This window comes from Bubalus bubalis, chromosome X, assembly GCF_019923935.1.
Source record: "Bubalus bubalis isolate 160015118507 breed Murrah chromosome X, NDDB_SH_1, whole genome shotgun sequence".
NCBI lineage: Eukaryota > Metazoa > Chordata > Mammalia > Artiodactyla > Bovidae > Bubalus > Bubalus bubalis.
In genome coordinates this window covers 5453208-5525296 of record NC_059181.1, presented here as the reverse complement: position 1 = coordinate 5525296, position 72089 = coordinate 5453208, and the positions used below count along the sequence as shown (strand labels likewise).

The following is a 72089-nucleotide window of genomic DNA, read 5'->3' as shown; positions in this document are numbered from 1 at the left end:
GTCACAGCAAGAGATCTAGTGTGTATATACATATATATGTATATGGAGATTATATACACACATATATTTATATATATGGAGCTTCAATGCTAGCTCAGCTGGTAAAGAATTCGCCTGCCAAACAGGAGCCCTCAGTTCGATTTGTGGGTCAGGAAGCTCCCCTGGAGAAGGGAGACGCTACCCACTCCAGTATTCTCAGGCTTCTCTGGTGGCTCAGATGGTGAAGAATCCACCTGGAGTGCAGAAGACCTGGGTTTGATCCCTCAGGTCAGTTCAGTTCAGTTGCTCAGTCGTGTCTGACTGTGCAACCTCATGGACTGCAGCATGCCCTTGGTTGGGAAGATCTCCTGGAGGAGGGCATGGCAACCCACTCCAGTATTCTTGCCTGGAGAATCCCCATGGACAGAGGAGCCTGGCGGGCTACAGTTCATCAGGATGGCAAGAGTTGGACACAACTGAAGCGACTTAGCATGCAAATACCCAGGATACAGTGCTACTGTTAAGTCTGTCCGTCAATACCTATTTGCTGATGGATTAATGGATTTCCCACTGTGTCTGACTCCCAGTGGTCCCCTCACTGCAAACACCCGCTCCATTAGGGTCCTGGGCTGCCTTGGGACATGCCACAAATGAAAGCAACATTCAGTAGCAACCTGCATGCCAGGACATGCCTCCTTGTCAGTCTTCCGCTGTGCATTTTTATTTCAACGGCTCTGTACCTTCTTAGAACTACCAAAAATACTTCCAGTACTGCTTGTCATAATCAAACACAGAAAATACAGCAACGCTGTTTTTGGATCATGTGCAAATGCTGCTTTCTCCACACCCTGAACTGGATCCTGGACCCTCTGGAGGCAGTGGCTTTGTGCGGTTTTACTCCAAACAAGATCACTCATGCTAAATGATTACATAACTGACTTTATTATTCAGAAGACCACACACGTTAAATGCTGAATCTATCTGGAGTGACAGTTCCATTTTTTTTTTTTTTAACCTTGTGCTTTTCCGGGCTTCATCTACCATGCATTATTATTAAGAAGAGCATCGATGAAGTAGTTCTGGGAAATACAGACATGTCTCCAATGAGATCACAGCCGCTGCCTGAATTCACACCGTCAGCTTTGGGGGCACAATTCTGTCCCGCCCAGACCGTGAGACGATGCTACATCTCAGGAGATGCCCCTAAGCCTCCTGCCAGATGCATGGGACCTGTCATTGCTCTCTCGTGATTTGAGCTGACCCAGTGTGACAGCACAGATGTATGAACGCCTCATCACAACCGATACATCAGCAGGAAACGGCCCAGGGCAGAGGACTCTGATTTTAATTACTGTTGAAATGTGTGCGTTTCTTATGTTCTACCGTCCGTGAGCTATAAAGTGAAGGAACGACATACAAAAAAATGCACATCATTCAAAAGCGGCTGATCTTTATTAGTTATTTGAGGATGTCAGGGAGGGATCTGAAGATTAAAAATAGATCTGAATCTTTTAGATGGGCAGAGATAAGGGGTAACTTTGAGAGTTAACGTACAATTAATTTTTTCATGTTTACGATGTTAACGTTTCATTGAAACATCTTAAATACGATGAAACCGAAATAGGACAAAAGACAGAAGAAATAACTGTATAAAACCTGGATACGAATCATAAGATGGCAACGTATTAAGGAATGAATAGACATTCAGATATATAAAACGTTCCTGAGGTCACTGAAGCGGCCAAAATGAAGACTGAACTTTCAGAAGTAGATTCATTTCAGAGATACGTATGTTAGTATCAGTACATGACTAATTGTCCAAACCACCGATGGATCTTTCAAACAATGTTGCATACTTAAATTGGAAGTAGAATCCAGAGACTGTCCTGGTGGTCCAACGGTTAAGAATCTGCCCTGCAACTCTGGGGACACAGGGTCGATCCCTGATCGGGGAACCAGGATCCTACGTGCAACAGAGTAGTTGAGGGCCTTGTCCCCCGACTGCAGAGCCCCTGTGGCCCAAGTAAAAAGCCTGCGTGATACAACAAAGGTCCCACAAGCCGCAACTGACACCCGACTCGGCCAAACCAATAAAATAAAATCAACAAAATATTTTTTTAAAGAAGCAATTAAAAATAAAAGCAGAACGCAACCCTTGAGAAACACACAGAGCCTATATCTGTTCAGAAAGGAGTCACTCATGTCCTTTGTCCCCTCTGAAAACCTTTTCCCCCAACTCTCAGATGCACATTTCGCACGCTTTCAATCAAGAATCAGGCAGACAGGCAGGCTTGGGGAGGGTTGGCTGGGAAGCTGGGCAGTGTCCCCTCCACGCTTTCTGACAACACGCGTCAGAGACCCAACAGGAACCTGCATAACAGATGAATGTTTCGACCATCTAACGCCACAATTCAGCGGTTTTAACCACGAAGACCTCTCAACCTGCTACTCCTCCCATACGGGGCAGGTTCTCAGCATTTTTGAACCGCAGTGTTTCTCTGCCACACTGAAAGCGAATGAACCGATGGCCAGTCACCATGGTTCAAAGGGACGAGGCTGTGTTTGTTTACTGCGTACGCTCTACCCACAAAGGAAACCAGAGACGGAGCCGAGTTCGGGACAGGGAGAGATGCCCCTTTCGTTCCCTAATGACTTGCTGTGTCCGTGAATTCCACTCTTTATTAGACGTCTCTGGGTTTACGTTTCTTACGGTGGACCCAGGAAGGGGAGGAGGGATAATTGGACTGGTGCTGTGTGGGAAGCCGGACTCCCAGGCAGCCTGGACAAACAGCCCTGCTGGACACCAGTGCTCAGCGGAGGACTAATGAGGGACCTTGGCAGTCCCACAGCCCAAAGCGAGTCTGAATTCTGCTGACGTAGCAATTCAGACTCTGGTCTGCGGCTTCCTGATGATGCTAGCAAGACTTTCGGCTTCCTTCATGGGGTTGGCATGGCTTTTCCTTCTTTTTGTTTTTGCTTCCCTACTCATCACTGTAATGTAAGAGCTGTTTTTCTTCTGCAACATCTTGAGTTAACCTACCTTTACTGTCCAAATACTGACACAGACATGGACAGTATGCTCAGCAAATCTGTGGGTCAAAGTATGCCTTCTAGTGAAAGTGTCAGTCCCTTGGTCACGTCCGACTCAGAATCCATGGACTGTAACCCCTCCAGGTCCCTCTGTCCATGGGATTCTCCAGGCCAGAATACTGGAGTGGGTAGCCTTTCCCTTCTCCAGGGGATCTTCCCCACCCAGGGATTGAACCCAGGTCTCCCACATTGCAGGCGGATTCTTTACCAGCTGAGCCACCAGGGAAGCCCAAGAACACTGGAGTGGGTAGTCTGTTCCCGTCTCCAGGGGATCTTCCGGACCCAGGGATCGAACCGAGATCTCCTGCATTGCAGATGGATTCTTTACTGTCTGAGCCACCAGGGAAGCCCAAACCTTAGAGCAGGGTTCATTAATGTGGGAATATGCAAAGGTCCTGGAATGTACCCTGCGTAAAAATCAAGGCTCTCATTTTACTAACACATATCTGCATGGCTCTGTTTACAAAGTATTGCCACTTAAGCTGACCTCCCCAACCATCAGGAACAACAGGCCTTCTGCTCTGTTTACAAAACTTTATTTCTCGTTGGCTAGGACACATGAAAACTTCCAGATTAACCATTAATTAATTGTGTGCGTGCGTATGTTTTTGGGCACACATGCCAACCAGCAGTGCCTCCAAGAATGGCATTTAATTTTAAGGCAGCAAACCTGCGTTTCTGAAATACAATTGGGGCATCACGATGATGGGATCCTGTTAAAAACCTTGGAGCAGCTAGCAGAGTCCACAAGTCCACTGAGGACGACAGCAATTAGGGGAAAGTTGGAGCAACGCTGAAACGATTTCGGGTTAATCAAAACAGGGTTTGACCTAATTGCCCTACAGACCTCTGCTGGCTGGTATGACCTGGGTCAGAAATTCCCCTTGGTGCACCAGCTTGTCAATAAATAAGCCATTGTGCTGGTATTTATATATATATATTTTTAGAAAACAGACACAAAAGCCTGAGACAGGCCTTCTGGGCTTTAAAATCAAATTCACATTAATGAGTCCTCAATCAAACAAGAGCCTACGCTCGTATCCTCCGAGCCAAATTGCACCACAGAGGACCAAGCAAATAAGCATCGAACAATGCTTCAGTTTCCACAGTGCTGCCTCCCAGGCTGGGTCATTTTACTTCCGAAGCTATTTTTTGTTTTTCAAAAAGAGAGGAACAAAAGAAAAATCTATACAATCTGTTAATAAATGAAATTAAAAGATGTGTGTCCCCTGAAGAAGGATTCAGTATATATTTTCTGGGGGGGAATCTTTTGAACTCTCGTGCATGCTGATCACTGCAAAGGCATTTTCGTTATTAACATGCATTAGTTACATTGTAATAGAAACATTAAATGGTGTAATACAGTGCTTCCAGTTTAACATGGGACAGTCTATGCTTTTTGGATGTGCAACATGCAAACCCCACACACAAAATGAGGTGAGAAAAATGGAATCCGGTTTAAAAAAAAAAACAAAAAAAAAACAAAGAAAGAACTGGTTATTAGTATTTTTAAAACGGAATCTATTTATCCCATGGGGCGTCCCAGGTGGCACTAGTGGTAAAGAGCCCGCCTGCCAACGCAGCAGCTGCAAGGAACATGGGTTCGATCCCTGGGTGGGGAAGATCCCTTGGGGGCGGGAACCCACTCCGTTAGTCTGGCTGGGGAAATCCCATGGACAAAGGAGCCTGGCGGGCTACAGTCCATGGGGCCGCAAAGAGTCAGACACGACTGAGCACACACACGCCTATCGCATCAGTTCAGTTCAGTCGCTCAGTCGTGTCCGAGTGTTGGCAACCCCATGGACTGCAGCACGCCAGGCCCCCCTGTCCATCACCATGAAAAAGGACGCATATGTGGGCGAGGGGAGATTGTAGTAGTTGCCTGAGACGCGAGGAGCAAGGGGAGGGCTACAGGACAACACGGGGTTTGCTCTGACGGGGAACCCAAGAGGATGGCTGCTCGTGTGAGAAGCCAGTGCAGCTTATATTTCCAGTGGCTTGTGGACAGGGAACAACTTGTCATGGGGAGATGCACAGGAGACATGAGTGTAGGCAGGAGTGAACATTCTCAGTAACACCAGGGATTCATTATGTTATCACTCTCAACAAAAGGGACAGCTGATCCTTGGGGTGGGTAGGTGGGGAATCCCCCAGGATATCTCCCAAGCATTCCCCACCTGGTTTTACCTCTGAGCTTCCACTTCCCTTGTCCTTTTTTATAATTTTAACATTTAATTGGAGGACAATTGCTTTACGATGTCATGTTGGTTTCTGCCACACAGAACACAAATCGGTGGTAAGTACGCATATATCTCCTCCCTCTTGACCTCCCTGCCATCCTCCCAGCACCCATCCCAGCCCCCTAGGTCATCACAGAGCACTGAGCTGAGCTCCTTGTGTTATACAGCAGCTCCCACTAGCTGTCTAATTCACACCCAGGAGCGCATATATGTCAACACTACTCTCTCAACTCATCCCACTCTCTCCTTCCCCAACTGTGTCCACAACTCTGTTTTCTCTGTCTGCATCTCCCTTGCTGCCATGCAGATAGATTCATGAGTACCATCTTTCTAAACTCCATGTGTGCGTGCAAAGTTGCTTTACTTTTGTCTGACTCTATGCAACCCCATGGACTGTAGCCTACCAGGCTCCTCTGTCCATGGGATTCTCCAGGCAAGAATACTGGAGTGGGGTGCCATTTCCTTCTCGTCTAAACTCCATATATATGTGTTAATATATGATATTTGTTTTTCTCTTTGTGACTTACGTCACTCAGTATAATAGATTCTACGTTCATCTACCTCATTAAAAATGACACAAAAATCGCTCTTTTTATGGCTGAGTTGGAGAAGACTCTTGAGAGTCCCTTGGACTGCAAGGAGATCCAACCAGTCCATTCTAAAGGAGATCAGTCCTGGGTGTTCTTTGGAAGGACTGATGCTAAAGCTGAAACTCCAGTACTTTGGCCACATCATGCAAAGAGTTGACTCATTGGAAAAGGCTCTGATGCTGGGAGGGATTGGGGGCAGGAGGAGAAGGGGACGACAGAGGATGAGATGGCTGGATGGCATCACTGACTCGATGGACATGAGTCTGAGTGAACTCCAGGAGTTGGTGAAGGACAGGGAGGCCTGGCATGCTGCGATTCATGGGGTTGCAAAGAGTCGGACATGACTGAGCGACTGAACTGAACTGAAATGAACTGAATATTCCACTGTGTGTATATACAATAGCTGCTTTATCCATTCCTCTGTCAATGGATAACTTTTGAATCTTTACCCCATCTGGATATTATTGTATATTGTATTGTATATTGTGTATATATTGTATATTATGAGGTAACGCATAACTTTGTTTTCAAAATAGCCAGTGACCTCAAATCCATTTACTGGTCAACATCACCTGTTTCCACTGATGAAGATTCCACCTTTATCATATCGTACTTTCTTATCCATCTTTGGAAATACTTCTGGAACTTAAACGTACATTTACCAGCTTCTGTAATCTCTTGGGAATACTTTCAATAATTGCTAATACTTTCAATTGTTGCTTTTGAAAAATATTTCAACTTTGTTTCACAGTTACTCCGTTTTTTCTAATGTTGTTTAATCATTTCTGTGTTCTAGGGCCCACACCTCCTTCCAAACGTTTTGATTAGAGTTGCAGGAATTATGTAAGTACAACACATATCACACAGGATCACAGGAAGAAAGGAGAAATCACATGAGACTCTTCCCCATTTTCATGCCCTTCCTTGACAGCTACTAAAATTCAATAGCAGAGTACAGTTAATGTAAAATGTCTTCTCGTGTAAACTAGACTGAGCAACCACATTGTCACACTGAGTGAAATTGAGTCAGAGAGAGAAAGACAAATAACATATGATATCCCTTAGATGCAAAATCTAAAAAGAAGTGATACAAATGAACTTCCAAAACAGGAGCCTGTTACACAGAGAACGTCAGAAAGAAAAATATTGTATATTAATGCATATAATTAATGTGTCCGTCCGACTCTGTGCAACCCCATAGACGGCAGCCCACCAGGATGCCCCGTCCCTGGGATTCTCCAGGCAAGAACACTGGAGTGGGTTGCCATTAGGGAAGTGAGACGCAGGTGCAGAAAAGGGACTTGTGGACACAGTGATGGAGGGAAAGAGTGGGACAAATGAAGAAAATACCACCACTATGTGTGAACTATCAGGTGTAGCATGGAGCGCTGGTGAGAAGCTGGTATGAGGCACAGGAAGCTTGCTCTGCTACTCTGTGATGACCTGCAGGGATGGGATTGGGGGCTGGAGGGAGGCAGGATGTTTGCGTAATTATGGCTGAACTGAGGGCTTCATGGCAGAAACCGACACAGCAGTTTACAAATTAAAATTTCTCATTTTTATATAAACTTAAGAGATAATTTTATACAAATTTATTTTATATAATTTTAAATATGTATCTTTAAAATTTCAAAAATAGAAAAAAAAATAGACTCACAGACTTAAGAGAATGAACTTACGGTTGTCAGGTGGGAAGGATGGGGGGAAGGGATGGTTAGGGAGTGTGGGATGGACATGGACACACTGCTGTGTTTAACATGGGGAACCAACAAGGACCTGCTATCCAGCACAGAGAACTCTGCTCAATCCTCTGTAATAACCTTATGGTCACCAGGGGGAAGGATGGGGGAAGGGATAGTCAGGGAGTCTGGGATGGACATGGACACACTGCTGTATTTAACATGGAGAACCAACAAGGACCTGCTGGACAGCACAGGGAACTCTGCTCAATCCTCTGTAATAACCTTATGGTCACCAGGGGGGAGGATGGGGGAAGGGAGAGTGGGGGAGTTTGGGATGGACATGGACACACTGCTGAATTTCACATGGAGAACCAACAAGGACCTGCTGGACAGCACAGGGAACTCTGCTCAATCCTCTGTAATAACCTTATGGTCACCAGGGGGGAGGATGGGGGAAGGGAGAGTGGGGGAGTTTGGGATGGACATGGACACACTGCTGTATTTAACATGGAGAACCCGCAAGGACCTGCTGGACAGCACAGGGAACTCTGCTCAGTGTCACGTGGCAGCCTGGATGGGAGGGGAGTTTGGGGGAGGATGGATACATGTACATGTATGGCTGAGTCCCTTCACTGTGCACCTAAAACCATCTTAACATTGTTAATTGGCTGAACTTAAACATAAAATAAAAATTGTTTAAAAATACACAATGTAACTTTTGGGAGTGTCCTATATTCACAAGTAGCCATGTAATTCAATTGATTAATTAAATCTTGGAAAATATAATAATAATTATATCAGTGATTATTTTTATCAGTAAAATTATCATCAGTAATTATTATTATTAGTAAAATTATTATCAGTAATTATTATCAGTAATATTTTACTGTAATATTTAGTATTATCAGTAATAATTTATTAATAATTAAAAGTAGCTTTTAAGACCCTTAACTCCTAACATTTTTATGTAAGCAGATTTTTACATAGAGTATTACTTAAGAAACAAAATTATTAAATGAGATAACATCATTTTTGAAAAGCAGTTGCTGATTTCTGTGATCATAGCAATGCCTTCAAAATATCAAAGAAATGAGGGCAACACTGTACCAGAGTCTGGACTAATAGCTTCAACTTGACACAGGCGGGCCCATCAAGCCCACATGCCTTATTCATTAGCCTCGTTTCCCAGAAGTGCATAATTTTTAGGCATCGCAGAACCATAGCTCTGACATTACTGAATTTTGTCATGAATAATGAGTTCTGCTCATTACAGAATTTTGTCATGAATAATTAGTTCCTCTCATAATGCTTATAAGGCTTGAGATCTCAAGCGTACTCTAAATGCTCCTTTAAGCAAAAACCCCAGCAGAAGGCCAGTAAAATGTAAAGAAGAGTATTGATTAAATCCTGTAAGAGGAAAAAAGTCGTGAAATAGGATTGTTTGCTCAAGATATAGGACTTTACCAAAAGCTTCCTTCCTTCCTTAAGAATAAAACTGAAGTGAAGTGAAGTGGCTCAATTCTGTCCAACTCTTTGGGACTCCATGGACTGTAGCCCACGGGACTCCTCCGTCCACGGGATTTTCCAGGCAAGAATACTGAAGTGAGTTGCCATTTCCTTCTCCAGGGGAACTTCCCGACCCAGGGATCGACCCTGGGTCTCCCGCATTGTAGGCAGACGCTTTACTGTCTGAGCCCCAAGGGAAGCCCTTTAAGAATAAAGGTAATGATATATACATGTGTCTGAGTTTCCCTGATGGTTCACGTGCTAAAGAATCTGCCTGCCAGAGCAGGAGATGTGGGTTGGATCCCTGGGTTGGAAAGATGCCCTGGAGAAGGGAAGGGCAACCCACTCCAGTACTCTTGCCTGAAGAATCCCATGGACAGAGGAGCCTGGGAGGGCTACAGTCCATGGGGTCACAGATAGTCAGACACAACTTAGCGACTAAACAGCAACAACAACATACAAGGGTAAAGATTTTGAGTCTGGAGGGCAGGGTAATCCAAGTAGCCAATCTGTCTCACTGACAGCTTGTCAGGAGTCCCCAGTCTCTGGGATCTAACCCTGGATGATCTGTGGAGGAACTGATGTAATACTAAATGAAATGAAGAAAGAAAAAGTCACTTATTCGTATCTGACTCTTTGTGACCCCGTGAACCGTAGCCCACCAGGCTCCTCTGTCCATGGCATTGTCCAGGCAGGAATACTGGACTGGGTTGCCATTTCCTTCTCCAGGGAACAGAAATAAACTGCACAATAAATATAACATGTTTGAATCATCTGAAAACCACCCCCCTCAGCCCCGGTCCGTGGAAAAACTATCTTCCACAAAACCAGTCCCTGTTGCCAAAAGAGGTTGGTGACAGCTGGTTTAAGTGTCTGACCTCATAAATGAACGGTTGAAAAGGCTGGTTATTCTCAAACAGTTACACAATGGCCTAACACCACCATACGATTTTTAACATAGGCCTGATCATTTTTTTTTTAGCATTAAAAAGACCCTTAGGGAGGAGGGAGGAGGGTTCAGGATGGGGAACACATGTATACCTGTGGCAGATTCATTTTGATATATGGCAAAACCAATACAATATTGTAAAGTTAAATAAAATAAAATTAAAAAAAATAAAATAAAAAGACCCTTAAAAATTGTCCACTTAGGATACAGACAATACGTCCTTCTCCAAATGGATGTATTTAACAGCCATGAAATTAAAAGACGCTTACTCCTTGGAAGGAAAGTTATGACCAACCTAGACAGCATATTGAAAAGCAGAGACATTACTTTGTCAACAAAGGTCCGTCTAGTCAAGGCTATGGTTTTTCCAGTGGTCGTGTATGGATGTGAGAGTTGGACGATAAAGAAAGCTGAGCGCCGAAGAATTGATGCTTTTGAACTGTCGTGTTGGAGAAGACTTGAGGGTCCCTTGTACTGCAAGGAGATCCAACCAGTCCATCCTAAAGGAAATCAGACTTGAATCTTCATTGGAAGGACTGATGTTGAAGCTGAAACTCCACTACTTTGGCCACCTGATGTGAAGAGCTGACTCATTTGAAAAGACCCTGATGCTGGTAAAGATTGAGGGTGGGAGGAGAAGGGGATGACAGAGGATGAGATGGCTGGATGGCATCACTGACTCAATGGACATGGGTTTCGGTGGACTCCGGGAGTTGGTGATGGACAGGGAGGCCAGGTGTGCTGCGGTCCATGGGGTAGCAAAGAGTCAGACACGACTGAGCGACTGAACTGAACTGAACTGAGCAGCTGAGTGGCTGTAAAGAGACTTTAGGGTTGTGTCCACCATGTTTCAGTGATCTCAGAAGATGGGCCACTCTATGTGATCAGAAGGTTTTGTTTCTTGATATCTGAAAATAAGCGGATTGCTGCTGCTGTTCAGTTGCTCAGTCGTGTCTGACTCTTTGTGACCCCATGGACTGAAGCCCACCAGGCTCCTCTGTTCATGGGATTTTCAGGCAAGAATACTGGAGTGGGTTGCCATGCCCTTCTCCAGGGGGTCTTCTCAGACCAGTGACTGGCAGGTGGATTCTTTTCCACTGGGGAAGCAGGAGTTCATGGTAGCAGATTTCTGAAGGACTCGGGCACACAAATGTGCCCTAATTGGGCAGGTCAGTTGGGGTGGACACAATGACCCCCCACCCCCACCCCCAGAGGCCTTGTCTGCAGAATTTGGCTCCAACCACATGAGTTCTGTTCGTGTCAATGAAGTGCGAGAAAAAATGCATCCTGTTTGGGCTCGGCAGATGGTCTAAACAGGCACACCATTTCAGGGGTGGGCTTGGCTCTCTCGCTGAGGACTGCACGGGGCTCAGGGATCATGCCTCTGAACAAGGGCCCACATGTCTGGGAACCCTCGCAGCCTTTCCTAGGGAAGGCCAGGAAGAAAAAAGAAAAAAAAGGAATGTGTTCTCTGTAGAATTTATGGCCTGCAAAGATTCGCCGCACTGGCATCTGTTTGCTGTTACTGAGAACACAAGAAAACGCATGCTACGAAAGGAGAAGTCACCTCTCCGGGGTCTAAAGCGAACCACGGCAGGAACCCCAAGGAGGTCTGGGAGACATCAGAGATGCAGAGCTCCAGGATCTGGCTGCAGCAACGTGAGCATGGGGACTGGCAGAGGAGAGGCCCTTCATTGAGTGCCTCTTGAGCTCCGACCAGGAACTGCCACGAGAACAGAGAAGGTCAAATTCCAGCAGGAGTTTGGCACCACATACGGATGGAACGGGCAACTGCGTGTGCTCAGTCACTCAGTCGCGTCTGACTCTTTTGCAACTGGGACTGCAGCCCGCCAGGCTCCTCTGTCCCTGGGGTTCTCTAGGCAAGAATACTGGAGTGGGTTGCCATGCCATGCCCTTCTCCAGGGGGATCTTCCCAACCCAGGGCTCGAACCCCCGTCTCCTGCATTGCAGGCGGGTTCTTTACCATCTGAGTCACCAGGGAACAGCCAGGTGGGCTCCTAACAAGCACTATTACCGCCAGAGTTCAGCTTTGTGAGCCAGACAGACGTGCATCCAGGATTTCATTCCTAATCACTCACTCTATTTAAAATGCAGTTAAATGGCTCTATTTCTTGATATTAAAACCTTGTTTTTGTTGATACTGTTTCCTACTCTTTCCCGTTAAGGTAATAGTCTCCATACAGCTTATGATAACTTTCAGAATCTCTAAGCCACCTCCATAAGATTCATTTAAAACAAGTTTGTAAAGGAATATGTCTTAATCCTTAAAGAAAAAAATTAAAGACATGATTCCGAAGGGATCTTAGATCATGTATCATTGAAATGTCTGTTGGGTTGGCCAAAAAGAATGGACTTGCTGTAATTAGAGAAAACCCACACACAGCAACAAAGACTCAATGGAGCCAAAAAAAAAAAACAAAACTCCAGTGTATCCTTCAATATTCCAAGAGCTACATCTTATGTGAAGTAGTCTTAACACACACAAACACCAAGGTTACCAAGCTGTATGCATTAAATAATCACAGTTTTTTTACATGTCAGTTATACCTCAATAGAGTGACTTTTAAAATGTATCAAAAGAACCACACACTGTTATAAATAAACACCAGGTTTTCAATCGGGTAAACAGGCAATCCCTTTTAGAAGTTAAGACTGTCTCTTGTTTGAGTGTGTGCAGTGGATCTAAATGCTACTTTGGTAAGGTTTCTGGCATTACATGTCAGGTACGTAAAATATGAGAATGCCCTTTATTTCAGAGAAGGCAATGGCACCCCATTCCAGTACTCTTGCCTGGAAAATCCCATGGATGGAGGAGCCTGGTAGGCTGCAGTCCATGGGGTCGCTAAGAGTCGGACACGACTGAGCGACTTCACTTTCACTTTTCACTTTCATGCATTGGAGAAGGAAATGGCAACCCACTCCAGTGTTCTTGCCTGGAGAATCCCAGGGACGGCGGGGCCTGGTGGGCTGCCGTTTATGGGGTCGCACAGAGTTGGACATGACTGAAGCGACTTAGCAGCAGCAGCAGCAGCAGCAGCCCTTTATTTGACAACTTCACATTTGGAAATCTATCCTGAAGATATTAAACCTAAAAGATATAATCGTAACAAATATTAACAATTATCAACAAGCATCAAAAAAAGTTGCCAAAGTCTTAGTCAAAATAGGAATTGTTAGCAAAAAAGAGAAAAATGTCCAGCAATACAAAAAGTAAGTAAGTAAAACATAAGATGGCTTGTTATGCAAATATTAAAATGTTTCACAGGGGTATGATTGTGTCAAATGAAAAAATAAATTTATTCTGTTGTTGTTTATTCACTAAGTTGTTGCTGAATTCTTTTTTGACTTCATGGACTGCAGCCCGCCAGGCTCCTCTGTCCATGGGATTCTCCAGGCAAGAATACTAGAGTAGGTTGCCATGCCCTCCTCCAGGGGATCTTCCTGACCCAGAGATAAAAGTCGGGTCTCCTGCACTGGCAGGCAGATTCTTTACCACCGAGCCACCCAGAAAGCCCCAAATAAATTGATGGATTTTTATAAATACAGAACAAATCCAAAGCAACAAATCTGTAAACAAGACAAGCCATACAGCAGATAGCGATTGTCAATAGCTAGTCATCTATTTTTTTTTTTCAAAATTGCTTAGAAGTAATATAACAACATTAAGTTCATTTTATTTCAAGACAGCATCACCAAGCCACGTGTATCTTTCCAACCTTCGTTTAGGTTTTAAGCCTGGCCAGGATGTTGAAGTCTACTCTCAGATTTCAAAATATACCCTAGTGGCTACATTAGCACCTAGGCCAACGTCCAGCTTTCTACTAAATTTATTCCTGCCATTTACTTTTTAAAGGAGATACATGGATGCTGCTTGCCTGGTGGACCAGATGAGAAAGAATCCACATGCAATGCGGGAGATACGGGTTTGATCCCTGGGTGGGGAAGATTCCCCTGGAGGAGGAAATGGCAACCCACTCTAGTCTTCTTGCCGGGAAAACTCTACGTACAGAGGAGCCTGGCGGGCTACTGTCCATGGGGCCACAAAGAGTCGGACACAACTGAGCGTGCATTTTAGCAAATCAACCAGATGCCGGGTGGAGCCAGTTCATTTCACACAGTGGGTTGGTCCATCACATAAGCTTAGAAAAGGTCTGGCTGTGAAAGAGGGCGAACACAGGCAATGTCACTGAAGTGCTCCCTTTGGTCGTGGAAACGCAATTGTGGCTGTGAGCCTGGTGATGCCACTTGAGACTCAAAGATGCTCATCTGTCTGCGTGAGTCATTCCAGGCACAGGAGGCGCTCACAGCCGACAGGCTCAGACCACAGAGAGGGAAGCGTGGCCGTCCACTCTCTACTGCGGCAAAGGAAGGGATAAAAACAAGAAAACTCTGCCACTGAGGACAGAGACTTGCCTACACACTCAGTCTTACGTAAAAGAGATATGCTCGTGAGCACTGCGGTTCTAGTTTACAAAATCGTGGGCATACAATGTTTCTTTAAAATATTTTCAGAGGCAACAATCTCCTGTTTCATGTGATGAAGTGAAAGCTTGAGTGACTTAAGTGAACGTCACTTATAATCATAATTATATTGTAACTTATAATCCTACACAGTGACACTCGGGTTACATGGTACAAACTGAAAAACCACGGCCAGATTACACTCTGCAGTTTCCCCAGGGATGCAGAGACCGTGACTGAGCTTCTATCATACTTTTGCAGATGAGACAAGGTGAGCTGGAGAGTTCCATAAGACGTTTCTACAATTTTGACTTCCTGATGAAAACACTGAAAATACGCTGCGTGTGATTTTGTAAATGAATCCACAAGTTCAATTAATTTTATGGGAAGAAGACTGACACAGACATTTCTCCAAAGAAGATATATTGACAGCCAAGGTAGGTGAAAAGGTGATCAATACTGCTAATTATTAGAGAAATGCGAATCAAAAATGTGAGTATTATCACCTCACACTGCTCAGGCTGGCCATTATTTAAAAGTCTACAAATGCTGGAGAGGATGTGGAGAAAAGGGAATCCTCCTATTCTGTTGATGGGAAAGTAAATCGGTACAACCATGATGGAGAACGGAGTGGAGGTTCCCTAAAAAGCTAAAAACAGAGTTACCATATGATCCAGCAATCTCACTCCTGGGCGTATATCCAAAGAAAACTCCAACTCAAAAGCATGCACGCACCCCTATGTTCATAGAAGCACTATTCACAATAGCTAAGGCATGGATGCAACCTATGTATCCATCGACAGATGAATGGATAAAGAAGATGTAGTGTGCGAACACACACACACACACAGTGAAATACTACTCAGCCATGAAAAAGAACAAATAAATGCCATTTGCAGCAACATGGATAGACCTAGAGAATATCATACTTAACAAAGTAAGTCGGACCAAGAAAGACAAATATTATGTATCACTTACATGTGGAATTTAAAAAAATACTACAGATGAACTTACTTACGAAGCAGAAATAGACTCAAATACACAGAAAACAAACTCTTGGTCACCAAAGGGGAAAGGGTAGATGAAGGGATAAGTCAGAAGTTTGGCATTAAATGATATAGTTTACTGCAGATAAAATAGATATGGAACAAGGAATTACTGTATAGCACACCAAATCATACTCAATACCTTATAATAAACTATAATGGAAAAGAGTCTGAACATGTGTATGCACACACACATATACATAACTGAATCACTTTGACGTATATCTGAAACTAACATGATTATTATAAATCAATGATACTTCAGTAAAATAAAATATTGAACAGTTTAAATTAATTAAAAACATTTTTAAGATTTATGTAAAGAAAACCTTGGTCTTTGAATCTTTAACCACCCCCTCCCACACACACACACAATTTATCTGTCCCTTCAAAGAAACATAACATACCTAAGTGAAGTGAAAGTCACTCAGTCGTGTCCAACCCTTTGAGACCCCGTGGACTGTACAGGGGTCTGCTGCTATGACTTCTCCAGGCCAGAATACTGGAGTGGGTAGCTGTTTCCTTCTCCAGGGGATCTTCCTAACCCAGGGATAGAACCCAGGTATCTTGCAACCCAGGTGTCTCGCATTGCAGAGCAATTCTTTACCAGCTGAGCCACCAGCGAAGCCCCCTACCATGCCTAAGGTACACTTTATGCTTTTATACCCAGGTTGTATGCATGACATCAGTAAATGCACACATTTTCTAGTTCTTTAAAGTCTTTACTGAGCTTGTTACATTATTGCTTCTGTTTCATGTTTTGGTTTTTTTGGCCAAAAGGATATGGGATCTCACCTCCCTGACCAGGGATCAAACCTGCTCCCCTTCAGCTGGGAAGGCAAAGTCTTAACCACTGGTCCACCAGGGAAGTCCTGATTTTCTAGCTGTTTAATTTGCTGTTCCATGCTCAATTCAGTGTCCTACTTTATTGTAAAATTTAAAAACATAATAAATAACTTTCTGTAAACAATGGAGATACAGCACCTTCCTGGCAATTCTCGGCAGCTCTTTGTGTTGATATATGATTTCTTTAACAAGTACTATAATGCTGGTCTCTTGGGTAGTTTACTATTGTGCTTTTACAAAACAGCACTGAAAAGAATTTCTCGTCTATTTACCTGGTGTGACTGTGATACAATTTCTGAAAAAAAAAAAAAAAAGTTAACTGAACTGTTTATCCCAAGGATGCAAAATTCAAGAATGGTCTTCTCCCTACCGCTGCTCCGCAAATGCCTTGTTGCTTTGCGTTACTGCTAATGATGCCTACAAATATTAGCACCAGTTCCTCTCTCTTTCTAATACCACATGCTATGTATCTCTTTGCTGACTTTTTTTTTTCAAACTGATGGATTAAAATGCTACTGCTTTTTGTTCACCCCTTTTTAATTCTACTGTCTCTTTTTAATTTAAACATTTCTTTAATTAGCATTCTATATGCAATTCATAATTCTGAAAATGGTCTGTAATATCCCTTGGTTCCCCCCACACTGGGCTTGCCTTTTCCCTATGGTTCTTAAAACCTTCCGTATAATTATGTGGGTCAGAATAAAATTCCAAATGTCACAGTGACAATTACCTTCTACCTTCCATGTCTCCTTATGGTCATGTCATTGTAAAGGGCAGGGAAAGTGCTGAAAGTTAAAACATTTATACTCTGCCTGAAACACAGTAAATTAAATTTACAGAATTACTGGTGAAAAATCCAAAGACTCTTATCAAAGTCTGGTTCTTGAAATCTAAGATGGAGGAGACACAGTCATCGTGAAAAGTAAAATCTGCCTGGTGTCCTATTTAACCAATGGATACTCATCCATTCATAATTAACACAGATTTATCAACTAACGAAAAAGAAGTAGCCAAACTGTTTTAAGACGGTCCACCACCTTTTCCCACTCTCTAAACTAACACTGCAGCCTTATAATAGGTATTGCTGAGGCTACATTTTAAGATATGTGAACAAGGAAATGAATACTCAAGTCTCAAATGCATGCTTACGTTAGTGATAGCTGACCTCTGCATGAGGTAGCTTTGCAAAATGCTTTAACACTTCTTCAGCTTGCAGGAATATATATATAAATATATATATATATTTATATATATATATACACACACACATATATATATATGTATATATAAAATAACTAACTTGTCATCACCCACAATATTAAGAGAAAATATTTTCAATGTTAAGAAAGGGGGGCTTCCCTGATAGCTCTCTTGGAAAAGAATCTGCCTGCAATGCAGGAGACCCCAGTTTGATTCCTGGGTCAGGAAGATCTGCTGGAAAAGGGGATAGGCTACCCACTCCAGTATTCTTGGGCTTCCCTGGTGGCTCAGCTGGTAAAGAATGTGCCCACAATGTGGGAGACCTGGGTTTGATCCCTGGGTTGGGAAGATTCCCCTGGAGAAGGGAAAGGCTACCCACTTCAGGATAAAAAATTTTTCATGTCATATAGCCTTGGCTTAATAAGCAATTGGTAGGCAATTAAGTGCATATATTTTTCATGAAAGAGCAAAAATAGGTATTTTGCTGAGATGACAGAAGGTACTGCTAGTAACTCTGTCAGCTACTTTTCATGCACACATAGGTTCAAAGTCCCAGACATCCATCTGAAGGCCATATAAAGACATGCAGGTCCCATGAGGTACACGAGACATGCAGGTTGTCTGAGGCCTGCAGCAGCCATCCAACACAGTTTCAAGCTGTGGTTTTATCACTCCAAATTGACTTCAGTGAAACAGGAAAAAAAAAAATCCAAAAGCCTCTTTCCCTATTCCCAATCTATTTAAACGGAATAAAACAAAAGTCCAAGCCAACCAATTGAGAGCAGGGATTCAATGCATCAGAATGGCTTCAGGCATTGACATACAGCTTCATCCAGGAAAATAATCAAATGAGTCGACCTGGAGTTATTAGCATCACCTTTTAATCTTTTGGCTTGCTGTGAGTGTGTGTGCGTGTGTGTGTGTGAGTGTGTGTGTGTGTTAGTTGCTCAGTCATGTCTGACTCTCTGCGACTCCATGGACTGTAGCCCACCAGGCTCCTCTGTCCATGGGATTCTCCAGGCCAGAATATTGGAGTGGGTGGCCATGCCCTCCTCGAGGGGATCTTCCCAACCCAGGGATCAAACCCTGGTCTAGTGCATTGCAGGCGGATGTTTTATCATCTGAGCTACTAGGGAAGCCCCTTGCTGTGAGTATCCTGTAGAATTTCACTGAATAAACATTTTAAGTGGAATCAGTCATTTCTTCAAAAAAATATTCTCCACCATTACCAGTCACAAACTAGATGAAACATGCTATTTGGTTACAAACCACAAAACCTACATCCTATAGGCTACCTGCCACATGCCATCCGTTTCCCAGCTCAGTCTGGCGCCTCACTAGTAATGGTCTGCTGTGTCCCATGGTACTTGGCACACTCGGAAAGAGCTGGAAGTGACCCAGCCAAATGGACAGTTTGACTGTGGCCCAGGTCAGGGGGCTTCCCTGGCAGCTCAGATGGTAAAGAATCCGCCTGCCATGCGGGAGGACCTGGGTTCAATCCCTGGGTCGGGAAGATACCCTGGAGGAGGGCATGGCCACCCGCTCCAGGATTCTTGCCTGGAGAATCCCCATGGACAGAGGAGCCTGGTGAGGCTACAGTCCACAGGGTTGCAAAGCCTTGGACACGACTGAGGGACTAACACTTCCACATTTCAGGTCATCTACCGCTGTCTGCTTTCCATGTTGTCCCAGAAAGCAGCTGTTTTCGGCCTTGCTGCAAACGTGTGAATATGCATGGGGGAGACTCGGTTCGATGGTAAGGAATGGAAAATGCATCAGTGTAGCTCACACACACACATGCGCACACTCACACCGAGGGATTTAAAGGTACTCAGAAATGTCATGGGAATCCAGGAAAACCTGACTCCCCACACGCAGGAAACTTTGGCACCTAATGAAATGTGCATCGGCCACGTCTGAACCAGTCACACCTCAGCTTCTGCAGAGACCCACGCTGTTTCTCGAATATTGCCAACCTTCACACAGCGGACCCCAGGTACGTCCTTCTCGGTCTCCCTATGGTCAGATCTCTGAGTCACACACCACGTCTTATAGACGGATTTTTCAGTATGAGAAAAAAATTAGGACATTTCGCAAAGATTTGTCCTGGATTATGCCAGTATGTTTTGATGGCAAGAATAAGAAAGCAAAAACAGCATTTGTTTGGAGGGGATGGGAAGACGTGTCCATCTGTCTTTCCCATAAGGCATTTACCTGAGAATTAATGGGTGTAAATCGCTCCTCTTTGAGGACTTGTTTGAAGGGCAGGGCGTGGGGAGGACTTGCTTGAAGAGCAGGGCGTAGGGAGGACTGACCATTTTAATCTCCAGGGACCCAGCACATTCACCCTGAGGCAGCAGGAGGAGGCGAGTGAACTGAGGCTGACTCTCTCTCCGTGAGGCATCTCTTCTATCTCAATTTGAGACCCTGTTCCTTCCTTGTCTGTACTCAAGTAAAAATCTTAGCCGCCCGCATTGCTCACAGAAATCTTGCCTCTCCAATGACACTTGAAGAATATATTATTTTTTAATGACTCAGCTCCTTGGGCTCGAACTGTGCCGATTACGACTTGCTTTCCTTGTTCTCAAAGTAAACAGATTTGAACAAAATGTTGTTAGATTTTTAAATGAAACGCCCACCCCTCTCAAGAGTCTCTCATAATTCTACCCCCAGAGAGAGAGAGAGGAACAGAACATACTAACGGTTTATCTCTGCACACACTGGATCTTATTACATGTTTACTTAACAACATATTATTCACATATTTTCACAGCATCTTTCATGTCCCGAGTGTTACCCTAAAGTGCTGGACATTACTCCAATGGATGAATGTAAGGCATGCTATTGAATAATTTTCTGTTGTGAACCATCATGGGTTCACCTTTTGCTTTATAAAAATAAACGGCTGATTTGGGACTCTACACGTTTAAATCTATTGATATTTTCCACATCTTTGTGGACTTTTCCAAATATTTTCATAAAAGCAGGTCTCTTAAAGTAAATCACACTATCAAGAAGTATGAGTTCAGTTCAGTCACTCAGTCGTGTCCGACTCTTTGCGACCCCATGGACCGCAGCACGCCAGGCCCCCCTGTCCATCACCAACTCCCGGAGTTTACTCAAACTCATGTCCATCGAGTGGGTGATGCCATCCAACCATCTCATCATCTGTCATCCCCTTCTCCTCCTGCCCTCAATCTTTCCGAGCATCAGGGTCTTTTCCAATGAGTCAGCTCTTTGTATCAAGTGGCCAAAGTATTGGAGTTTCAGCTTCAACATCAGTCCTTCCAATGAACACCCAGGACTGGTCTCCTTTAGGATGGACTGGTTGGATAAAGAAGTATATTTACCTTAAAAGTGAGCATATAGTGAGTAAATATAATGTAAATTTGAGTATATTCATAAATTTATAATACCAAATGGTATGTAGGTTTTCATTTTCAGCCCTTTAAAAAAATATGATATCACTACTTTGTTAAATCTTTCCCAAAGTAACAGAAAAAAAAAGACATAATCTTAAAAAGTAATTTTTTGGCAGGAATGATAAGTAGTGAGGTTTGATTTTTTAAAATATATTTATTGATTATTTTTCTCTTATTCTGGAAACTGCCTGGTCATGTCTTTAATTCATTTTTGTTATGGCAGTTGTGAAGGCTATTTTGAGGGGTTCAGTAAGAGATACCATTCTTTTTTTTTCTTTTTTTGCCTATTGATGTATGACCATTTCTTTCCACGTCTAACTGTCATTTGGATTTTTTATGTAGTGCATTTGCATGCAAAATAAATACAATATCAATGTTTTCCTTCACATTTCCCTTTCTAATTGCCATAGCTCAGAACACGTTCCTCAACAGAGCATTACAGAAGTCACGCATAGGTTTTTTCTCTTTGTGTGTGTGTATTCATGGGGTCGCAAAGAGTCGGACACGACTGAACGACTGATCTGATCTGCTGTTAACAGCGGTGTTTACTACATCTCAGTTTTAAAAGTCTACGTATAATGCTGTGTGGAGTGACACAGGCATCTAGCTTTCATCAGAAGAACCCATCTCTTCGTGAGAGATCTGGGATGTTAGCTTTACAAGCTCCAGCTTCCGTGTTATCATACTCCTGGTTTTTTCTTTTTTTAACTTCTCTACTCTAGCACGTTTCCCACTGTTTTCATTGTGTAGTCCTATATGTCCTATTATCTCACCATTTCTCTCTGCAGTGTCTTTCTGGCTACTCTTTCACTGCAGGATACATTTGAAAAGTCAACCAATGGATTTGGCTTGAACTTTTGTAAAGTGACCTGGAGAGTGTCAACATTTCTATAGTATTGAGCCGCCTCTGTGACAATGTACGCATCCAGTTTTGCACAGCACTTTATAATTTTCTTTTTAGCTTGATGGCTCTCTTCATATTTTTCATTCACAGTCCTTGTACGTCACTCTACTCCTGGGAATGTAATTATTTTGTGTGCTACTGTGAACGCACTATATCTAATCCATTTTTTTTCTGAGTGCTATCTGGATGCAGAAAACCTTTTTATATAAGTATCTTTCCCAAGTGATTTTTTCCGAAGCCCTTTTTTTAGACTTTTCTATAAGGTTTCAGCGACGACCACTTTTGTGACACAGTTTAAACATTTTGGTGGTAACTGAACACTTCTCTTTATTCTGACTGTGCTTCAAAGGAGCTTCTGTTGTTTCACCGCCTCACCTGACAATAAGCTGAGCTTCATCGATTCTCAGATTAAGAAATGCGTAAGCTGTCCTCTGCAGATGTCTGTTTTTCTGCAGTAGGGGGACAATCTCATTGCTTTAACTTCGTCATCATGACCGTTCTCATCTATGTGTTTACTAACTTATCATGGCTGATCCTTAGATTTCTGGCACATAACGCTATCATGATATGCTCTGTATTTTCAGCACAGGGAGGGTCATTCCTGTATTTATTCATTCATTCATTCTTCTGGCATGTAACACTGTCAGGATAGACTCTTTATTTTAAGCACAGGGAGGTTCATTCCTGTATTCATTCATTCATTCGGCCTGTAACACTGTCATGATGTGCTGGTAAAATCCAGAGAGGCTCATCCCTGTATTCATTCATTCAACCTGCACTCGATTAGTTCAAACTAGTATCTGTACCATAAGGTAATGGACATAACATAACGAATGGAAGGTAACAGAAGGCAATCTGGGAGCAAGCCAGTATTAAAGTAATATAATGGGGTGGTGCTCCAATGCTGTAGATACTTTACCCTGGCTCCATCTCTTTGAAAAGAGTAACAATTTCAGTGGATGAGGCAGGAGAAGGATCCAACACTGAGCTAATAGGAGCACTCTGAGTGGGGAGAGGGTTTGGCCTCCTTGATGTACAAAAGGAAGGCCAGTTTGGCATTGCTGGATTAATGCCTGGTATTGAATTTGCTGTGCTGGTGGTGTTCACTCGCTCAGTCGTGCCCCACTCTTTGCGACCCCAGGGACTGCAGCACGCCAGGCTTCCCTGTCCTTCACCATCTCCTGGAGCTTGCTCAAACTCCTGTCCATCGAGTCAGTGAGGCCATCCAACCATCTCATCCTCTGCCATCCCCTTCTCCTCTTGCTCTCAACTCTTCCCACCATCATAGTCTACGAATTTGCTGTAAAACTAAGGAATCTTTGGAAGCTCCCTCGTACCCCAAGACCCTGCACCTAAATTCAGATCTTGCAGTTTAATATTCTTTTTAAACGTGACTCAAGCTTCACGTCTCACAACACCCGTACCTGTGTGTGCCAATCACAGCAGGACAGAGATCAAAGATGTGGTCTGGTCGACCTTTGGCCAGGTTATGCCACGGAGTACACGCCTTCCTATAGGAATAACAGAACACTTATAAACAAGAAAGTAGCCTGACCTCACACATGCATGTATGTATGTAATATATCTTAGACTTTCCTTTTGGGTAGCTTTGGATTCACAGCATAACTGAGCAGGAGGTACAGACAATTCCTATGCACTCCCTGCCACCACACATGCACATACTACCCCCATCCAATCCCCAACCCCCGTCAACAAAATCAACACCCTCCACCACGAAAGTACATCTGCTGAAACTCATGAACCTATACTGAGCCATTATCGCCCGAGTCCATAGCTTACGTTAGGGTTTGCCCCTAGTGCCATACAGACTGCGGGTTTGGACAAACGTATCATGACGTGTATGCAACATTTTTCTTGTTCAGTTGCTCAGTCGTGTCTGACTCTTTGCAACCCCATGGACTGCGGCACGCCAGGCTTCGCTGTCCTTCACCATCTCCCGGAGCTTGCTCAAACTCACGTCCATCGAGTTGATGATGCCATCCAACCATCTCATTCTCTGTCGTCCCCTTCTTCTCCCGCCACATCACAGGATCACAAGGAATCAACTCACTGCCCCAAAACACCTCTGTGTTCCACTGATTCTTCCCTCGCTCCCTCCCTCCCAATGTATATTTTCAAAACACCCTTCTGGTTCTTGGTCAGGTAATTTATTAGACAAAGGGAACCGTTGGAACAAAGGAAGAAAGTTTCTGGGAGCCAAGGTTTTGTTTGGCTCTCTGCATTCATAGTTTAAAAATGAGACCAATCTGACGTTGGTCAGATTTGGCACTTAGGATATCTTTCAGAAGGCCTCCCCTCCAAAACAAGTCTATGACTCTGTAAAACCTTTGGCATGATAGGATCCAGGGGAATATTACCAATCTCCTTTTTACTGTTTAGCTGTCAGCAGACCAAAGTGTATGGATGTGAGAGCTGGACTATAAAGAAAGCTGAGTGCTGAAGAGCTGATGCTTTTGAACCGTGGTATTGGAGAAGACTCTTGAGAGTGCCTTGGACTGCAAGGAGACCCAACCAGTCCATCCTAAAGGAAATTAGTCCTGAATATTCATTGGAAGGACCAAAGCTGAAACTGAAACTCCAATCCTTTGGCCACCTGATGGGAAGAACTGACTCATTGGAAAAGACCCTGATGCTGGGCAAGATTGAGGGCAGGAGGAGAAGGGGATGACAGAGGATGAGATGGTTGGATGGCATCACTGACTCAACAGACATGAGTTTGAGTAAACTCTGGGAGTATGTGATGGACAGGGAGGCCTGGCATGCTGCAGTTCATGGGGTCGCAGAAAGTTGGACACGACTGAGTGACTGAACTGAACCGAGACCAAAGCTATGCAGACAATGGTTACTCTTCAAGAAACTTCCCAGAAGGTGGAAGAATCAGACTACAGGGAGGCTGTGGCCACCAAACAAAGCAGACCAGATTCTCCCTCTGTGTTCTAATGGTCCTGGAGGACATGTAACACCAGGGCCTCACAGACCCCTTCCTTTTCTAGGTATGGTTGTTTTGTGTCTTCCCCTGACACCTATGCATGCCGCCTGCAGCATAATAACACGCTTGTACCTACACACACACATACAGAGTCAATCCTCATTATCTGTGGTCGCATTGTCCTGAACATCACCACACGTATCGAGTTAGCAAATACAGAACCACTGGCTCCTAGAGGAAACACAGGGTTAGGTGACTATGGGCTTCCGGGCACAACATTTTAATCCACTGATTGGCACATAACTGCTTCCCCAATGGCTCATTAGTAAAAAAGAAAAAAAAAATCTGCCTGCAGTGCAGGAGATGTGGGTTCAGTCCTTGGGTGGGGAAGATTCTGTGGTGGAGGACATAGTTATTACCCACTTAAGTATTCTTGTCTGGGAAACTCCACGGTCAGAAGAGCCTGGCAGGCTACTGTCCATGGGGTTGCAAAGAGCTGGACTCGACTGAGCAACTCAGCACTGTTTACAGACACCTTATTGAATACATACTGCTTATACACTAACATTGAACACACATCCATCACGCAATGCCCCTGAATAAAGCTTATCCAGCACCTATTTGCTCCATAAGAGACGTGGCAATCTTAACTACCTCCCTAGTTCAGTACCACACCCCAGTTATTTTAAGTGGTGCAATCATGAAACAAAAGCACAAAAATGCAAGCAGCTTTTCAGACCAGGTGAAGGACACCTGTTTAGAGGAAGAGAGATAAGACAGGAAGGCAGAGGCCTGCTCTCAACTAGGAGCACGGTCACCAAGTGAACTCCAAGATCAGTGAAGATACATTATTTAAATGAACTGCACACAAATCTGCTGCTATGGGTCCACTAACAGTGGACTGAAAATTTCCACCACTGTGCATGTCCATGGATGACTATCAACACATGGCAAGGACTAATTTGGGGGCTTCAAACCTACAAATACCAAACCAACAAATAAACGAGAGTTCACAGCAGTGTGTCTTTTCTGCAATAGACTATGTGAGCTCTTTGACGGCACGACACAGGCACAGCCCATCCTTGCCTTGGAAAACAACATCACACCCAATCCTGGCTAATCCACAGATTATTATTTTCAAACTTTAAACAATTGTAGCATTATTTTTTTTTTTTTAAACCTGAAGTCTGATAAACTTGGGCTTTTCTCTGCTTGACTTGTGTCCTTCTCCTTGCCCTTTTGGGAAGGTTTAACACGAACTGAACAAGACGTTATTACAAAGAGACGTCAACACTTTCTAGGAGTCACACTTTTCAGATTCTAGACTCTCAGCTCAGTCTGTTTTTCTTGACTCAAAGCTGAATCACTCCCCAGGTGCAATACCAGTGGAAGGACGTAATAATTCCTCTCCTAGAAAACCAGAGATCAAACACCACGTTCGATTCCCATCCACGTGTCATTCCTGAGCTGTCTGCAGTGTGAAAATGTCTAATGCACAACAGCTGGTACCGCTGGAATAAACACTTCACCACAAATCTCAAGCTGTTCGGTGGGGGTTTCAAATGCCCCCCTTTCGCATCGGGAATTATTTGGGAAAAGCACCTCCTGGAAGCAACTAATCTGTGCTCTACGTGGAGTTGTATGAGGGCGAAGTGAACCCCGAGATTGGTGAAGACACATGACTTATACGAACCTGTACGCAGACTCGCCTTTGATATGACCATCCATGTAGGAGGTCTTTCGGAGCAGTTTCAATGCATTTTTGTCGTATAACTTGCCCCTGTGGGAAGCTTTTCAGAGGGCTGTGCTTCAACACTCGGAGTCTGATACTGTTCAGGGCAGCAAACTCAGAGCTGAATCTATGCTAGCACCAAGTCTATCGAGTTTTCAGGAGACGCCGCCCCTGGCTGTGCTGAGGATGGGGGTGACGTAGCCCACAGCTGACACACGTCTGTCAGCTCTGTGTTCTCCGCCTCCTCTGAGGGCTGAATTAGAAAGTGTTCCCACGGATCGGCGGGGGCGGGGGAGAGGGGCTCCAGAATCTCCAAACGGGCATGTGGCCCCATTCACAAGCCCAGTGTTCTGGAAGAGATGCTGATGTAAATGTGTGACCCCCCGGGACAGACAAGCTCCAAACTCTTCCCTTCTCTCGTCTCCCAGAAACCCACAGGAGGAAGCATCTGGGGTTTCCTGGCTTGAAATTCTAGGACTCAGTGGGAGTTAGTGACACGTCCCCAATGAGGCTGCTCCAACCAGGGAGAAGGAGGGAAGATGGGAGGCTTATGAGACCCAGGCCGAGGGGTGACCCAGAGCTGGGCTCTAAACTGGACCTACTGGTTTCCATTAGAGCCCTCTTTCTGAGCAAGGAGTCTGGCAGGCAGCTGAGTCCTGGGACTAGAGCCCGTTTATTGGGAGGCCACTGACCCACACCACACATGTAGCAAGACCACTTCCCAGTCCCAACCAGGACAGCCTGGCTTTTGAAGATGCCTGCAGGCACCATCGGGATCCAGGCCTCAATGTCAGGCCAACCTTGCCCCTGAGCTACAGAGTGTGGTATGCTTTAGTTCCCTTCATGCCCCACCCAGTGGAAATAAACTGGCTTTCTGGAAGAGCATCCAGACAGTTCCTAGGCAGGCGCAAAAGAAACGCACTTTTGATGCAGAGGGATTCAAACACTCATGCCATCACTGAAGACTGCTATGATCTGGGCATTACTGCAGGACACTTGGATGGAAATACGGTCCTGCTAAGAATGAACACTGATGAGATACTTGGCGACTCTGTCAGTTCAGTTCAGTTCAGTCGCTCAGTCGTGTCCGACTCTTTGTGACCCCATCGACTGCAGCACGCCAGGCCTCCCTGTCCATCACCAACTCCCAGAGTCCACCCAAACCCATGTCCATTGAGTCTGTGATGCCATCCAACCATCTCATCCTCTGCCGTCTGCTTCTCCTCCTGATCTCAATCTTTCCCAGCATTAGGGCCTTTTCAAGTGAGTCAGTTCTTCGCATCAGGTGGCCAAAGGATTGGACTTTCAGCTTCAGCATCAGTCCTTCCAGTGAATACTCAGAACTGACCTGCTTTAGGACGGACTGGTTGGATCTCCTTGCAGTCCAAGGGACTCTCAAGAGTCTTCTCTAACACCACGGTTCAAAAGCATCAATTCTTCTGCGCTCAGCTTTCTTTATAGTCCAACTCTCACATCCATACATGACTCCATATATACATGCCCACTGCACATGCATGACCATTTCAGCATTACTTCCCAATAAAATGCTAGCAGAGCAAAAACTCACCACATACACTACAAAAGTCAGTCTAGAAACAGGAATAGTACAATCTGCCTTCCTCTTCATTCATTCTCTATAAACAATTCACCACGAAGGAAGAGTATAAGACACTCACCATATCATTATTCTTTTTCACTTACCTTTCAGATTCATTTAGTTTTCATCCATTCATATGGAAGGATGGATCTAAAGCTCAATTATAAACTTTGTTTTTCAGAATTTCAGTTTTTACAATTCAAGCTTGTTTTCATTTCTATACTATAAATGGTTTCATTGAAGAACCGAAATCATTCAGCACAACAGATGCCTAACTCTCTAGTATGGTGGATTATATTTTAAGATGCTCTATCTTAAAAACAATAGGTTAACTGCAACTTTTTTAATTCATTGCTTTGTTTTGTGGTTTGTCCATCTCATTGCTACTTTTGCCCCCAAAAGCATGTTGTTCTAAGAAATCTCTAGATAAATCCGTCTTTGTTCTTTTCAGGAACGAAAAAGAGCTACCACACACACTTAAGCATTCTAAAATGTATTTCGGGAGGTCAAATTCATTCTCGGCTATGATTATTTTTTTACAAGGGAACACATTTTCCTTCACTGTTTTAACTGGTATAGCAGTAAGTAATAGAAAATGGTATAGAGAGAATTTTTTTTCCTTAAAAAGATTTGGTTAATTGACTTTGAATAAAATAGTTTACTTCAATCAAGTGATAAACACCCATGAATAAAATCTACATGGAAGAAAGGCAAATGAAATCAACAAAGCCTAAGACAAATTGCAATCTAATGCATTTTAAACCGTTTCTCCTATACTGAGTAGGTTGGGCGAGAAAATAGGATGTGATGGGAAGAAATTGAGCTGGAAATGGATCTGGGAAAATGAGGCCTCAGTCCCCAGCTGTTAGGACCTCACTGTGTGTATTTCTGTGATTAAGGAAGTGGCTTAGATGACTTGGTTCTGACACAGAAGTCTTCACTTACCTCCTTCCGACCTTGATTCAAGGGTTTCCCTCACGGATGAAGGGACACTGATTCCCCATGTCTATGTCACATGAGTTACTCCTTCATGTCCAGTAACGAGACACACGGCTCACTTTTCACAAATCATGTGCTTAACGTGTGTCTTTACCAAAGAATACACATTCCATAAGGGAGGAAATGACCATTCACTCCTTTTCTCCCTCCAGGGATGACCCCAATGTTTGGCACACAGTAGACACTTAACAAATATTCATTGTAAGACGGATACATGAATTAACAAACACCAACTCTGTTAAAAAGCCCTTCCTTTTTCACACTGAGGAAACAATTTACGTAACGTTTCCCAGATAATCAACCACATGCTTTTAAATCCCTTTGTGAACCAGGAAGGAGGTGGGCCATCTATGAACCAAGAAGGAGGTGGGCTCTCACCAGACACAGAATCCACTGTCACCTCGATCTGGAACTTAGAGCTTCCACAGCTGTGAGAAAGAAAGAGTTGTCTGTGGTTTATAAGCCACTCAGACTGTAGTATTCTATTGTAACAGCCTGAAGGAACTAAGAGAAGACCCTGGTACCACAGCTGGTAAAAGAATCCACCTGGTAATGCAGGAGACCCCGGTTCCATCCCTGGGTCGGGAAGATCCCCTGGAGCAGGGCGTGGCAACCCACTCCAGTATTCTTGCCTGGAGAATCCCATGGACAGAGGAGCCTGGCAGGTTACAGTCCAGGGGGTCGCTAGACTCAGACACAACTTAGTGACTAAATCACCATCACTATCATTCAGAATAGTGCTTGCATATACCTTTTAAACTGATGCAAAACACAGTGTATAACCTTTGAAAGTGTACAGTGTTATGGAGCTTATGAACAAAATGAAAACACTGATAGAAGATCATTCACTCTTACCTTGGTCATTGTGCTAAGTTGCTTCAGTTGTGTCTGAGTCTTTGCGATCCCACCGACTGTATAGCCTGCCAGGCTCCTCTGTCCTCAGAGTTCTCCAGGCAAGAATACTGGAGTGGGTTGCCAGGACCTCCTCACCTTGGTCATTAATCAAACGTTGTTCCAAGTTGTTCTTACTAACAACATTCTGTAAGTTCAACATGAACTGGAAAAAATAAATAAATATATATATATATATATATATATATATATATATATATATATAAACTGCTAGGCAGTTATTTACAATTACCTTCCTGGAGAGTAATTTAAAAAGTCAAATGGCAATTTATCCCCAGCTTTTAAAAGAACAGGAATAATCAGTTTTCAACGGCCATCTCAGCCTTCCTAAGGACTGAACTGATGCAGGTCTTTGAGGCTTTCATTTGATTTTCGGGAAAATCATATTCAGAGGTCAGAATTTTAACCATCACCGTTTGAAAGCTCCTTTAACTCACTTCTAGAATTCACTTCTGTAATTGAAGTGAGAAGACGGGACAGGCTAAACCACACTCCATGCCACCGCTCATCACTGCGTTCAGTACAAGTGACGTGGCCTGGAGTCTGAGAGCGCAGCCTGTAACAAGGGACCCAGAATCATAAAGATCTGACCTCGGCCGATGCCAGTTACAGACATGGGGCCTTCTGATCTTTCAGCAAGGTGCTGGAGGCTGCCTTGCAATCGTCACTGGCCTTCCGCTTTGTCTATTTTAATATTATATATTTATATAGATGAGATCATATGTCATCGTGTATATAACATGCATGTGATTATATATATAAATGTTATACATAAACAAAAAAAGTCAAAGTGTTAGCTGCTCAGCTGTGTCCAACTCTTTGCGACCCCATGGACTGTAGCTCTCTGCCCATGGGATTCTCCAGGCAAGAAGACTGAAGTCGGTTGCCATTCCCTTCTCCAGGGGCTCTTCCAGACCCAGGGATCAAAATACATATGTAAATAAAATCCCAGAAATGATATGTATACATACGTGTGCGTCTGTATGTGTATATGTGTGTGTGCTTGTATGTATAAACTACATACAGGATTTTGTTTGTAACCCACTTTTATAGGCAGCTTTTTGTGTCTAACATTATTCACATAAGAATATAAGCACTGTCCAAGTCTTGCTTCCTGCATACTTGGTCCTTGCTTGTAATCTTTTGGAGAAACAAGCAAAACCACATCGGAACGTAATCAGGGCATTTAGAGTCCCTGGAATGCCCAGAAACTTCCCAGCAGCTTACTGCCAGAGGCTCAGAGAGAAGTCTGCCATGGAACACATACCTATGAGTCTAGTGTTGGTTTCATTAGTAACTGAAACTATTCGGGACATTTGACACAAATATATAAAGTAATACAGTATTACTATGAGTATTTACTTAAGCCCGTAGCTAATCTTAGGAGACTTATCTTGCAAGGTGGCAAAAGAATTCAAGATACGATAATGTTTGTGAACCTGTGTTGAGTTATGTAATAGGACTGCTGACTTTCAGACACCTGGGAAAATAACATTTTTAAATGAAACCATTAAAATAATGTATCCTTAGGTCTCCATACTACGGCACGGCCACATGTGGACCATATTGAAGTTGCTAAGATCAGATGTTGTTTCTGAATATTCTGCTAAAGGAGAAAAATTCGGCTTATTTTGTGAAACCAGGGGGTCTAGAAGGAGAGTTGTATGTTATCTGATAAAAGGGAATCCTCTAGATTCCGATGCAGAGAAGGTTTAGGCTCGTTCACTGCTCAGCAAGTGAACCACGCATCAATACGTGGGAGCAATGTTACAAAATAGGGCTTCCCGGGTGGCCTTAGTGGCAAAGAACCTGCCTGCCAATGCTGGAGACATAAGAGACGCAGTTCGATCCCTGGGTCGGGCAGATCCCCTGGAGGAGGGCATGGCAACCCACTCCAGTCTTCTTGCCTGGAGAATCCCATGGACAGAGGAGCCTGGTGGGCTACAGTCCATGGGGCACACAGAGTCAGACGTGCTTGACCATGTTAAAAAATGATGTTATTCAGTCATTTTCATTTCAAAGATCTGAGATCCCTGGAACTTTATGCCGTCACGATATGTAAACCAAATCCCCAGCGAATGGATGTAAAAGGAACACAGGGACCCTTTCAAGTCGCCGTAGACGGGAGCTATGACTACCAGGCTTTGAAGTGTCCCCAGGACACAAATTTGCAAAGCTCTCCAAGCTCACCGCTCTCTGCCACACTCTGGTTCATGCAAGAATCCTGAGGAACTTTCAGACACATTGCAAATACCGACTACACGTTGAGTATGCGAAGCACGTAAGAGGCCGTAACTGCAAGCAGATAAATATTATCTTCACACAGGGTACGGAGGCCACTGCTACTCACGCCAGGTGCACGGACTTGCAAGACCGTCCACAGATTCCTTCACTGACTGGAGCCACGCCCTTCTGGATCCCCTCTTTCCCTTGTGGAAGGAATTATGACACAGTTCTACAGCAGCACCGAGTCCCGTCACCAGACCCGGAGCAAAGCTCCTTAGAACGGACATGTCAAATAACCCGTTGGGGTGAAATATCCTGTAGATGTCAATTAGGTCTAACTGGTCCATTACATCGTCTAAAGTTTGTGTTTCCTTGCTAATCTGGGGGACACATGTATACACCCGTGGCTGATTCATGCTAATGTATGGCAAAAAAAAACCACCACAACATCATAAAGTAATTAGCCTCTGATTAAAACGTAACCATTTGGATCATTGGTTGGGTCTAAGTCAAGCCGTACTCTGGGGACACACGTGTATCCAGAAACAAAGAATGGGGGACCGACCTACCCATCCACGTGCTCACACAGTGCTTGTGAAATGAACAGATGTGCAGGACTTGAGCTTTCTTACTTTCCTTGCAAAAGGAGCCCCCTGCAAACAAACTACTTAACCTCCAGGAAGAAAACAATGATAATGTGTCCGCGTGTGTCCTGGGCAAGCTCTGTCTTCAGCGGGCACTGGGGCCTGTGAAGGAGAAAGCCTTAGGGTCTTGGCACCTAAGCAGGAAGGATGGGGCCTCCTGCTACCAAAGATGACCAAAATAGCAAGCTGGAAATGCACAGGCCACAGACCTGAGTGCATCATCGCAGGACTCCGGGGCTCGGAGCAAGGGGTTAGAGTGCCAATACCTCACTTTACTGCAGGTTAAGTCTGTTTGGCTGTGTGGAGCTGACTGCTTCAGCTGGCATTCCTCTATCAAAGTAGCTGGGACTTCCCAGGTGGTCCAGTGGTCAAGAATCTGCCTGCCAACACAGGAGATGTAGGTTTGTTTCCTGATAGAGCAAGTAAGCCCGTGTGCCGCAACGAAGATCCAACACGCCCAGAGTAATTAATTTTGTTAAATTTGTTTACAAAGTTGCAATTAAAAAACAGAATATTTTTTATTAACTTATTTATTTTAATTGGAGGCTAATTACTTTACAGTATTGTGGTGTTTTTGACATACATTGACATGAATCAGTGATGAGTTTATATGTGTCCCCCCGTACCAAACCCCCTGCCCACCTCCTTCCCCACCCCATCCCTCTGGGTTGTCCCAGAGCACCAGCTTTGAGTGTCCTGTCTCATGCATCGAATCCAGACTGGTCATCTATTTCACATATGGTAAATGATGTACATGTTTCAATGCTATTCTCTCAAATCATTCCACCACCCTCTGCTTCGCCCACAGAGTCCAAAAGTCTGTTCTTTATATCTGTGTCTCTTTTTGCAGTCTTGCATATAGGGTCACCGTTACCATCTTTCTAAATTCCATATATATGTGTTAATATACTGTATTGGTGTTTTTCTTTCTGACTTACTTTACTCTGTATATAATAGGCTCCAGTCTCATCTACCTCATTTGAATGGGCTCAAATACGTTCTTTTTCATAGCCGAGTAATATTCCATTGTGTATATGTACCACAACTTTCTTATCCATTCGTCTGCCGATGGACATCTAGGTTGCTTCCATGTCCTGGCTATTATAAACAGTGCTGCGATGAACATTGGGGTACACGTGTCTCTTTCAATTCTGGTTTCCTCAGTGTGTTTCCATTCGTCTGCTGATGGACATCTAGCTTGCTTCCATGTCCTAGCTATTATAAACAGTGCTGCGATGATACTGTAAAGATCTGGCAAACGTCACCCTTGCCAGCATGTCTCTGTCCCCAGGATTTCACAAAGTCACAAACGGGAAGGAATCCTCCACTCAAGGGAGTGACGATTCTCCTCTCACTTTTAATTTCAGACCCTGGGTCTACAGCTCTCAGATGGGAAACCTTCCTGTCGCGGGAGAAGGGCCATCCACCTTCGTTGGCACAATGTGGGGTTGCGGTGGGGGGCTACCCTTGCTTCTGGTCCCATCAGAACAACTTCATCACAGGACTACCGTTTGCTCAGCTATTCCTTCACAACCATCCATTCGTACAAGGACCATCTGCCAAAGACCTGCCTTGGGCAAAAACGTGACTTCTGACTTCCATTTCCTACACTGGAGTCTGTAAGTGTTAACACAGTGCTGAACAGAAGAGACACGTCCCTGTGTTTGCAGAATCATGGCCTGTTGTTCACAAGTCCCCACTCCCCCAGTGCCGGCCACAAGCAGACCTTCCCCAGACGCACCTGCAGGTTTTCCTGAGAGTGAAGAGCTGGGTTGTCCAGCCTTACATGAGTGTGCACAGTCCAGGCGTCCTTACAACCCAAGACGTCCTTCTCTGGTCTTCAACTTTGCAAACTGCTGTTTGCACCTTGACACACGCAGCTGGGCCAAGATGATCCATATCTGCAGTCACCCCTGTGTCTTTTAGATTCACACTGAGAAAGGTGGTTGAGTTTTAAACTGGTGTTCCCTTGGGCAGGAGATCTGAGAGACGCGGGTTCGATCCCTGGGTCGGGAAGATCCCCTGGAGGAGGAAATGGCAATCCACTCCAGTATTCTTGCCTGGAGAATCTTTTTTAAAGATTTCTTAAAAAAAAAAAAAAAATTCTCAATTTTTTTTCTTCCTGAAAAAAAAAAAAAAAAAATGAAACCCTTGCAGAGAGACCCAGCTGACACTGGACAAATCCCAGCAACGTCCCGGGCCAGACTAAACGCTCTCTCTCCTGAACCTCCCTGCCTCCAGGACCGAGCAAGGATTCACACGACAGCTTCACAGAATAGGTGTGTGGTTCCAGAGAGCATGGACTTGGAAATTCCTGCGTGGCCTCAGGGGATGGGGGGCAGAGGGGAACAAAGCAGGATGGGGTGGGGCCTGAAAGAGGGTGCTGCTAATGTGCGGTGGGGCCTCTGTGGGCCTGGGGGGTGGCGTGAGTGCAGAGGACGTGGCGGGGGGTGTCCCTGGAGGCCAGGAAGGCTGCTCCAGGGAACTGAGTGGGTCGCTGGGATGGTCCATCCACGGCCAAGAGCAGCAGGTGGGGAGAGAGGCCGCCAGGCTTCACCAACCCCCGAGAGGCCTGCAGGTTAGATTCTGATCTATTTCTCAATCTGTTTCTCAACCCCTCTCCCCAGGGTTGGGGAGAAGCCTTGGGGCTCTTATGGAGGCGTGTGCATCTCTGCTGGAGAAACTGGGGAGGCCGTGAGCATGACTCTCAAAGAGATCAAAGCATCACCATGGGGGTATTGGGCCTGTGTGCTCTACCACCCGTGGGGGTTCCAGAAGCCCCCCGGTTCCTTCCACCTGCTTGTGTCCCAGGGTACTCCTCTCTCCCCACCTCCTGTCGTATTTGACCTGAATCCAGGGTACCAGTCAGCTCCCACTTTCTAACCATCTCAAAGGAATCTTGAGCCACGACTCTCAGACCCAGAGCCACGGCCTTCTGACAGTTCCTGTCCTGTATGGGCATCTCTGACCCTCGTGAAATCAGGATAAAAAAAGACTGTCAGCTTGACAGTGATATAGGCTTAACCCAGGAGAAAAACCATGGTGACAAGCTGTGAACACACAACAGGATATTCACTGATGCTGTTTCCTCACTGTTCACCTGGCATTGTGTGAGTGTACTCAGACACTTCAGTCGTGTCTGACCCTCTGTGACCCCATGGACTGTAGCCCACCAGGCTCCTCTGTCCATGGCATTCTCCAGGCTAGAATACTGGAGTGGGGTGCCATGCCCTCCTCCAGGGCATCTTCCCAACCCAGGGATCGAACCCACGTCTCTTAGATCTCCTGCATTGGCAGGCAGGTTCTTTACCACTAATGCCACCTGGGAAGCCCATCTGGCATTATTTAAGAAAAGAATTTCGGAGCTTTCTGTAATTAACCTTGTTTTATCTTTCCACCCAAGGGAACACCAGCTGAAACTCAATTGAGCTGTGTTGAACTCCCAAACAGAGAATCCCTCTCTCAAAGCCTGACCACTTGTAGTGGAGAGGTTAGAGCAAACCCAGTGGCGTGATGGCATTTCTGTGACTGGCAAGTGGAAAATGAGATGGCAGTTCAACTTACCTTCCCCAAATGTGTATATGTGAACACTTGTGCACACACACACACACACACCCCAATGTACTGATAAAGACTGACAATGAGACGAGGTGGCCCTCTTCTGCAGGAGCTGACAAGGTTCAGGCTAAATTTTCATTTATCAAAAGCTCCACTTAAGGACTTTCCTGGTGGTCCACTGGTTAAGACTTGACGCTCACAACGCAGGGGTCCCAGGTTTGATCCCTGGTCAGGGAAGTAGATCCCGAGGGCCACCGTTGAGAGTTCACATGTCACAACAGAGAGCCTTCACTAAGATGCAGCCACATTAAAGGAAAAAAATAAAAGCTCCAGTTAGCATAGAAGCAGAAAACAGATCTCTCTGCAACTCTATTTTACCACATTTTTTTTTCCCCAGAAAACACCACCACCCTTGGTATGAGAGGGAAATGTAAGCATTCTGCTTTAAATTTCCTAGGAGAATACATGCAGAAGTTTCACTAAATTCTCTCAGCTATTGCTATAGATGCCCTGCATCTAGGAAAAGTCTGATTTCAAAACTAACCAAGTGCCTGTCCCCAGAGTCCCAGGGGTGAGGTCCTGTCCTGGCCTCTCCAGGAAAGACATCTGCACTCTGACGAGTGTCTGGATCCACTCGTGTCTCTGCAAGAGAACCTCACTCCGTTCTTTTTCATGGCTGCGTAATATTCCATGGTCCATGAGTACCACATCTTCCTTATCCATTCATCTGTCAGTGGACATCTAGGTCTGTTCCATGTCCTGGATATTATAAACAGTGCTGCAATGAACTCTGCGGTACATGTGTTTTTTTTTTTTAAATTATACTTTTCTCAGGGTATATGCCTACTCTGTTAAGGCACATATGTGAAGGTTCAGATGAACATCTCTGCAAGCTAGAAATAGAGACACGGACATAGACAACATACAGGGACACTAAGGTCAGGAAGGGAGTGTGGGATGAATTGGAAGATGGGGACTGATGCACACATACTTTTGATACCATGTAGAATACAGATAGCTAAGGAGAACCTGCTTTATAGCACAGGGAACTCTACTCAGTGCTGTCTGGTGACCTAAATGGGAATGAAGTCCAAAAAAGAGGGGAGCTGTACACATATGTATATAGTGGGCTTCCCTGGTAGCTCAGTTGGTAAAGAATCTGCCTGCAATGCAGGAGACCCCAGTTCGATTCCTGGGTCAGGAAGATCCCCTGGAGAAGGGATAGGCTACCCACTCTAGTCTTCTTAGGCTTCCCTGGTAGCTCAGCTGGTAAAGAATCCACCTACAGTGCGGGAGACCTGGATTTGATCCCTGGGTTGGGAAGATCCCCTTGGAGAAGGGATAGGCTACCCACTGCAGTATTCTGCCCTGGAGAATTTCATGGGCTGTATAGTCACCCTGCTTATTTAACTTCTATGCAGAGTACATCATGAGAAACACTGGACTGGAAGAAACACAAGCTGGAATCAAGATTGCCGGGAGAAATATCAATAACCTCAGATATGCAGATAACACCACCCTTATGGCGGAAAGTGAAGAGGAACTCAAAAGCCTCTTGATGAAAGTGAAAGTGGAGAGTGAAAAAGTTGGCTTAAAGCTCAACATTCAGAAAACAAAGATCATGGCATCCAGTCCCATCATTTCCTGGGAAATAGATGCTGAAACAGTGGAAACAGTGTCAGACTTTATTTTTCTGGGCTCCAAAATCACTGCAGATGGTGACTGCAGCCATGAAATTAAAAGACGCTTACTCCTTGGAAGGAAACTTAAGACCAACCTAGATAGCATATTCAAAAGCAGAGACATTACTTTGCCAACAAAGGTCCGTCTAGTCAAGGCTATGGTTTTTCCTGTGGTCACGTATGGATGTGAGAGTTGGACTGTGAAGAAGGCTGAGCACCGAAGAATTGATGCTTTTGAACTGTGCTGTTGGAGAAGACTCTTGAGAGTCCCTTGGACTGCAAGGAGATCCAACCAGTCCATTCTGAAGGAGATCAGCCCTGGGATTTCTTTGGAAGGAATGATGCTAAAGCTGAAATTCCAGTACTTTGGCCACCTCATGCAAAGAGTTGACTCATTGGAAAAGACTCTGATGCTGGGAGGGATTGGGGGCAGGAGGAGAAGGGGACGACAGAGGATGAAATGGCTGGATGGCATCACTGACTCGATGGACGTGAGTCTGGGTGAACTCTGGGAGCTGGTGATGGACAGGGAGGCCTGGCGTGCTGCGATTCATGGGGTCGCAAAGAGTCGGACACGACTGAACTGAACTGAACTGATAGTCCACAGGGTCGCAGAGAGTTGGACACGACTGAGCGACTTTCACTTTCACTAATATACATGTGTGTATATATATATAGATGATTCACTTTGCTGTACAGCAGAAACTGACACAACACCATAAAGCAACGATACTCCAACAAAAATTAATAATTTTTTAAAAAGAGACGGCACAGTACAACAAGTGTCAGAACTCAGGGTGGTCAAGCTGAGGCCTTCTCTACTAGGAGTACATTTAAAAACTGTATCAACTCCATGCATGCTAATGGGTGTGGGTATGTGGGGCAGAAGCTGAAATAAAAACTATGTGAAACAGAGCTTTTAACTTGCAAATTTTGAGGCAGAATCCTGGCCCATACGAGTGTGAAACCAAATTATTTGCAATCTTGGATGTAAAACCATCCAGTACAGTCTAGACCTGTTCTATTTACTTACTTTCTTTTTTTTCTTGCTGCAGAAGTGTTTTTCACCCCTCCTTCTTTTCTTTCCCTTAAAAGAAACTAACTGGGCTGGCAAGTTCATCAAAGCAATTTACTGAGAATGCACTTTGACAGACCACATTAAGAATGTTGACTTGTGAAACAAAGGGCTGTTTTATCATGCACATAAATTACATGCTTCAAAAAAAAAAAAGAAGGTTCAGAATTCTTTAGTGATACTCTAGTCAGTGCAGAAAGGAGTTTTGCCCTTCTTATTTTTTGTTTCAGTACTTCAAAAGCTTTGCCCAGGAACCCATGGCTCACAAAACTCACAACAGAAAAGACTGCATTGTACATGATGGTTTACTATTTGCATCAGTTAAAAATAAATTTAAGTCAACCTATACTGAGCTTCCCTGGTGGCTCATTGGTAAAGAATGCGCCTGCAATGCAGGAGGTGTGGGTTCCATCACTGAGCCTGGAAGATCCCCTGGAGAAGGGTATGGCAACCCACTCGAGTATTCCTGCCTGGAGAATTCCATGGGGAGAGGAGCTTGGTGAGCTACAGTCCATGGGGTCGCAGGTTTGGACATGATTGCGCACTCATGTACGCACAAAGTTTATCTATTAAGTATCAACCACAAGGCAAAGACTGTCAATTCAGTTCAGTTCAGTCACTCAGTTGTGTCTGACTCTTTGTGACCCCATGGACTGCACCCTGTCCATCACCAACTCCCAGAGCTTACTCAAATTCATGTCCATTGAGTTGGTGATGCCATCCAACCATCTTATCCTCCATCATCCCCTTCCCCTCCCGCCTTCAATCTTTCCCAGCATCAGGGTCTTTTCCAATGAATCAGTTCTTCGCATAGGGTGGCCAAAGTATTGGAGCTTCAGCTTCAGCATCAGTCCTTCCAATGAATATTCAGGACTGATCTCCTTTAGGATGAACTGGTTGGACCTCCTTGCAGTCCAAGGGATTCTCAAGAGTCTTCTCCAACACCACAGTTCAAAAGCATCAGTTCTTCGGCGCTCAGATTTCTTTAGAGTCCAAGTCTCACATCCACACATGAGTACTGGAAAAACCACAACTTTGACTAGATGGGGCTTTGTCAGCAAAGTCATGTCTCTGCTTTTTAACATGCTGTCTAGGTTGGTCACACTTGACACTGTTAGGGATACAAAGGTGGACGGGTCAGTGTCAGGAGAGAGAGCTGGGAATGAAAAACTTCCTCGAATGAGTTGTGCATGGGGAACTGTGAGCTGCCTTGCATGACTGCAAAGAAGTGCTTACTTATATTTGCTTGAGGGCTCATAAAGCATTTCATCTTAAACCAAACTGTGATCCCACCTTTCTTGGGGGAGGGACCTTCATGGACAGAGATTCTGTAAGCATAAAGCAGCGTGAACACAGGTCACATCTTCCCACTTCAGGTGTGCAAAGGTGGAGGGCTTCACTTCTCGTCTGAAGCACATAAAAGAGGAAGGAGCAGAGATAAAGCTGGAAAAAAGGGGGGCGGTAAGGACACAATTGGAAGTGTTTGCATGATGCTATGAAGAGCTGATAAGATAATGTTATGGTCTGACCTATGATTAAAGACGCCTAATCCAGAAAGAACGTGTGGATGAACTGGTAGGAGGGGTAACAAAAAGAATCGCTGGGGGACTGTCATAAAAATGGTCTGAGAGAGGACTTCCCTGGTGGTCCAGTGGTTAAGCATTCACCTGCTGAGGCAGGGAACATGGGTTCTATCCTTGTCCGTCCATGATGATCCCACGTGCCGCAGGGGAGCTAAGCCCATGTGCCCCAAAAACTGAGGCCTGGACACCCTAGAGCCGGCGCTCCTCAATGAGAGAAATCAACACAACGAGAAGTCCATGCATCGCAAATGGAGAGTAGCCTCCACTCGCTGCAACTAGACTAAGCCCGCACACAGCAGAGAAGACCCAGTGACGTCAAAAACAAATAAAATTAAAAAATAAATTTTTTTTTTAATTACTGAGAGAGAGACTCTCTACTAAGAGTTGGTAATAACTTTGAAAACCAAGTGAGATGCAAGGAAGATGGACCAAGGATGCCAGTGGTATATCTTGATAAATGTGCAGTGAAGGAAGCATTTACAAATTACTTCATTTATTGCTGGCTTGACCAAAGGTTAAGGCCAAAGATTTGTTGTTGTGTTTTTTTTTTTGCCAAGACTTAGGAAACCTGAAAGTGATACAGACAGCAATGAATTTGAAATTTAAAGGCAAGGAAACAAGAAAATACACACACACACACACACACACACACACACACACACACATAACTGACAACTTCATCAAATATACTAAATGCAAACAAATAAATCTAATGATGTGAAATCTTTTACACAGGAAACAACAGAAAATGCTGAGAGAATTTAAACATGATGGACATAAAGAGAAACCTCTCATGTTTATAGATTGGAAGACTCAATATTTTTCAGGTGTCCATTCTTCCCAGCTTGGTTTATAGGCTGAAGGCAACCTGTATCAATATTTCACCCAGGTTTTTGTGAGCTTGGAGAGAAAGTCTAAGGGCCTAGATTAGCCCAGGTAAGGGAGGCCTGGCGTGCTGCAATTCATGGGGTCGCAAAGAGTGTAACATGACTGAGCGACTGAGCTGAACTGAACTGAATCTTGAAATGGACCAAATGTCAAGGGTGTAACTTACGAGATATCAAGATACACAACGAAGCTACAGAAATCAACACAGCAGCACAAGAGACAAGAGAAAACATTGGTGCAAACAGTCTAGACTCTGGATGATCTGTGTATGCAGTCGACTTGTTTATGAGAAAGTATCATATCAATTCATTAGCAGAAAGGAATGTCAATTAAATAGGTCATTTTGGTTCAATGAGATATTCATATTTTTAAAACAGGAGTCTTTATCTGAAATAAATTAATATGAAATTACAGATCATCTGTAAAACATAAATACCACAACTTGTAGCAAAAAAAAAAAATTAAGAATAGGTTCATGAGCTTGAGGTATGTAACAATTTCTAAACCACACAAAAATCACTAGGCACAAAAGAACAAAATCACCAAACTGTTTTTTGTTAAAATTAAGAATTTTTGTTCATCAGCAGACATCAGGAATAGCAGTGAAGGACAATACTGGGCCAGTATCCAGAACACTGGGGCTTCCCAGATGGCACTAGAGGTCAAGAACCCACCTGCCAATGCAGGAAACATAAGAGACCTGGGTTCGATCTCTGGGTCAGCAAGGTCCCCTGGAGGAGGGCATGGCAACCCACTCCAGCATTCTTGCCTGGAGAATCCCATGGACAGAGGAGCCTGGCAGGCTACAGTCCACAGGGTCACAGAGAGTCAGACACGACTGAAGCGACTTAGCACCCAGAACGCACATCTAATATATATGAAGAACTCCTACAAATTCATATACAAAAGACGAGTGAATGGAATATTTTAAAAAACTTGAGCAGACATTCCAAATGAGGATATTCAAATGGTCACACACACACAAAAACCCAGACACACACACACACAGGAAAAGTTAATATCATTACGTACCAGGAAAAATTACAAATGAAAGCCAGAACGCATACCACTACGCAGCTACTTAGAATGAATGATATTGTTCTAAAAAAGATTGTCAACCTCAAGACTTGCATAGTTGTGAAGCTAACTAAGTATATGGCTTGTGGAAGAGCTGTTTCATAGCGTCCACTAAAAACACCCACTGTGTTTATCCCTAGAGGTAGACGGAATCTGCATGTTCAACAAAAGTACAATAGCGTTCATCGTGGATTTATGCATGAGCTCCAAATTTCCTATGCATGCATGCTCAGTCGTGTCCGACTCTGTGACCCCATGGACTGTGAGCTCCAAAGTGGATCAATCCAAATATCCACCAATACAGTGGATTAAAAAAAAAATTACACTTCATTTTTACAATATATTACCAACTAATAATAACCCAGGTGTCGCTACTGGTAAAAGAACCAGCCTGCCAGTGCAGGAGACACAGACCTGGGTTGGGAAGATCCCGTGGAGGAGGCAACCCACTCCGATATTCTTGCCTGGAGAATCCCATGGACAGAGGAATCTGGGAGGGCTACAGTCCATAGGGTCGCACAGAGTTGGACATGACTGAAGTGAGTTAGCACATAGGCAATAATAAAAACAGAACGAAATATGCTGCACACAACACCTTGAATGAATCTCACACACTCACGGACGAGCAGACAAAGCTGGAAACCGCAGAGTGAGCCGCGTCAGACCCTATCCACCTACAGGTTAAGGAAGGATAAGGCAACCCATGATGGCAAATGTGCCATGATGACAATGTCTGGGTGAGAGGATGCTACTGACTGAGGAACGGGCACTCGGGTAACTGCCGGGTACTGGAAATATTTCTATTTTGATCAGAGTGTTGGTACTCTAAATAGGCTCTTCCATCTCTCAGTCGTGTCCGACTCTTTGCGACCTCGTGGACTGTAGCCCACCAAGACTCCTCTGTCCATGGGATTTCCCAGGCAAGAATACTGGACTGGGTTGCCATTTCCTTCTCCAACCTAAGTATACCCCTACGTAAAATATCATAGAATTTCACACTTAAAAGATTTGTACGGTTTATGTTTGCTATGCCTAACATGTGATATTTTTAAAACTCTGATTGTTACCTTACTTAGAATGTTAAAATATATTCCATTTGAACAAAGCGAAAATCAGTTAGTCCCGTCCGACTCTTTGCAACCCCATGGACTATAGATCCCGTGGAATTTTCCAGGTCAGAATACTGGAGTGGGTACCCTTTCCCTTCTCCGGGGGGATCTTCCCAACCGATTATAAAAGCACTTTTTAGAAAGGAGCCAAAAATCTGGTTCATTTCCCGCCTTCCCCCCTCCTCCGCACCGAATCCCATTCGCATACATTTTCATATATTACACATTTTCAGCAAAACAAAGGGGGGAAAATACATTTTCTTCACTTTACTAAGGGGAAAAAAAAAAAGAGCCCTGAGGCTATTGAGAGCATAGCAATGATTGAAAACATAAAAAGGCAACTATCTTCTTTTCTAAAAATGATTACCCTGATGATATTATACAGTGGTAATTTAAAAGAAATGTTCCCCAACAGAATTATTCCTCTACCTGACCATTCACAGCTCTCATTTCATTTCTCATATATCTTATAGTTCTCTCTGAAAAGAAAATGGTCCTTTGGTAATATACAAGAGAACATGTGTTGAATTTGCAAAGATGGGTAATTTTGACTGGAATAAATTCATAATAGCAATCATAAGTTTCAAATAGATGGGCCGATATTCGCTTTAATATATACATTTATATATCTTTTCACCACTCGCTGGCGAAAGATGGCATTTACGGAAAGCTTCACGGGCTGATCTAATGATTCATGTTCTAAAATGATGGAAGTTTAACTAATTTTAAGCGTGTAAGTAATCATGCCAAATACAATCACATCATTGGAAAATTCCCTTCAGTCAGTAGTTTTGGGTTCCAAACAACTTTGAATAAGTATATTCAGTAAGTCTCTTGGCATATAGAGACATCATCTCATATAACATTTCTTAATTTCTATTTACTTTATTTTTTATTGAAGTATGAAAGTGAAAATGCAAGTCGCTCAGTCATGTCTGACTCTCTGTGACCCCGTGGACTATACAGTCCATGGAATTCTCCAGGCCGGAATACTGGAGTGGGTAGCCCTTCCCTGCTCCAGGGGATCTTCCCAACCCAGGGATCAAATCCAGGTCTCCTGCATCGCAGGTGGATTCTTTACCAGCTGAGCCACCAGGGAAGCCCAAGAATACTGGAGTGGGTAGCCTATCCCTTCTCTGGGGGATCTTCCTCACCCAGGAATTGAACTGGGGTCTCCTGCATTGCAGGCGGATTCCTTACCAACTGAGCTATCAGGAAAGCCCCATTGAAGTATAGCTGAATTATAATATGATGTTAATGACTGCTATACAGCAAGGTAAATCAGGGGTACATATATATACTTTTCGTTTCATACTCTTCTCCATTATGGTTTATCATAGGATTCTGAATAGAGTTCCCTTTTACATACAGTAGGACTTAGCCGTGTATCCACTCTGTAAATATCTGGTTGCATCTGCTAATCCCAACAATCTCATAATATTTGTACAAAAGTGATTTGATATCACGAGAAGCGGGTGGTATGGAATGTTTCCCGCACACCGGCTCATCAGAAGACATGGCCAAGGGTCAACATTTGCTAAGTTAGGGGCAGAGGCAAGAGTTGAACACATGTCTGTCTGGGTCCAAAAGCTGTGACCCCTTTTTCGTGTCTGCTCTTTAACTCAGATGACATCCGGAGGCACTGGCGTGGCAGTCAGGATGAAGGGCTGTGGAGGGAAAGCAGGTTTCCTTCCCAGCTCTGCTTTCCACACCCCTGGGATCTGGGATGGACCTACACCCAGGTTCCTGGGGAAAAAAAAAAGTGGCCAGTGATGGGACTTCCCTGGTTGCCCAGTGGTTAGGACTCCGCGATCCCAAAGCAGGGAACCTGGGTTCGATCCCTGGTCAGGGACCTAGATCTCACATGCTGGCAACTAAGAGCCAGCACAGGTAAATAAGTTAAAAACACAAAATATATTTTTAAAGGGCCAAAGATAATGCCAGCCTCACTGAGTTATTATGAAATCAGAGAGCAGAATGGTATGGCAAGGATGCCAGCCATATTTATGATCCCACTACATTCGGGGGCAGGGGTAGACCTTTCTTGCTGTGCCCTCTCAAGGTTTCAGTTCAGTTCAGTCACTCAGTCATATCCGACTGCTTGTGACCCCATGGACTGCAGCACGCCAGGCCTCCCTGTCCATCATCAACTCCCAGAACTTGCTCAAACTCATGTCCATCGAGTCAGTGATGCCATCTAACCATCTCATCTGTCATCTCCTTCTCCTCCTGCCTTCAGTCTTTCCCAGCATCAGGTCTTATCCAATGAATCAGCTCTTCGCATCAGGAGGCCAAAGTATTGGAGCTTCAGCTTCAGCATCAGTCCTTCCAATGGACACCCAGGACTGATTTCCTTTAGGATGGACTGGTTGGATCTCCTTGTGGTCCAAGGGACTCTCAAGAGTCTCCTCCTACACCACAGTTCAAAAGCATCAATTCTTCTGCTCTCAAGGTTTGTGGGCACACATACCTGGCGTCTTTCTTTGTGCCTGGATTGCTCTTTACAAGGACCCCAGTCATACTGGCTTAGGGCCCAGCCTAACGAGGTCACATCACCTGAATTACCTATCTAAAGGCCATCTCTCCAAATCGAGTCACATTCTGAAATACTGGAAGTTACAACTTAAACATAGGAACTTTAATGGGGGGACACAAATAAGACCATTACTCTCTGTGCATGTGAGTATGTCTTATACTTATTTACTTACTTAAGTAAGTACTCAAGTAAATAAGTACTCAAAGAAAGTGAAAGTGAAGGCCTTCAGTCGTGTCCAACTCTTTGCGACCCCAAGAACTGTAGCCTACCACGCTCCTCCGTCGATGGGTACTCCAGTAAGTACTTCAATAAGCAAGTAAGAACTCATAGCACTTACTTACTCAGAGTATCAGTGCAAGCTGTTTCTTCCAGGCTGCCACGTTTCAGGGGCTTCCCTCATGGCTCAGCATGTAAAGAACCCGCCTGGCAATACAGGAGACTCAAGAGATACAACGGCTTTGATCCCTGGGTGAGCAAGACCCCCGCTGGAGGAGGAAATGGCAACCCACTCCAGTATTCCTGTCTGCAGAATCCCATGGACAGAGGAGCCTGGTGGGGCTACAGTCCGTGGGGTCACAAAAGAGTCGGACACGACTGAGCACGTACAGGCACAATGACAGCCCTGTTTTGAATGCAGCAGCTTAATCTCTCATTGATTCAAACAGTCTTTTCTTCCACAGCATGTTTGTTCCTAAGTGTCCTATTCATGAATTCCTTGAACACCTGGGCATATCTGAAATAGAGGTTAAGAAAAAAATCTCTATCTAAAATTTATTTTCCTTATTTAACATACCACCTGCGAAGTTAAGAAGTACAAATATGTCCTAGATACTCCTGTAGGCCTTTAGTTGGAAAAACTCCACCACATCTAGCCACCATCTGCCAGGGTGGAGGCCCTTGTTTATTTAGACCTTTAGAACCTCCTTGCGTCCTGCATTCTATACATGAACCCAAGCATGTATTTGTTCATTCAAATATATTTATTGGATTCTGTGTCCTGAGTGGCCCTCTCTAAGGTCAAGGGCTTTCAACAGTGAGCAACACACACACACACACACACACACAGACCACACACAGACACACACACGTATCCTGAGAAGGACCGACGAGAGAAATGAGGGAGTGTATGGTAACAGAGAACTGGATGATAAAGAAAGCTGAGCGCCGAAGAATGGATGCTTTTGAACCGTGGTGTTGGAGAAGACTCTTGACAGTCCCTTGGACTGCAAGGAGATCCAACCAGTCCATCCTAAAGGATATCAGTCTGGAATATTCATTGGAAGGACTGATGCTGAAAGTCCAATCCTTTGGCCACCTGGTGCAAAAAATTGACTCATTGGAAAAGACCCTGATGCTGGGAAAGATTGAAGGCGGGAGGAGAAGGGGACAACAGAGGAGATGGTTGGATGGCATCACTGACTCAATGGACATGAGTCTGAGTAAGCTCTAGGAGTTGGTGATGGGCAGGGAGGCCTGGCATGCTGCAGTCCATGGGGTCTCAAAGAGTCGGACATGACTGAGTGACTGAACTGAACTAACCTGATGGTAATAGAACACTTGGTAGAGAGGAGAACAGTCTGTTTATAGAGAACAGCCAGAGAACCCATGCTGATAATAAGACACACAGGCCCAGAAGGGAAGGGACGAATCAAACAGGAGATTGGAGAGGGTGCTCTGGGCTGAGAGACATGACAGGAGAGTCTCTGTGGTGAGTGAGCTGGGCTGACTTAAGAAAAAGCAAGGCGGGGGGTGGGGTGGGGTGGGGGTGGGGTGTTCCCTGCTGGTCCACTGGTTAACAATCTGCCTGTCGATACAGGTGACGAGGGTTCGGTCCCCGGCCCGGGAAGATCCCACATGCTGCAGGGCATCTAAGCCTGCAAGCCACAACTACTGAAGCTCACGCCCTACAGCCTGTGAAGTGAAGGGAAGTGAAGGTCACTCAGTCGTGTCCGACTCTTTGCGACCCCATGGACTGTACACTCCATGGAATTCTCCAGACTAAAATACTGGAGTGGGTACCCTTTCCCTTCTCCAGGGGATCTTCCCAACCTGGGCATTGAATCCAGCTCTCCCGCATCGCAGGTGGATTCTTTACCAGCTAAGCCACTAGGGAAGCCCAAGAATACTGGAGTGGGTAGCCCATCATTTCTCCAGGGGATCTTCCCGACCCAGGAATCGAACCAGGTTCTCCTGCATTGCAGGTGGATTCTTTACCAGCTGAACTATGAGGGAAGCCCCGAACTGTGTTCTGCAACAAAAGACACCACCGCAGTGAGAAGCCCATGCACCATGGCTAAAGAGTAGCTTCTGCTCGCTGCAACTACAGAAAGCCTGCATGCAGCAACAAAGACCCAGAGCGGCCAAAGTTAAATTAACAAACTGTGAATGTTTTAAAAACACATTAAAGAGAAGAAAGGGAGAAACAGCAATGGCAAGCATGTAGAGGAACTGAGTGAATAAGCGTGCCCGTCCTAGGACATGAAGGTGGAGATGACAGTGAGATGTGGACCCATTACCTGAAACCTCCATGCCTGCTGCAAAGCCTTGCCTTTGGTTCTGATGGACACAAGATGCCCCTGGCTGACTGTGGATGGGAGACTAAGGCTCTGGCTTCATCCTAAATCAATGAGTGTCCTGTGAAGCAGCTCTGAACAGCATGTGAAGAATAAGCAAAGTTGGGACAGACTCAGGAACCAGCTATGGAGCCACTAACCAACTGAGGGAAGATCTGAAGCATGGAGGTAGTGAAAAAGGTCAGATTGTGGACATATTTTCAAAGTAGAGCTGAGTGGCTCAGGAACTGAAAGCTGACTCCAGCTCAAAAGAGTAGAATCATCTCTCCTAGCGGGAGTGAAGAGAGAGGCTCCCCTAAGGGTTTCAGACCACGGTGGAGACACCAACCCAGTGGGTGTTCCTGGACCGCCAAGTGTCAGAAGGAAGGTGGCTGCAGGGGTCTCTCTGAGATTCAAGAACACATAGGGGAGAGTAGGTCTGTCTTCAGTCATGTCCGACTCTTTTGTGACCCCATGGACTGTTGCCTGCCAGGCTCCACTGTCCATGGGGATTCTCCAGGCAAGAGTACTGGAGTGGGTTGCCATTTCCTCCTCCAGGGGATCTTCTCAAACCAGGAGGGATCGAACCTGAGCCTCCTGCATGGCAGGCAGATTCTTTACCATCTGAGCCACCAGGGAGGCCCTAGACATATACACACTACTCTATATAAAACAGAGAGTCAACAAGGACCTACTGCCATAGCACAGGGAACTCTGCTCAACACTCTCTAATAACCTATATGGGAAAAGAATCTAAAAAAGAGTGGATGTATGTATACATAGAACTGAATCTCTTTGCTGTACAGCTGAAACTAACACAACATTGTAAATCAACTATACATTTATATCAACTACATAAAAGGTAAATTAAAAACAAAATGTAAGGGAAACCAAATCTTTTACTCAAGGCTACCCTCCTGTTTCCTCTCCATCATCTCTAGAGATCTCCATCATCCAAACGGAAGTTACTGAATCTCCTAATAACCTTCCCACCACTCTCTTTCCCAATGTCTCATCTGGATCTTGTAAGTACATCACTTCCCTGTGGTTGGCCAATGCAGAAACTGTGGATTTTCACAGCCCAGCGTTATGTCCAAGGGTAAAATTCATCCATAACTTGCATGACAAAGCCTGAATTACTGGGGCCTCCCTGGTGGCTTAGAGGTAAAGAATCCAGATAGAGGAGCCTAACAGGTTGCAGTCCATGGGGTCACAAAAGAATCACACAAAACTAAGCGAGTAGACAACAACAACAAAACCTAAATCACTGTGCCATGAATTGTTACTGCTCTGTAATGTTTAGAAAAGGTCTAAATGATACGACTACATCATTGGACACCTGGTAAATGTCAGTCTGAGTAATTTTTTCCCCCGTTGAAATAAGACACATTGGCAATATACCAGATACCTTGTGGAGAGTCGTATTTTACTTGGATAAATAGTGTGTTCCATAAAGACTCCTGGATGCTTTTTCTAGTGAGACTCACAGCTTGCTTTCTGTGTAGCTGCACAGAGCCAGCTCATCTGTCCATCACTGAAATTTGTAAGGCTCGCCTTACAAGCAAGGATCGGGTTGAGCTATTGCAAGTAATGAGGAGACGTGAGCCTTGGAGAAGAACAAGTGAATTCTGATTCAACAGAGCCCCCACAAAAATTCGCAGCATAGCCTGAGTCTCCTGTAAAATTTTTCTACAGAACTCTTGGGGGAAGAAAATCAGCTTTTTCATTTCAGTTCCAAGATTGTCTGTGCTCTTGGTGACATAGGCTATTAGCAACCCTGACTGTATTATTCTACAGACCTGTGGAAATTCCAAAATGTTTCTCATACAGCAAACTGTCCATTGAGTCAGTGATGCCATACAGCCATCTTATCCTCTGTCATCCCCTTCTCCTCCTGCCCCCAATCCCTCCCAGCATCAGGGGCTTCAATGAATCAACTCTCATGGCTTCACTCACCATCTGCAGTGATTTTGGAGCCCTCAAAAATAAAGTCTGCCACTCTTTCCATTGTTTCTCCATCTACTCGCCATGAAGTGATGGGACCAGATGCCATGATCTTCGTTTTCTGAATGTTGAGTTTTAAGCCAACTTTTTCATCTCCTCTTTCACTTTCATCAAGAGGCTCTTTAGTTCTTCTTCACTTTCTGCCATAAGGGTGGTATCATCTGCATATCTGAGGTTATTGATATTTCTCCCGGCAATCTTGATTCCAGCTTGTGCTTCATCAAGCCCAGCGTTTCTCATGATGTACTCTGCATATAAGTTAAATAAGTAGGGTGACAATATACACCGTTGACATCTTCCTTTTCCTATTTGGAACCAGTCTGGTGTTCCATGTCCGCTCTGATTAGGTACTTCAGATTGTATGCACACATTTGCCCAGACTCTCGGGGATCCTGATTCCTGTCTGCACTCAGCCTGTAACCCTCCTGCCTGGGTGTGAACATTTCTGTATTCTGAAATTCCTTTCAATTAACCAGTCATCTGTTATTTCACTGAGCTGAATTCGCTCAGATTAACCACGATTTCACTGAGCTGACTTCTCTGAGAAGGTGTGGACACTCACTGGAGTTAGGAGTCCTATGTCTCAAGAGTGGATCCTCACACCTCCTTGTCCCAACCCTCCTTCACTGTGACTCAGGCCACCCTATTTTTAAATGATGCTCTGGTCCAGGGCCAGACCTTACCATTTCCTTCTCCAGGGGATCTTCCCGAGCCAGAATCGAACCTGGGTCTCCCGCATTGCAGGCAGATACTTTACCGTCTGAGCCACCAGGGAAGCCCTGAAATGACAAAAATATAAATGTAAGCAAAACCTGAGGACAACCATTATGAGGTAGTAGAAGAGATTGTATGCTTTTTTATTTCATTTTGAAGCCCAAAGTTATAACACAGAGAGGCTATACAATGAAAAAAAAAAATAGAATTTTAGGCTATTTTCTGAGCATGAGATGGATTCTGCTGACCCAAATGAACACATATGTAGGGTTTGATCTGCTTGCCCAGCAGGAAATTTCCTGAACCTGCCAGAAGGATAAGAAGAAATAGTGAGGGAGCTAGCTTCCTAGGTGAAGGTGGTCTCAAGTGGTGATAAATTGCATGGATGAGGTGGGGAGACGTCTGTGGGGACCAATGGATGGCTTCCTCTCCAGATGATAGATTAGAGTTCTCTCTTAAGAACTTCCTTTGCTCAGGAAGAGGGGCGGGTGGTGCCAGGAAAAAATCCCAACCAGACTTGGGAGCCTGGAGAGAGAACCATATCCTACCAGGGGTGTAACGCCGGGAGGAGGTTACATATAAAAGTGTTAGTTGCTCGGTTCTGTCCGACTCTGCAACCCCATGAACTATAGCCCGCCAGGCTCCTCTGTCCATGGGATCCTCCAGGCAAGAATACTGGAGTGGGTTGACATTTCCTCCTCGAGGGGATCTTCCCCACCCAGAGATCGAACCTGGGTCTCCTGCACTGGAGACCGATTCTGTACCATCTGAGCCACCATGAATATATACATGAAAGTGAAAGTCACTTATTTGTCTGACTCTGCGACCCCATGGACTATATATACAGTCCATGGAATTCTCTAGGCCAGAACACTGGAATGGGTAGCCTTTCCCTTCTCCGGGAGATCTTCCCAACCCACGAATCGAACCCACGTCTCCTGCATTGCAGGCAGATTCTTTACCAGCTGAGCCACCAGGGAAGCCCATGAATATATATATATATATGAAAATCACTGCAGATGGTGACTGCAGCCATGAAATTAAAAGACGCTTACTCCTTGGAAGGAAAGTTATGACCAACCTAGATAGCATATAAAAAACAGAGACATTACTTTGCTAACAAAGGTCCATCTAGTCAAAGCTATGGTTTTTCCAGTGCTCATGTATGAATGTGAGAGTTGGACTATAAAGAAAGCTAAGTGCCGAAGAATTGATGCTTTTCAACTGTGGTGCTGGAGAAGACTCTTGAGAGTCCCTTGGACTGCAAGGAGATCCAACCAGTCCATTCTAAAGGAGATCAGTCCTGGGTGTTCATTGGAAGGACTGATGTTGAAGCTGAAACTCCAATCTTTTGGCCACCTGATGCGAAGAGCTGACTCATTTGAAAAGACCCTGATGTTGGGAAAGATTGAGGGGAGGAGAAGGGGACGACAGAGGATGAGATGGTTGGATGACGTCACTGACTCGATGGACATGGGTTTGGGTGGACTCTGGGAGTTGGTGATGGACAGGGAGGCCTGGTGTGCTGTGGTTCATGGGGTCGCAAAGAGTTGGACATGACTGAGTGACTGAACTGAACTGAATGGTCACATTAATGGTCACCTCTCTGATGGTTCCCTGTTCAAGACAGTCATGGCAACCACCTCCTGGTCAAACAGCTTGAGGTGCCTTTCCAGGAGCCAAGCTGGGGGAGATGAAAGATTGTGGTCCCACCCTGCCCCACACTCCTGCATTAGTGTGATGTACTGAGGTGACATGAAGTGGGCAGCTGGGTGTGCGTGGGTGTGTGACTGTGTGCTAAGCATGGGTACAGGTCAGGACAGGGTGGGAAGCTGCTGGACTAGTTGCCCTAGAAGGAGGGAAGACTAAAGGCAGAGATTCTATTTACAGGGAAATACTTTCCACGGTCATCAAATAGGTGTTAAAGCGAGAACAGCAACTCGACCAGCCAGCGTTATGCTTTTATTAGTTAAACAAAACTCTGTGTACCAAGCAGGATTCCCTGGTGGCTCAGACATTAAAGAATCTGCCTGCAATGCAGGAGACACAGGTTCAACCCATGGACCAGGAAGATTCCCCTCGAGAAGGGAATGGCAACCCACACCGGTATTCTCGCCTGGAGAATTGCATGGATAGAGAACCTTGGTGGACTACAGTCCATGGGGTCGCAAAGAGCTATGTGACTGAGTAACTCACACTTTCAAGGTTATTACAGAGTATTGTCACTCAGTGTGACAATTTCTAGGTCCATCTGTGTTGCTGCAAATGGTGTTATTTTATCCTTTTTAATGACTGAGTAGAAGGAGAAATATCATATGACATTCCTTATCTGTGGAATCTAAAAAGCAATGATACAAATGAATTTGCAAAACAGGAACAGACTGTCAGAGAATGAAGTTATTGTTGCCAGGGGGAAGGATGGGGGAAGGGATAGTCAGGGAGTTTGGGATGGACATGGACACACTGCTGTATTTAACATGGAGAACCAGCAAGGACCTGCTGGACAGCACAGGGAACTCTGCTCAATACTCTGTAATAACCTTATGGTCACCAGGGGGAAGGATGGGGGAAAGGATAGTCAGGGAGTTTGGGATGGACATGGACACACTGCTGTATTTAACATGGAGAACCAACAAGGACCTGCTGGACAGCACAGGGAACTCTGCTCGATGTCATGTGGCAGCCTGGATGGGAGGGGAGTTTGAAGGAAAACGGATATGTATGGCTAAGTCCCTTCTTTGCTCACCTGAATCTGTCACAACATTGTTAACTAGCTATACTCCAATATCAAATGTTTTTTAGGTGTTAAAAAATAAAATAATAAAAATTTTAAAAGACATACATTTTTTTGGTACCATGTAGGCTTGGCAGACTGAGAAAGAGAGATTTTTAAACCAAGAGCCTGGATCCTGCTTTCTCTCTCCCCAGATCATCTTTATTTAGATGCTAACTTTTTAGGTTATGTTTAAGCAAAGAATGTCTGAATGGAAAGATGCTCCTCCTAGATATTTTCCAGAATAGATTGAACCATGAGTCTGTGATTTTAAGAATACCCAGCATGGGTGTAGCTAGTCACTGGAAAGTCTTCAGGCCATACTCCAGCCACCTCCATTCTTGAGAATGGAGGTCTCTCTTGGGGCAACAGAAAAAGAGCTTGAAGAAGGCGGTTTTGCTCTTAAGCCAGAAAATAAAGGGGGTGTTTTAAGGACGGCCTTGGCTACTAGCTTCTTCAAAAGGTTTAAAAGAATAATAGAGGTCTGTTTGCTGAGCTGAAAGGGAAAAAGGGAAACCTCCCTATACTTTGATAAATGTGGAGACAGACCTGTTGTAGGAAGATGGCCCCAGAACATGAAAATACTCACTGCTACCCAGAAGAGTTTGGGGAAAAAAAAAAACAAAAACTAAAGAAAAATAAAACATAAAACTCTGGTCTGGACAGACTTACTTCTCTGAAAATAAATGGAACTGTGGCAATGGGACCAGGCCATGATGAGGGTGTGTGTCTTTCTGACCTGGAAACCTCTTCTCTGGTGCCAGTCTCAAGATGGAGGAGGGTCTGGCCAGGGTCTTCGGACTTCATCCAAGTCCCGGGCATCCTGAATCGCCCGGTCATCACATGCTTCAGTTGACACCGAGACAGCTGCCTGGCCCGCAGAAGGCATGGGTGTCACATGGACACCCAGGGTGCACAGGCTACAAGGATCTCATGATTTTAACAGCAATTGGATGCTTGTCACTGTGGCCACGGGCATGATGAGAATGATGAGCCAACAGTGTCCTGGAAGGGGAAGCAAGGAGGCAATGAAGTCCAGCAAGAGAGGAAACAGAGACAGAAACATGCTCCATCTCCTGATGGCAGTTGCCACGTGACCACAAACCTGTTAAACTTGGAAACAGTTGCATCTCGCTGTACAGTGACCTGACCTCAATAGAACAAATACTAACATGTGAAACCAATTTGAAAAACTTTACACAAGAAAGCTGCTGCTGCTGCTGCTGCTGCTAAGTCACTTCAGTCGTGTCCAACTCCGTGCAACCCCATAGACGGCAGCCCACCAGGCTCCCCCATCCCTGGGATTCTCCAGGCAAGCTACTTGGGGACAAAAACACGTGTAACAGAATTCTATCAAACAGATAATAAAAAGGGCAAAGGTTCAATATAGTGGCTGCTGCTGGGAACAGAAAAAGATATGATAAAAGAGGAATAAGGAGGTCGACTCAGCTTCATAGGCATTTGGAAGGGCCCACAGGGTTCATTTCATTCTTATGTTTCATTCTTTATAAATATATATATGACAATATGCTGTCTGGATAAATAAAACACTGCATAATAAATCCTGCTTATGAAAACAAACTCTTGGTGTTTGGGTTAGAATGTTGTAAGTGGTCGCATTCCAAGTACTTTCTCCCCCCCCCCCCCCATTCTCTGTATTGTGGGAATCACTGTGGTGGGCAGGAATGTGAGGGTCTCATCTGACAGGATGAGCTTGTCCACAAAACCAGCTGGAAGATTCTGAAGACACAGTAAGTTTTCAGTGCAAGTCAACAGGGAGTTTTAAAGTGAAGGGGGCCATGCAATCTGATTTATGCTTTTATAGACAACTAGGGACATGGAAGAAAGCTGAGCACTGAAGAATTGATGCCTTTAAACTGTGGTTTTGGAGAAGACTCTTGAGGGTCCCTCAGACTGCAAGGAGACCAAACCAGTCAATCCTGAAGGAAATCAGTCCTGAATATTCATGGGAAGGACTGACGGTGAAGCTGAAACTCCAATACTTTGGCCACCTGATGCGAAGAACTGACTCGTTAGAAAAGACCCAAAGATTGAAGGCAGGAGGAGAAGGGGATGACAGAGGATGAGATGGTGGGATGGCATCACCGACTCGATGGACATGAGTTTGAGTAAGCTCTAGGAGTTGGTGATGGATAGGGAAGCCTGGCGTACTGCAGCCCATGGGGTTGCAAAGGGTTGGACACGACCGAGCGACTGAACAATGACAACAAGGGATGTGGAGGGCTTCCCTGGTGGCTCAGTGGTAAAGAATCTGCCTGCCAATACAGGAGACATGGATTCAATCCTAGGGTTGGGAAGATCCCCTGGAGAAGGGCATGGCAACCCATTGCAGTATTCTTTTGTGGAGAATCCCATGAACAGAGGAGGCAGGTGGGTACAGTCCATAGGGTCACAAAGAGTTGGACACAACTTAGTCGCCAAACAACAAGAAACCGACAGGGACATAGAGGACATTTAAATGCACACCAGTAACTGAAGGTGCCAATGGGAGAAGCTTCTATGCTGCATGGTTCCAGTCGCAGGATATTTTGGAAAAGACAAAACTATGGAGATGGTAAAAGAATCAGTGATTGGCAGTGATTAAGGGGGGGGGTGGGGAGGGAAGGATGAAGAGGTAAAGTACAGAGGACGTCTAGGGGCAGTGAAAATACCCCCATGATATTGCACATTGTTGTAGTTTAGTTAGTCATGTCCAACTCCTTGCAACCCCATGGACTGCAGCCCACCAGGCTCCTCTGTCCATGGGATTTCCCAGGCAAGAATACTGGAGTGGGTTGCCGTCTCCTTTTCTGTGGGACTCTTCCGTGAACACAGAACAATACATGTTGCTATACATTTGTTGGTTCTTGTAGAATATACAAAACCAAGTGTGGACCCTATGGTAAACTATGGACTTTGGGTGACTGTGATGTGTCAATGTAGGGTCTTCCCTGGTGGGAAAAAAAAAGTACCATTTTGATGACCAGTGTTGATCCAGAGGAGGCCATGGATGTTTGGGTTTGGGGCGTGGATAGGTAGGGAACCTCTGTTCCAGCCTCTCAATCTTCTTGAAAAGCTTTTCCTAAACACAGTCATTAAATAAATATCAGCAGGGCTGCTGCACAGTGAATGAGAACAGGGGAAGCAGAGAAACTGTTGAGTTGTCCACTGCAGGGTGCCTTGGGGGTAGTTGGTAAAGATGAAGTTGGATAGGAGCGTTGCTGCTGCTGCTGCTGCTAAGTCGCTTCAGTCGTGTCTGACTCTGTGCGACCCCATAGACGGCAGCCCACCAGGTCCCCCGTCCCTGGGATTCTCCAGGCAAGAACACTGGAGTGGGTTGCCATTTCCTTCTCCAATGCATGAAAGTGAAAGGTGAAAGTGAAGTCGCTCAGTCGTGCCCGACTCTTCGCGACCCCATGGACTGCAGCCTACCAGGATCCTCTGTTCACGGGATTTTCCAGGCAAGAGTACTGGAGTGGGGTGCCATCGCTTTCTCCAATAGAAGCGTTAGGTAGCTAGAAAAGGAAAAAGGAATCTGAGATGACGGTGACCAGCAGAACCACAAAGAAGGGCAAGCAAAGCAACGAGAAAGCCCTCCAACAATGGAACCTGCAGCCCGGGGTGAAGACCTCGGAGGGAAAACATGCCCGACACGCCCCCTTCCCTGACTGGCCTTGAGCGCATGCCTTATTTGCATTCCCTTCCCTGACTGGTCAAGCGTACACAGCCCTCTTCCCTGCTTGGCCTTGAACATAAGACTTATTTGCATTCCTTTCCCTGATTGGTCAAGGGTACACGCCCCCTTCCCTGATTGGCCTTGAGCATATGCCTTATTTGCATTCCCTTCCTTGGTTGGTTGAGGGTACAAGCCCTGTTTTGCATGGGGCAGAATTGATAAGGCTTACTTAGTAGAAGGAACAAAGGACATAAATAGTGAAACATAAGATGGGGGAGGTTGGTCCTCTCTCATGGTTCAAGAGGGTACAGTTTGCTACTTGCTTAATAAACCCTGCCTGCTTGAACTGTCCTTGTCTGTCATTTCAATTGTTTGCTGCAACAAGACAAGAACTGAAGGAGAAAAGCTGACCCGAGAGAAGGATGTGGCTTTGCTCTGCCCAATGTCATGTGGCAACCTTTATAGGAGAGGAGTTTGGGGGAGAATGGATACATGTATATGTATGGCTGGATCCCTTTGCTGTCCTCCTGAAACAAAACACTGTTAATCAGCTATACTTTGATATAAAATAAAAAATTTTTTTTCTTAAAAGGACATGGCTTTGAAAGATGCTCTAGAGTTCTTGGTGACAGAATCTGTTGATGAAAGGATATAATTTCAGAACACCTCTTACACATTGCACCCCTATTAAGCTTCTACACAACGCTTTTGTTAGAAGCTACTCGGCCAGCTTGCTGGGGTCATTCTCTGAATTCACAGTCATTTTTGTCTTATAACTGCTATGGGACTGAGAGGCCAGGCTTGACAGCTAAAAGGCAGAAATAATCACCAAGTGCCAGCTGCTAATTTCTTTTGGACATTAATCTTCTGTGGGTCCCAGACCAGGGGCAGGCAACCCAGGGCATTGTAGGAAATTCCCACAGGGAATTATACCACCCACTCTTACATTCTCCTCTGAAGGCATGTGAATGATGAGAGAGTCCCCTCACTCCAAAATAATTCATTCAGAACTTTTATCTACAGAGACCACACTGCCTGGCCCAACAGCAGAAGAATAATACTGAAATCTGAACTTGGCACGTCATAGATGTTCGTCTAGTTATAAAAATACACCTTTTAAACTTTCACTGGTTAACAAAGCATTTTGAAAGGGTGGAATGATTACCAGAAAAGAAAAATGAGCACGCCCACAGCTGGCCATAACACTCAATTTTCCCACATTCACTAATCCCACAGGTCACCTCCATCTGCAGGTTTGAGAAGCCTGTGCTTTTTGAACACCAAGCAACGTTGTCATTTACTGAGGTCCACCCTCCAACCGTCTCTTCCAGATGTTCAAGTTCATCCCGCGTTGGAACATTCCATTTCCCCTGTTACAGTCCTTTTTCTCCATCTTGGCTTAGTGATCAATGTTTCAGGAATCCAGATGGAACTTTTTTTTTTTTTAGGAAATTACTCCTTTTAATTCTGTTAGTGAGGACCTTCCTGTTTTGTTTTGTTACAAGAGCACTTCAGTTTTAAATCGAGGCACGGAGCCCGGAGAACAAACAGTCAGAACACAAATGTCTATGCATAAGCCAAGGTCAAAATTACTGCGTGATCCTCACACTGTTAAGTGAAGAAAAGGCAGGTGTGTGACTTGAAATGAATTCAACTTCCCACCGCCTTAGCAGTTGCAGTTTACTGTCAGGGTTACTAGTTACAGAGTTGCGAGGAATTTGAATGCAGGGGATCCAATAATAAACTATCTAAATGAACAGAGAAGAACTTCTACTCACTGCAGCTTGGTGAAGACAATAGAAAAACACAACCCCATTTGAATTTCGTCCTCACCAATCAGTGATGCTGAACCAAAGCATGGGGGGTAGAGTGTACCAATGAACCGGAGCAGATAATTACAAGCCAACAAAACCCCAAAGCCCACCAGGGAATGACAAATGAGCAATTTTCTAACTTCCATTGGCCTTTCAGATGTTGATGGTTAGCTCAAACACCCCACAGTAAAGGACACTCCTCAAAATACAAGTATTCTCTGGAGCCTCAACAGGGGCCGGGAGGAAACCGAGGCTTTGTCTCACTTTTATCTCATGTCCTCAACAAGCCAGGCTGCCGGGGCCTGACTTTGAACATCCTTAAAGATCTCTGAGCTTTCTCTCATAACTTCCGCTCCTTGTAGAAAGGACGGTTCCAATGCCATGCAAAGGAATACTCTTACCGCACTATGAAATCATCTATTCAACTGTTTACAGACTGAGGCGTAGTTTGACTTAGGGTGAATTGTACAACCCATAAGAATACAGGGGTTTCCCTGGTGGCTCAGATGGTAAAGAATCTGCTTGCAACGCAGGAGATCCAAGTTCGATCCCTGGGTCGGGAAGGTCCCCTGGAGAAGGGAATGGCAACCCACTCCAGTATTCTTGCCTGGAGAATCCCATGGACAGAGGAGCCGCCACAGAGGTCTTGCTGGGCTACAGACCTTGGGGTCGCAAACAGTCAGACACAACTGAGCGAGTAACAGTTTCACGCTTTTAAGAATACAGCTCTACGATCTTCACCTGCACAAACATGAGATAGGTTACAATACAGAATGGTCTCTTCATCTTGACAAATTTCCCTCTCCTGACATACTTAAGTGTATCCAAGATAACCTCAAGTCTCAGCTTCATCATCAGGGGTTAGTTTACACTTGTTTTAAATTTTGCACAAACATTTCCAAAGCACAGTAACCCATGTATAGCCAGACATGTAAAAATATTCCTGCATGTAAACATCTGGATTTATATTAGCCCACACACGAATGTATGCATATGCCTCCCACCTAATCCATGACCACATGGACCCATGTACCTCCTGACTGGCACTTGGCAACCGTCCCCGCAGACACTGAGAAATCCGACCCCTACCACCCACTTACCCATTTGTTGTTATTTAGTCGCTCATGTCTGACTCTGTGCGACCCCATGGACTGTAGCCCTCCGGGCTCCTCTGTCTGTGGGCTTCCCCAGGCAAGAATACTGGAGTGGGTTGCCATTTCCTCCTCCAGGGGCAGGATCTTCCCAACCCAGGGATTGAACTCACGTCTCCAACGTCTCCTGCATTGGCAGGCGGATTCTTTACCACTGAGCCACCAGGCGAGCCCCACGACCTGTATAGTTACTGTGGAGGTCCAGTATACACATACTGCCTGATCACAGCAACAGACCATTCACCACTCACAGTGTGGGCTAGACCTTGAACGACCTGTGCCCATGCAGCAGCTTCTGCCTTTATTTAGAGTCTCTGCTCTTTCCCGAGGTTACTGACCTCAGCTCTTTCCCTCTGCACCCCCTTCACCAGTTATTTCATGCATGGTGTTTGCAACCCAGACTCTTTCACCACACTCTGCATTCTATCCCCAATCTTCTAACTTAGGTGACTCCGAAAAGTACTGCCCACGTTTGTTATCTGTGCCCTGAACTTTGAGAGATTTTGCAAACTCCTTGTGCTGTGTATCATATGAGGCTCTTTCACCTCATGTAAAGGGCTTGAAAGTCAAAAGTCGCTCAGTCATGTCCAACATTTTGCGACCTCTTTTGGAACTCTCTAGACCAGAATACTGGAGTGGGTAGCCATTCCCTTCTCCAGGGGATCTTCCCAACTCAGGGATCAAACCCAGGTCCCCCGCATTGCAGGCAGATTCTTTACCAGCTGAGCCACCAGGGAAGCCCAAGAATATTGGAGTGGGTAGCCTATCCCTTCTCCAGGGCATCTTCCTGACCCAGGAATCGAACCAGGGTTGCCTGCATTGCAGGTGGATTCTTTACCAACTGAGCCATCAGGGAAGCCCCGTACAAGGCTTGGACATCACCTAACTAATCAGTCTGCACCCCCCAGCCCAATCTGTAGAGCACAAATGTTCGACCACCTCTAAGCATTGCTTCTCCAGAATGCCACACAAAAGGAATCACACAGAGAATGGATTCTGTGAAGACTGGCTCCCGCACTCAGCAATATGCATTTAAGATTTCTCCACTTCTTTTGTGATCTGCTCACTTACTCTGTTTTCATGTTACTGAATCATATTCCAACCAGTCAATCCTAAAGGAAATCAGTTCTGAATATTCATTGGAAGGACTGATGCTGAAGCTGAAACTCCAATACTCTGGCCACCTGATTCAAATAACTATTTGAAAAGAGCCCGATGCTGGGAAAGATTGAAGGCAGAAGAAGAAGGGGATGACAGAGGATGAGATAGTTGGATGGCATCACTGACTCAATGGACAGGAGTTTGAGTAAGTTCTGGGAGTTGGTGATGGACAGGGAGGCCTGGCATGCTGCAGTCCATGGGGTTGCAAAGAGTCGGACACGACTGAGCAACTGAACTGAACTGAATTACGTCCCATGCTGGAAGTTTCCACCAGAGTTTCCTCACCTATGAAATGACATATTGATCATTTCCAGCTGAGGATGAATTCAAAGTAAAGCTGATATACACATTTGTGTGCAAGTCTTTGTGTGTGTGGACATTTTCAGGTCAGTGGGGCACATATTCAGGAGCCTGACTCTGGAGTGTACTCGTGGCCAACGTCTAGGTTTCTCAGAAACTGCCCAAGTGTGTTTCAAAGTGCGTTTTGCATCTCCTCCCCGTCAATGAATGAAATTTCCTATTTCTCCACATAGTCACCAGCAGATATGACCCGTATTTGAGGAAGTAGGAATGGCAGGGATTGCGCTGTGCTGGATTTGGACCGCCTGGGAGAAGCCGGGGGATATGGCATAGTGGAGATGCTTCACAGACAGTTTCAGGCCTCTGACACAGGGAACTCCCCCCCAAAAACACAAGAGTCTAACATCTGCCACCAGATACTGTCTCATTTGCACCGTCCCATTCATCTGACCACACTGAAAGAGATTCTGTCCCGCTTCGATCTGCCCCATTCTCAAGCTGAAGTTCAGCGTGGTCGACAGAGAAACAATCAGAGCCTTTAATGAACGTGTGAACAACCAGACATCATGAAGGCGGAAGAAGAGTTGTTTCCAATGATGTTCAGATAAAAAGAGAGATTGATTTACGAGACAGTGTATATACATACATACACACACGCATGCATATATATTCAAAAAGTACACTGCACATCTGGTAAAATTTTTTTTTAAGTTATTCCTCCAATATGTCAGCTGGGAAATAACCATCGTAGGAAATGTCAGTATCTGCCTTGCCAGACCCTTCCTGTGTTCTCAGGAGAGATTTCTCTGCCAGGAAACCGACAGATGTGAAGACGCATGACGTGACAAGGTTTGACGCGATGGCCGTGAACTCACAAATTACGGTCCTGTGGTCTAAAGAGCAATGTAATTTATTTCCATATTATGGCACGAGTGGCCTTCATTTTCAGCCGGGTAACTTCCATTAGACTCTACACTGAGACCTTCATGGGAAAACAATGCCAGCACCTATTAGCTCAATTACCCTGTTGACATATTTTATACTCATAGGACAGAAACTATTTGCTTGGTGGTACCGGGATACATGAAGCTGAGCAGCTTTCACCTGCTGAGAAGGATATTGTTACTGTTGAAAAATCAGGTGTCGTGTGGCATCTGCGAGTCTTCCACCCTAAAAGATAGTAAAATTCAGTAGGAGCAAGTTTCAGTTATTCCCCTAACAAGCAAATAAAGCAGGCACTTAAAATTTAGTGCCCTTGTAATACTGCCCTTGGTTCTGTGTTTAATGCTTCCTGCCAGCTCCCTTTAATGTATATAACCTTTCAGTGTCTTAAACAAATGAGATTTGTTCTTAAACAAATGTAATTTTTATGACGAGTAAGCGGTATGAATGTAATTTGCCACAGTAAGAATGGAAAACATAGGTTACATTATAGAACTGACATCAACAGAATGTTCTACCAGATAAAGAGGCAGACAGCAACTTGCTAAAGAGCTAACAACAATTAAGACACAGGAGCGAACGCAGCCATGAAGCCAAAGAGATGCAGGTATTCACAATCTTTCCTTGAAGTGGCCAGTGTGTGCATATTTCGGAGGAAACCAGGTCTGCTGAAAAACCACCGTTTCGAATATTACAGTTGAGCCTACAGGACCACGAAAGCTTTTCCAGTGGCTATGCTGTAAACCGTGCCAAAAAAATGAGCCTGGCTTCAAAGGTACCTAAGAACTACGCCATATGTTTGAAGTTCAAAAAACAATGGGTATATTCATTTCTACAAAGTCGTCATTTAAGGGAAAAGGTTAGTTTTTTCATCCTGTTGCCATCCAGGAACTTCAAAATGTTCAAATGCATAGCAAAAAAAAAAAAAAAAATCTGATTGCAGCTTTATAGACATGAGTTAGGACTTTGATGCTACTTTTAGGCAAGTTCTGGCGAATGAAGTATTTCTGTCGAAAACTTGTTTCAACGAAGGAAGGAAGATACCATTATGAGATATTCAGGCGCTATTTATTTGGAGGGGAAAAATATAGCTGTTGCTCCCGATGAAACATTACCTGACTACGTACGTGTCCCTTCCATCTTTCTCAGTGTAATAAACAGGAAGGATACAAAATGAAACAAGCATTGGGAAGCACCCTTCTCTAATATTTATAAAACAGAAGCAAAAGATATAGGCAGATTAAATTTTGTAAATAATGTAAGAATAAGGTTTGCCAAATATAATTTTAAGGAGGGGGGGTAAAAACGTTGATTGCAGGAGGAGAAGGGGGTGACAGAGGATGAGATGGTTGGATGGCATCACCGACTCGATGGACGTGAGTCTGAGCCAACTCTGGGAGGTACAAAAGAACAGGGAATCCTGGCATGCTGCAGTCCATGAGGTCGCAAAGAGTCAGACACAACTTAAGAGACTGAACAACAACCAGAAAGTTGATTGCCCTTTGCTATCTACGTGCAGTCACCGATGTTTAAAATGTAAAGTAGGAACCAGATTCACTGACGGATGATCTAGAAACCTGTGTCCCCACGGCCTGGAATCAGGTTCCCCTCTGATACAGAACATGGAAACGTGAAAAAAAAAAAAGAGTCGTACTTCCTTTTGGTCACACCAACCAAGCATGTTCCATGAGGGAGAGGATGGGAAGAGTGTGAATATCCTGAAGTCTGCCTCCTAGAGTTTATGACTGTATTTGACAGGCCATCTATCTTAACCTAAATGGTCTCATTCATTTCAGAAGTGTCCAAATTTACAGTCTCCCCTGGGACGGAAAGAACTAAAACTTCTGGATAAAATAAGACTTGGCTTTAAGGCTTGTGGGGAAAAAAAAATATGCTTTAGGCTCCACTGAGAGTTCAAACTATTTTTGAAATGTGTTCGGTTCAGCCAACTCTGAGATACAGTGTGCCAAAATCAAAATTCCCTTCACTCTGAACTCCAGAGAATTTTCAGGAAATTTGAATCCTATGGCTATTGTTCATTCCTTTGCTCAACACATCAAATAGTTCTTTTTATAAGCTACTTGATGCCCCAAAATTGTTCACATAGGATTTCTTACAGACGGCCACAAGCGCCAGGAATCTATCAAATTTGGCACCCAACATTTGGGGTTTGGTTTATATTTTCTACCTGCTTGGAAATTTTGATGTTGGCCCCAAATTTTTTTTCTTTACTCGGTCTGCTTCTCTTCAAAACCCTTTCTATGTACCTAGATGTCTGTTCTTATTATCTGTAAGTTAAACGAAAAACACAAGCAAAATAAAAACATAAGCGGAATACCAAAGTCAATCCAGAAATGCAAATTGCAGTAAAAATACAATGCAAGGAATAAAGAAAGAAACCTTCATCCAGTATCTTTTACACTGAATGCTAAAAGATGCTGAAGCATCTCTGTGGATGTGTTATTTTCTTGATTTAAGGAAATGGCAACCCACTCCAGTGTTCTTACCTGGAGAATCCCAGGGACAGGGGACTCTGGTGGGCTGCCGTCTATGGGGTTGCACAGAGTCGGACACGACTGAAGTGACTTAGCAGCAGCAGCAGCAGCAAGGACCTAGATGATGAACGATGTATCCATGACATACTTGTATCTATATAATGAGGAATCATCACTTAAAATCATGAAGTCCTAACACCACTGAACCCTTTGCAGACCTCTATAATTTTTAGCTGCTTATAAATGATTTGGTTCTTGCCTCAACTGTGAGGAGGTGAGGATTTGCACTGTGACCCACAAAGGAGGAAATCAGATAAGAGGAACGTGCCCCCGTCCATGGAGAAAAAACTGCAGGGCAAGAGTCCTGAGGGTCACGCTCCCCACTGCCCTTAGCAGAGGAACCTGGAACCAGACTTGCATCCAAACCAGGAAACCACGGCTGTGGACTCGCGAACATGAAGCAGCATCTTCGCATCACGTTATTGTCTACGTGTCAATACCTCATTGTCTACATCTGTAGTAACAGCAGCAGTACTCGTGAGCACTTGCCACAGGCCATGGACTGTTCCCCTGAGCTTTTATTTCGTGGGCTCCGTTTTCACAGCAATCCCACCTGAAGGTATATGCTATCCCCCTTTTGCAAATGACAGTACAGCCAGAGAGCTTCAGACACTGGTCTGAGGTTACACGGCCAATAAGAGGCGAGGATGGCTTCTCCCAGAGTTTGTGCTCGGAACTGCTGTGCTAGTCTTCTGCAGGACAGTGGTCTTTTGAGGGCTAAAACAGGTTAGGAAATTGCGAGAGCTAAAGGAAATGTACGGTCCAGGGGTTGACAGTCTGCCTTGCAATGCAGGGGACACTGGTTTGAACCCTGGTCTGGGAAGATCCCTCCTGCTGTAGAGCAACTAAGCCCGAGCACCACCGCTCCTGAAACTTGTGCCCCAGGGCCTGGGAGCCACAATTCCAGAAGCCCGTGAAACACCTACAGCCCGTGTTCCACAATAAGAGAGGCCAACGCCACGGGAAGCCTGCACACCACACACCACAACCAGAGACAGCCAGCGAAGCAATGAAGATCCAGCAAAAAAAAAAGAAAACTAATTAAAAAAAGAGACTTGACTTATGGACCTGGGGAGAAGCAGGGGGAGGGTGAGATGTATGGAGAGAGTAGGATGGAAACTTATGTTGTCATATGTAAAATAAGATAGCCAATGCGAATTTGCTGTATGGCTCAGGAAACACAAACAGGAGCTCTGTATCAACCTGGAGGGGTGGGATGAGGCAGGGAGATGGGAGGGAGGTTCGAAACGGAGGGGATACGTGTATACCTATGGCTGATTCATGGTGAGATTTTGCAGAAAACAGCAAAATTCTGTAAAGCCATTATCCTTCAATACAAAAAGAAAAAAAAAAAAAAAAAGTAACCATGTGGGCATTTTCTTACCTCCTTCAAAGAGAAGCGATCAACTGTGAATGTTCTGATGCAATTATGTTGACACACACACCTGTGTCAACTCTTCCAGTGAAATGATGTCATATATACCGGAATCCTGCGTAAATGCAAGAGACAGCGTCTAGAATCCTGTTATTCTAGGTAACAACAAACATTGAGAACGGTGGTCTTTTCTTAAGGAAGGGATCAAACCTCCAAAGCTGACAAAGCAGAGAAACTCTTCCGGTGAAGAAAACAAAGCAGACGTTAGACAGGGTGCCGCACTCAACGCGAGATGAGAAAAGAGCCTCCGCCTGTAAACGTCCGCCAGGCGGAAGACGCCAGGATCCCACTCCCCTTCCCCGGCATGCATTTGTTTCTTCTCCACCCCGGTAAAGAGAAACTGAACAGGCGTCTTGCAGTGATCAATAATTAAGCCCATTTACTTCTAAAGATATCTTGGGACTCATCACCAAATTGCCTGATGCAAATTTAAAAATAAAAGAACACTCTTCTTGCTTCGGAACCAACTAACCGTACACATCACGCTGGGAAGAAACTTGACGTTTTCAACAAAAGTTTTTTTTTTACCCCCAGAGTCAGCATTTTGTCATTCCTTTTCCCCTCTTTTTACCAGGCAGAGGATTTCAATTCCATCCACTCTTCCATGCCCTCTGCCTCTGGCTCACCCTTTTTTTCTTATTTCTCACAGCCGACGTATGCTATTGTGTTAATTTCAGGTATCCTATGGAGGGATCTGACATTTGCATACAATGTGAAATGATCCACACAACAAGTCTACTAACCATCTGTCCCCATGCAAAGTTTTCATCGTATTTCTAACTGTATTCCTTACGCTGTCAATTATGGCCCCATGGCTTATACACTGTTTAATTGGAGCTCTGTTCCCCTAAATTCCCTTCACCTACGTCATCCACCTCTTCCTCCCCTCTGACAGCCACTCATTTGTTCTCTATGCCTGTGAGTGTTCCCATTTTGTTTCGCCTTTTGGATTGCACATATGGAGATCCAACCAGTCCATCCTAAAGGAGATCAGTCCTGGGTGTTCATTGGAGGGACTGATGTTGAAGCTGAAACTCCAATACTTTGGCCACCTGATGCGGAGAGCTGACTCATTGGAAAAGACCCTGATGTTGGGAAAGATTGAGGGCAGGAGGAGAAGGGGACGACAGAGGATGAGATGGTTGGATGGCATCACCGACTCAATGGACATGGGTTTGGGTGGACTCTGGGAGTTGGTGATGGACTGGGAGGCCTGGTGTGCTGTGGTTCATGGGGTCACAAAGAGTCGGACACGACTGAGCGACTGAACTGAACTGAACTATAGGTGAGGTTAGGCAGTATTTGTCTTTCTCTAATGTTTCACTTAGCATCAGGCCCTTAGATCCATCCGTGTTGCCGCAAAAATCAAGATTTCATAATGTTGCATTCTACAAAATTAACACACAGGAACCTGTTTTCCCCTACACTAAAAATGAACTATTAATATCAGAAGGAGAAATTTTAAGAGGGGTTCATTTATAAGTACATCAAAATAATAAAATATACCTAGGAATAAATCTAACCAAGGAAGTAAAATAACTGTACTCGGAAAACTGTTAAGACACTGATAAAAGAAATTGAATATCACACAAATAAATGGAAAGATATACCATGCTCATGAACTGAAAGCATTAATATACTTAAAATGAGGTTACTGTCCAAGGCAAGCTACAGATTTAATGCAATCCCTATCAAAATGCCAATGGTACATCCCACAGAGCTAAGACAAATACTTTTTAAATTATATGGAAACACAAAGACCCCCAAACAGCCAAAACAAACTCGAGAAAGGACAAAATTGGAGGTACAGGCCCCAATTTGAAACTATACTACAAAACTACAGTCACCAAAACAGTATGGTACCAGCACAAAAGCAGACGCCTAGATCAATGGCACAGAACAGACAGCCCAGAAATAAACTCACGCTTATATGATCAAGTATTCTTGCCTGGAGAATCCCATGGACACAGGATCCTGGCGGGCTACAGTCCATGGGATCGCAGAGAGTCAGACACGACAGAGCAACCAACGCTTTCACTTTCACTATATGATCAATTAATCTACAACACAGGAGGCAAGAATATACAACAGGGAAAAGACAGCCTTTTCAATAAATGGTGTTGGGAAAACTGGACAGAGAATCAAACTGGACTTCTCACCCCACATGCAAAAAATCAACTCAAGACGGATTAAAGGCTTAACCTGAAACCATAAAATGACTAGAAGAAAATACACAGTATGTAATATGTTTTTGGCATACATCTCCTAGCACAAGGGAAGCAAAAGCAAAAATAAATGAAACTGCATTGAACTAAAAGGTTTTTCCACAATGAAGGAAACCATCAACAAAAGGAAAAAAAGAAAGGCAGCCTACAGAATGGGACAGGATATTTGCAAATGATATATCCAGTAAAGGTTTAACGTCCAAATATACAAGATCTCATACAATTTGATATTGAAACAAACAAAAAAAAAGATTTAAGAAAATGGGCAGAGGGACTTCCCAGGTGGCACAGTGGATAAGAATCTGCCGGCCAGTGCAGGCGACACAGGTTTGATCCTTGATCCAGGAAGATCCCACGTGCCACAACTACCAAGCCTGCCCACTGAAACTGCTGACCCTGTGTCCCACAACCACAGAAGCCTGAATGCCTAAAGCCTGCGCTCTGCAAGAGGAGAGGCCACTGTAGTGAGAAGCCCCTGCACCAATAGAAGACCAGCTCCCCACTCGCCACAAGTAGAGAAAGCCCATGGAAAGCAATGAAGACCCAGCACAGCCAACGATAAATGCATTAATTAAAATGGACACAGGACTGGAATGGAGATTTTCCCAAATAAGACAAATGGATGGACAACAGACATGCAGAGAGATGCTCAGCATCACTACTCATCAGGGAAGTGCAGATAAGGCCACAATGAGAGCTGTAAGAGGGACTACCGTCAACAGCAATAAACGAGCACTGGTGAGGATGTGGAGAAAAGGGGACCCTATGCACTCCAATACTTGGACCACCTGATGCGAAGAACTGACTCACTGGAGAAGACCATGATGCTCGGAAAGATTGAAGGTGGGAGGAGAAGGGGACGACAGAGGGTGAGATGGTTGGACGGCATCACTGACTCGATGGGCATGAGTTTGGGTGAACTCTGGGAGTTGGTGATGGACAGGGAGGCCTGGCATGCTGCAGTCCATGGGGTTGCAAAGAGCTGGACACGACTGAGCAACTGAACTGAACTGAGAGTTTTAGAAGCCCTAGGAACCGCAAACCCTACCCAACCTCGGACACAGATACGAGGAATTTGCAGTATTGGAAGATCACTGACCGCTTGGTGACTCAAACATGGGTCGCAACTTCAGTGGCATAGAATTCCCACAGAACTCTTGGTTGTGAAAGAGCATCATTTAGGAGGGAAATTACACGAGAGGAAACTTTGGAATCTGCTGCTGGGTCTCGTAGGAACTTCCTCTGTTTGACATCTGAGCTTGACGTGCATCGCCTAGTGACGACCTGGTACCCATTTAACACAGTTGCCCGGAAGTGCTGGCGCAAATCACATGGTGTTTTAACAAATCGCCAGTGACACTTTTACTTGAGAACTGATGGTTCTGATATAACGGAGAGGGCTGGAGGCTACAAGCAAACCCCACTGAGGGGGCAAAAACCCAATGTGTCTTCTCTGAAGCTCTTATTATCTGCTTGTTTGCGGTTTGCTCATTAGGTGGTTTTGTAAAATAAATCGTGAGCATTCCAGGAAATAATCCCAATACCATGGGACCTTCTTATAAGGAATAATATTCTATGTCCCGAGGCTTTAAAATGTAATCCTTTGATTTGTTCCTTGTGTACTTTTCATAATTTCATGAGAGTTTTATTATTATTATTACTTTTTTTTGCCCCCTGATGAATGTTCTGTATTCTGAGAAAAGGAACTAAGTGCAACTTTGGCCTCTCTGTGAAGTCATCGTGATGGCCTTTAATCCTCACGGCACCAGAAATAACAGAAATGACATATAATTGAACATGACTACTCTAGGGAGAAGCTCTATTTTAAGGATAAACAAAGAGATTAACTCCTGATGTCCAGAGTACGTTCCTGATTGTGTTTCTTAAATGTCTGGTATTCAGCCTCAGGCCAAAAAAAAATTTTTTTTTTCCTTTGAGGTGGTAGCATTCAGGGGGGCCTGAATAAAAGCAGCAGCACCCTGTATTGCAACCAGCAATGCTGAACGATGACACTGTGGGGCTGAAGACGGGGGAAAAGCTGTCGTCAGGTCAGTCGAGCTCCTCCCTGCCCCCCCAGATGTGAAGGATGGTCACAAGTACCACTTGGGGCTCTCCAGCTAGCAGCTCAGGAAGTCAGCTGAGGGCAGTTCTGTCATGGCTCATGTAGGCAAGCTGTGCGCTGGCTGAGACCCCCGGGGGCTCAGCTTGGGTAGGGTACACCTGGAGACGTCTCGTTCTTCTCTACACGGGTCTCCTCACAAGCCCTGGGCCTCTGCACAGCAT

General features: G+C 44.7%; 1 long non-coding RNA gene across 1 annotated transcript; it reads right to left on the bottom strand.

The window, feature by feature from the left end:
- Positions 1-27999: 27999 nt before the first annotated feature.
- LOC102403940 lies at positions 28000-36240 on the bottom strand. Its single transcript, XR_006548642.2, has 3 exons — positions 34738-36240; positions 32317-33376; positions 28000-30271 (listed from the first exon to the last, which is right to left on the bottom strand). It is a non-coding gene; the product is annotated as an uncharacterized LOC102403940 (long non-coding RNA).
- Positions 36241-72089: the final 35849 nt, after the last annotated feature.